General features: G+C 25.6%; 6 protein-coding genes across 7 annotated transcripts; 2 read left to right on the top strand and 4 right to left on the bottom strand.

Moving 5' to 3' along the window:
- Nucleotides 1-5661: 5661 nt before the first annotated feature.
- LOC112592622 lies at nt 5662-9581 on the bottom strand. The gene is made up of 5 exons (XM_025336741.1): nt 9498-9581; nt 8811-8919; nt 8634-8746; nt 7138-7321; nt 5662-6460 (listed from the first exon to the last, which is right to left on the bottom strand). Exons 2-5 carry the CDS (start codon nt 8857-8859, stop codon nt 5988-5990), a joined length of 819 nt encoding a protein of 272 aa, XP_025192526.1. The 5' UTR covers nt 8860-8919; nt 9498-9581; the 3' UTR covers nt 5662-5987.
- Nucleotides 9582-14263: 4682 nt separating this feature from the next.
- On the bottom strand, nt 14264-16288 carry LOC112592632. Its single transcript, XM_025336756.1, has 3 exons — nt 16111-16288; nt 15109-15273; nt 14264-14854 (listed from the first exon to the last, which is right to left on the bottom strand). Exons 2-3 carry the CDS (start codon nt 15197-15199, stop codon nt 14502-14504), a joined length of 444 nt encoding a protein of 147 aa, XP_025192541.1. The 5' UTR covers nt 15200-15273; nt 16111-16288; the 3' UTR covers nt 14264-14501.
- Nucleotides 16289-25208: 8920 nt separating this feature from the next.
- On the bottom strand, nt 25209-36141 carry LOC112592604 (epoxide hydrolase 4-like). 2 transcript variants are annotated; one of them, XR_003114561.1, is made up of 7 exons: nt 35406-36141; nt 34219-34343; nt 28844-29128; nt 27057-27214; nt 26655-26936; nt 26016-26174; nt 25355-25437 (listed from the first exon to the last, which is right to left on the bottom strand). XR_003114561.1 is itself a non-coding variant. In XM_025336715.1 (6 exons), the coding sequence occupies exons 1-6, from the start codon at nt 35703-35705 to the stop codon at nt 25280-25282; spliced, it is 1308 nt and encodes a 435-aa protein (XP_025192500.1). In that variant the 5' UTR covers nt 35706-36140; the 3' UTR covers nt 25209-25279. The 2 variants fall into 2 exon arrangements, 1 of the variants encoding a protein (XP_025192500.1); XM_025336715.1 differs by lacking the exon at nt 26016-26174 and having other exon boundaries at nt 25209-25437; nt 35406-36140.
- A 6880-nt stretch (nt 36142-43021) lies between these two features.
- On the bottom strand, nt 43022-52536 carry LOC112592623 (epoxide hydrolase 4-like). Its single transcript, XM_025336742.1, has 6 exons — nt 51645-52536; nt 47613-47737; nt 46273-46557; nt 45021-45178; nt 44668-44949; nt 43022-43268 (listed from the first exon to the last, which is right to left on the bottom strand). The coding sequence occupies exons 1-6, from the start codon at nt 52005-52007 to the stop codon at nt 43099-43101; spliced, it is 1383 nt and encodes a 460-aa protein (XP_025192527.1). The 5' UTR covers nt 52008-52536; the 3' UTR covers nt 43022-43098.
- Nucleotides 52537-54014: 1478 nt separating this feature from the next.
- LOC112592617 (DNA-binding protein RFX2-like) lies at nt 54015-62795 on the top strand. Its single transcript, XM_025336733.1, has 19 exons — nt 54015-54339; nt 55415-55515; nt 55599-55767; nt 56242-56344; nt 56438-56531; nt 56803-56925; nt 57042-57179; nt 57235-57416; nt 57494-57854; nt 57917-58157; nt 58216-58313; nt 58385-58519; nt 58675-58810; nt 58870-58912; nt 59479-59521; nt 59691-59808; nt 60814-60880; nt 61023-61074; nt 61696-62795. Exons 2-19 carry the CDS (start codon nt 55447-55449, stop codon nt 62200-62202), a joined length of 2679 nt encoding a protein of 892 aa, XP_025192518.1. The 5' UTR covers nt 54015-54339; nt 55415-55446; the 3' UTR covers nt 62203-62795.
- A 1398-nt stretch (nt 62796-64193) lies between these two features.
- LOC112592598 (kelch-like protein 2) lies at nt 64194-68589 on the top strand. The gene is made up of 11 exons (XM_025336708.1): nt 64194-64694; nt 65565-65702; nt 65764-65992; nt 66066-66241; nt 66315-66411; nt 67060-67216; nt 67285-67397; nt 67459-67749; nt 67811-67951; nt 68014-68263; nt 68339-68589. Exons 2-11 carry the CDS (start codon nt 65578-65580, stop codon nt 68548-68550), a joined length of 1791 nt encoding a protein of 596 aa, XP_025192493.1. The 5' UTR covers nt 64194-64694; nt 65565-65577; the 3' UTR covers nt 68551-68589.
- The last annotated feature ends 3500 nt before the right edge of the window (nt 68590-72089 follow it).

Below are 72089 nucleotides of genomic sequence, written 5' to 3'. Positions count from 1 at the left end.
TTCACGATATTCGTTTTAAAAACGAATATAACTCCTACTCTTGTGGTACCTACACAGTATACAATTAGTTTATTTGGCATGAAAACGTTTTGGGTTCGAAGTAATAATAAATTATAAAAATCATGATTGTTATTATGAAAAGTCGATCATGCCTATCATTAAAATACATGAGACATATTTTATCTATTAAGCTTTAAAGCTCAAAGTACAATAAGTTATATTAATATAGAATAAATTTGCTAAATCTATGGCTTATGAATTAAGACTATGAGTAATAGTAAAAAGTGAAATCAAAAATTCTTATTATCTCATAATGGAAATTATTATTCTCGATATAATAGTATGAAAGATTAAAATGTTGATAGTTTAATTTTAGTTATATATTTTTATTTATATTTCTTAATATTAACTTTAATGGTTTTATTTAAATTATGAGAAAATTATTGATTTAACAATAAAAATTATTTTCTAACGACTTTTTTCAAAATATAGTAAAACTAAATGGTTCATACAGAATTTACACAAAAAAGATAACTTATTCAAATACCATTTAGAGAAAATAATTTTTGATCTTTACAATAATTCCACGCGTCAATATTAGTACGGCACTACGGTAATGTTGAAGAATATTTCACATGTTACAAAAACTCCTGATAAAATATATTTATTTTAATATACCTACTTATAATTCTAATTGAATAGGTATTCAAATCGAAACGAGTGCGCAACATACATTTGGTCTCTGTATCTTATTACTTATTAGGTTATTTAGAAACGATTTTTCGGACCATAAAATATACTCATCAAAATATAATATTTCAATAAAATTATTATACAAATATCAAAATTATAAATTGACCGATTACTGTATAGTAGTTTAAACTTTATCTGATAGCCTTGTATATTATTCAAAATCTCAGAACTGTAGGTGTAGACCTCGGATAAACGTCAAAATTGTTATTTAATCCTCTACGTAAAAATCTTGTATCATTATCGTTTATAAATAAAATAACATATTTGTGTATATGTATAATGTATATATTATAATATGATATAATCGTTCATCCATATGTATTCTTACGTTTTAGTACTCTAAAAAAAAAATCGTTTACTAATACTTAAAACATAAAAAAAATCAATCAACGTAGGTATGTATAGATATTTATTAACACAATAACAATACATTAAACACTTATAAATCTGTACAAGTATAATATTGGTAAGATTTGTGTTAAATAAGTAGCTTAAAAAAATGTATAATTCGGTTTATATACCTACACCACTTAAAATATTGAAAAGTCACACATATAACAGAGATCAGGTGTTAGGACATTTTACCATTACATATCGCGTATTCATTCATCTTGGCGCTGAATAGACAATAGTGGTAAACATGATTTTTTTTTTTTTTCATCAATATAATGTATAAAAAAAATTAAATAAGCGAAAAAAGAGAAAAATTCTGAATGAAATTAACGTAAAAATTGTCAAGATTTTTATTAAAAAACAAATGTTTCCGTAAAATGTTTAGTCCTAACAAATACAATTTGTTAGGTAACTAAACTTTTAAATTTAAAAATCATTTTAATTTGTTTTCAATCTATAGTGTTTATGAAGCGTGGAATTTGTCAGCTATTACAGTATGTACAAATTTTGTAACCAAATAAAAATCGAAAAAATCGTTATAAAACCAATCTGTTCTATCAGTAAAATAAAAAAAACCACTAAAATTTAAATTTATTTAGGTATTGTGGTTTATACTTTATATTTTTAACAAACTTATTTTAAACTAGGTATGTGACGAAAACACAAGTTATTGAGTATTTAATCAATAAGTAACAATGATTAATATTATTCAAATTAGTATTTTTTTTTTTTTTTTAATAATATTTATATACAATTTTTGGTTCATTCAATTTTACTCCTTGTTTTTTATTTATGTATTTTAATAAATAAATTAATGTTTCTAATTATTGTTATATTATACATTTGGATTCTCATACAACTCGTGTATTTGACTTACCAAATAATCGAATATTATCAATTATTTCATTTACAGATAATCTACAGAAAGATGATGACTGATGAGTAACCAATAACAAAACATCAAATACCAGCCAAATATTCGTATAAGTACCTACTGTGTTACTACAATATATATACATGTCGATAGCTTCGAAACAGCGATTCGTCATGTAAACGATTCGTGTGAATCTATCCTTAAAATTTCTATTAATTACCTATGCAGTAATAGCTATTATATTATATATGCACGAAATGTGAATATAATTAAAATTGCATTATTGAATTACAATAGGAATAAAATAATAATAAAATTTGCTTACAAAATTATAGCTGATTTACTAATGTATATAAAATCACAACATATTTAGTATGCTTTTTTACCGATTACGTCATATTATATTAATTTATGTAGGTATTAATATAATTGTTATACTTATATGTATTATGACTTAGAAACATTCCTATACACATTAATGTTATCTATTTTTTTTAGATTAATGATCAATGATTACCAAATAATCGGGTAGAAAATCTGTTTCAATATTTACAATTTTTGTGTTTACTGGACTTATTTAGTTAAACAGTTATTATATTATTGTTATTTGATTAATGTGTTATGAAAATTAATTTTTTAACGATATTAAGTATTGAGCGATTGTTTCATTATAACTTAGGCTATGTTTTTCTGTAATATTTTTCAAAATCTACTTACACTAGAGTACCAGATGAGTAATAACTATACGACAGGTCAACAGATTTTTTTTTAATTGAGTCATAGTACCTATGGATATGTTTGAACTTTAAAAAACTATTTTTTATCACATAATATAATTCCTGTATGAAACATAATATTATTAAAATTATGTATAAATTATTATTATTATTATTACGTGCTACCTTGTCATTGCTCGTGGTTTAAGGAGTATTATGTAGGCAAATTTTCATTACCTCATGTTATATGTGTAACTCCCGTCGTAACTCGTTAATGTGTGTTAATGTACAATAGTAAACTATTAATAATATTGCTATTAATATTAGTATTAATATATATATATATATATACATTATTTAAATTATGTGTCCTGTGTAGTCGAAGAAGTAGGCACTTTATAAATAACAATAACGCATAGAAACGATTTAATAATCATTGAACAGACATAGAAACATTTCGTTAGTCGTAAAGACGTTAACACGCCTATAATAATATATTAGTATTCATGCTATCAAAACAATATTGAATATTATTAGGTAGTAACTATTGTATGCGTTTTATTCCGATAAAAGTTTCAAATGTTATGAGTTTATGACATTGGTTTAGCGAGATAAACAACAATCCTCATAAAAATCATATACAAGACTCTAAGATAAAAGTATATAGCCAGACAATAGCACCGTCGTTTTATTTACAACACAAATTCTTAGGAAATAAAATAACTCCGTTTCTTTGAACAATAATAGTTAAAAAAAAATTTTAACTTTAACAATGACATTTTAAATAAGATCGCCATGTTATTTCGTCATGCAAACATTACCAGGTAGATATCTTGAGTAATTGATAAGCCCTATTACATATTTTGTGACGATTTTTGTGGTAAATTGACAAACGAGCATGGGACGTTCTATTAAATTACAATTGGATTCACAATTTATATATTACTCAAGTTTATTGTAAACATTTATTTGTACCGTTATCATCACGGTTATTACCACGTGTCATTTATAACCATCATACTATGTTAGGTTTAGATTTTCGTCCAACACAAAATTGCAGAATAAACATAGCTTTCGAATGTCTATAGAGTAATATGTGAAATAATAAAACATGATGTGTGCAAAAATGAATAAAAAACGACCAAATCATTCAAATAATATTCAAATTTCAAAATGTGTACGATACTACTATTAGCGATTGTGCCAGACATATCTAACATCAAGGTTTTTTCTCTCCCGATTTCGACTATTAAGCGTTTAATTACAATAATGATGTAATTATAATAAATATATTATACCTAACCAGTTCCCGCTTATACCTAAGCCAGTCAACCGATCCATGCCACGCCAAGATGGTTTATAACAAGATATGCGCGCGCGCCATACTAATGTAAAACGTATAATAATATAAATAATATGTTATTATTATTTTTATTGTTATATTTTTAATATCACGTACTCACGAGGTTATCTCTTTTAACCGCTTTCGTTCCGCGTATATATCATTATAATAGCCGGACACACGTCACTGTGTTTGGTGACTTTTATTACGGGTTCGTTGCGGTGGCGGATAATGGCCATCCAGACAAATCCTCTTTAGGAATTGTGTGACGTATTAATTGATATGTTATTATTATATTTTTAAGGTGCGCACTGTGTATCGACAGACACGACGACCGGACCGCGTTATCCGATCCCCGTGTCGCGTACGCGGATTATAAACGCGGCACTCAAGTCATCATCATTATCATCATCATTATTATTATTGAACATCAGATACAACATAACGAATAATTCGGCATTGCTCCGGCAGGCTCCGGATATATGGGGAGGGGGCAGTTAAGTCCGCATCGTTATTATCTTGTTTAACGGAACGTGTTCGTCCCCCGTCATCCGGCTGTCGGAAATCCAAAATTTCTCGAGTGCCGTATGCCCGTATATATAATAATATAATATATCAAAACTGTAAAAATAATTATAATAATCTAGAATATAAAAATAAAAAAAGCTCCTGTGTAAACTGTATTAGTATTTATGTATTTTTGAGCTACCTGCAGCAGGAGTACAATAAAATCTCTTTTAAACGTATAAATATAGTTATTCTGGGTAATATTATATATTCGTATACATTTAAAAGATATCATAGACTTAATTTTAGTGCATTTATGAATTATTGATTGTAATAAAAATACTTATTTTTATCTTAGCAATCGATAAAAAAAAAATCTTCGTTTTACTTTATTCTTGGACGAAATCATTTAATAAATAATGTAGAACAGATAAAACTATTTCACGTACCTATCGATGGCATTGTTGTAACATCTTTTAACATCTTATACTCGTATACTCACATTATAAAAACTTTAAGTTGTAAATATAGGATAATAAGAATAAACAATTAAATTAATACAATTTAAGACTGTAAAAATTAGGTATATAAAAATAAATATAACACATTGCTCATAATTATCTGGTCGTGTTAGAAGAATACTACACAACGATTTGGTAAAATCATTATAACTTATAACTAATTATATAAATATGTAATAATCCACAAATCATTTTTCGGAAGTTCATATTGTATAAGTACAGTATTTTAGTTCTTATGTTAACATAGAAAAAGATAATATATATTAATATACTTTAATGTTGCCTACCAAACTTCGTTTAAAAATGACTGAGTAGGTAATAATAGTAAATTATTAAAATACATAAATATTGTCAATATTATTCAGCATAATTTAAAATAATCGTTTTTGATTTTTAAATTCTATTTTCAGTGTCAAATTCTAATTATTTTTAAGAAAATATGCTCGAAAAATAATTTTAAATGTCAATATGAGTATTATTATATTGATTTTTAAAAATTAAAATATAAAACATTACATTAAATCAATATAATGAAACAATAAATAACTACCCAGGTATAATATATTTAGTATAAGCATAATCAATTAAAACATGTTATATGAAATGTAATTTATCAAAAGCTTTTGGACATGTTCGATTTCAAGCTGTTATGAAAATAGATAACGATTTCACTGGATCAAACAGATTTTCACAAATATAACAATTATATAATGTATATCGAACCAGTAAACTCTGTTTGTTAAGACATCACAGTCTATGAATTTTAACGTAAGTTATAATATTGGTAAATGAATTTTTCCGTTCCAAATAAAAAAAGAAAATCTAAAATGTGAAAGAACGCAGAGAATCTGACTGATCGAAAATAATTGTGTTCACCTATATCAGACTTGACTGCGTAAAATGTCGGTTTCGGATTCGAATGTCGTTTGCAAATCCTGTGCGGTTTCCATTTCATCAACCGGCATAGCTGTGTACAAATGATCATACGCATAATTCGGTAGTAAATTATCATAAACCCGTGGAAGTTTCGAACGATGAATTGCCATAAAATCGTCGTACGATGGAGGTGGCTCGTCGATCGATGACGTTAAAAGCAAGCCTACATTGTATTTACAGTCATAATTTAAATTGGAACTCTGCACTGGTGGTAGTGTTGTGTACCAAGGATTTGAAACGTTTGTTCTAGTATTTTGCACATCGTGGTACGAAGGAGGCGGATCATTAATATTATTTTCATGTTCATAGACGTTCAACGGCATTACACAACTTTGGTCGTCACTATGTGCATCAGAGGACGGTAGACCGTCGTCAGATAGAATTTGATTTAAACTTGAATGTACTCTTCTCGTAGAAACTGCAGTGAAAAAAAATATGTACAATGAATTATTTATAGGTACATTTATTTATCGTAATTGCATTATATTATAATATATTGTACAAATGTAAACATAGAGTGATAAATTAAGCGTGCGCACATTTTTCTTCTTCAACAATGTAGTTATTTAAAATGTGAATTTTGGAATTTTTTAATTGACCTACTTATAGCCCATATTTTCTAATTTTCAATTTCTTGTACGGTATAAAGAGTGCTCAGTGAAGATACAAACATCTATTTTTCAAATGAGATATAGTTCTCATTTGAAAATAGATGTTTGTATCGCCACAGGACACTACTTGAAATTTTAATAACTTAAAATATAGTTTTTAATTAGTTGTATTATTAGTAAATATATTTCTATATTAATAAGTGGGTACTCAAAAATTTTAAAAATCAGAGTTTGAATAAATTCATTCGGTACTAAAGTGAAAAAAAAAACGGGTGTGAGTGGCATACCTCTAGTAAATCACTCAAAATATAAATTACTATTGTCATAGATATTTAAATACTATACCTAAGCTTGTTCATTGATTATAGATATAAGTAGTACATGTATGAAATATTAATAGTACAATTTTTGTTTGTCAAGTATATTTAAAATTATCAAAATTAAAATATAATTTTGTAATGTAAAATAAAACTATTATTCATACTTGAATCGAAGCAGTCTCTAGATGCATGTACTACAAACATATATATTATACACATGCATATAAATATTTTGAATATAAATCCAATTTTATTCAGATAATTTGAAGCTGGAGCTTGATGTTCAGTATTTGCTTGATAAGTTTCATTTTGGCATAAATTAGTACTATTTGAATCTGTACATATTTCCTAGATTTAAATTTAGTGAACACTTATAGAAATTTTATAGCTTATAAATATCTACAAAATATTATCAATTATTTTTAGCAAATGTGCATTTCGATAACCGTTTTTGATTTGATTACCACGATTACTATAACGTTTAAATGCGTATTTGCTGTAAATAGAATATATTTTTATTTTTTTTTTAGTTATGTTTATTAATATTAAAAATTAATAAATAAATAATTATGATATACCTGATGATTTTAAGGCTTGGATTGTTTTACATTGTTTTCTGAAGTTCGTTTAATAACATATACGTTTCGTGTATTTTTGAATCAGAATAAGAAAATTAATTTTTTAATTTTTTGAAGATTTTAGGATTCTAGAACATCCAACTCTAAAATTTTGTTTATTTTTTTAAAATTATTTAAAATTTTATTTAAAAAGTAACTTTATAACGTACTAGGAAGTTTATTATCTAAATATTTAATCGTAATTTGTTTAACGATTCCGTAAAACATTAATAATTAAACGAAATAATTTTTTATTTTTAAATTAAAATTCTACATAGTAGGCTAGAAATTGTACAGTTCTATAAAACTTTTTTTAAATATATTAAAATATGTGTCTTGGTTCAAAGCTTGTAAAATAAAAAGTAAGAATATGAGCATATTTTAGAAATATTATTATGAAATTTTAGAGCATTAAAGTATTTTTTAGGATATTATATTTCCAATTACATTATTAATAGATGTAACTATTTGCATAATAGGATCTATAATATTATAAATTTATAACAAATTTTTACAGATTAATTAATTTATAATTAATAATTAGGTGTTCTATCACGAATTTGTATTAAAAAACTTAAAGAAAGGTCTAAGAACACTATCAGATACATATCATGTATTATTTAGGTATTATAAATGATTTTTTATGATTTATATTGTGACAAATAATATAATTTAATGTGTAACATTGCAATTTGTGATTATTTCCTAATAAATTACGATTATATTTCGAAATATTTCGTGATTATAATTACCACACTTTTTTAGCTATACAATATACATGTTTTACTATATTAAAAATAAAATTATATTAATTATATTTCAATTTTCAACCAATCCTTATCTTTTTAATATTCTTTTTTTTTTTTTGATTAAGTTTTACTATAAATATTAATATTAATAGATTTGAAAATATTATTACACAGTTAGGCTGCAATAAACGTATCATATGTTTATTTTAGAACAAAAACTTACTATTTTTAAAATAAATCTTATCAAATTATTCAAATTCATTCAAACATATTTGCTGTGGTTATTATACATACTTCTTTACAATTGCTTGTCTTGGGCTTACAAAAACAAGGTATACACAATTCGTTATTTATTGTAGACATGTTTTCATTTTTTCCATCTACATATAAGGTGACGACATAAATACCTAAAGAATAAATTGAACTTCAAAATAAAAAATGCAAATTTTATTGGTATGATATTTTTTTTACCTGATATCTGACTCCATATAAGTATCAATGACATAAAAAAAATACTCATATTCGTTTGAATAATCACTGGTGTAAGTATATAAAATATATGTGTATGAGTTCAACTAACCTGCAGTTTTATTCATATATCAATAATATTTTAATTAAGTATAAACATTTCATAATGACATACAAAAACATTTTACTATACTATTCGAATATAATGCGTGACTTGGTATAATAGTATAATTTAGATAACCAAAATCTTTACTAAATAATTCAATATATATTCAAATAGAAATAAAAATAGAATAAGTAAATCAATATTGGGATTTAGACTTTGGTACTTGAAATGTGTTTTTAGTTTTAAACAAATGACAAATAATATTTTATTTGAAAGTTCTTTTGATCTGTACGCTCAATAAAAAGGTCATATTGCTTATTAATTGTTCCCACTTATTCATTATTTAATCGCTTGATCTACTATTTACTTAAAAAATGTCAACTCAAATAATTGAAATACCTATACAATATACTTTTATTTATTTATTGTAATTTTTATTATCATTAATATTTTATGTTCATTTCATTTTTAGTCAAATTTAAAATTCTTAATAACTAATAAGTGAAAAACAAAACTTTATATTATCTGACCAATACGACATGCATCATAACATTAATTATCAAAAGACGCAATAGAATACTTACATAAAAGAAGATCATAATTAGAGATAATAAATAATAGTACCATTACAACGATTATAATATTGTAAAATGTTCATAAAATAAATTTGTACAGAATGTTTGAAATGATTATATTGTTACAATAATAATTGTAATATTCAGAACCTTTCAACGTTAAAATAAACTGAGCGCACACTAGTAAACCGTCTGTGATAATAATACAATGTCGATAATTGTAGTAGGGAAGTGAAATACAGCTGTAATGAGAGAATGTTTTTGCTGTATTGTATGTTTTTTATCAATAATTTTTAGCATAAGCATACTTGAAGCATTACGTGTGCTTAGATAGGTTACAATGATATGCACACAATATATTGAATAACAATATTTTACATTGACAAACCATGACCTTGTTTTTGCATTAATAATTTTTTTTTTTTAACTAGTACCCAACTAAAAATAATTTGTATTTTGTGTATAAATAAAAAGTGAATTATTTTTAATTATTAAATAATAATAATATTTTATTAATGTTTTTATTAATATTGATGAATATTCCTTTTACATATAATCAATAAAAATAAATAGTAGGAAATAAAATATATACCTATATAAAGGTATACTACAGTATAGTGTTATATATATATATATACTATTGTATCAATAACTTATAAATCACAAAAAAAAAAATAATAATAAATAGGCACTCTAATTAATTTTTCGGAAATTTTCAAACTGCACCCAAAATACAGATAAATCCAAAATCAAACGTGTAATTTGCGCAAGTTTTTATCAAGTGTAAAAAGGTAACATGTAAACTACACCCGTGTAAAATTTTAAAAACTAATAGTTTTATTTTTGCAAAAGTAAAATATTACAAATATTATAAATAATAACATATTGCTGATACATATTATTCATAAATTTAATTGGAGTTTGATCACTATCATTTTAATTAATTAAATTTTGTAACTTTTCGCTTTTTTTTGTTTTAGAATGCAATAGCTATTTTATAACGTGTTGGTGTTTTTAGAAGAAAATACAATTTTTGTGATATAATTGAAAAAGTACACAATCATAGAGACTTTAATAAGTCAAAAGTCGGGTGCCTTTTTAGTTTTTACATAAATAACATTTCAGGCGTAGCTTACAAAAAAAAGAAGGTCATTTGGGCGCAATTTACGTATGTCCAAATTTTTATAAATGGTCTATTCAAATTATAATAACTTATATAATTTATATTTATGTATATGATTGTGGAATTAATTTTTCTATGCAGAATTCAAGTTGATATTTTAAAATAAATATTATCCTCGGCTATTGTAATAATTGAAAGTAAAACATTTTTTACTGGATATAAAACAAATGTGTCTGGTTATTAGTGTACTTACATTATTTTTATTATAATAGTTTATGCTCTATATTTTACTTAAATTTATTACTAAGAACACTATTTGTTATAAATATTAATAGTTTGAGTAATTTGTTTGAACAAATAATTAATTTGATTAAAATTGATTTTTTTTTACCAAATTTGAATACAATGAACAGACTGTTTTGTTAATATTTTAAAAATTGAACAGTTGTTTTATCTGTTGTCATTTTTTATATCATAAAGTATTTAGTGTTCAAAAAATTATTTGTGTCTACTATGATATCGAAAGATTCCTTTGATATTAAATAATCGCATCGACATGAAAATTTTTAACGTTTTTGAAAATATCTTTTTGATCAATAATTTAAAGTCATAAACAATGTTTTTGAAATATATTTTTATCGTAATTGTTTTTAAGCATTTTTACTTTCTTGAAAGACTAGAATCATTGGAATCCTTACATGTTTTTATGAAAAAATAATTTACGAGAACAGTCAAAATACTATTAAGATATTTTATTTCTATTAGTGTATATAAAATACAATAGCCCTTGTTGGTTAATTAAATTTGTAACAATTTTTACTTTAATAATAATGCTGTATGAGAGGTTTGGCAATGTGAAAACAGTTCGAACCCCGTGTAGTAATTTAAACGTGAAAAAAAATACACAAATGATAAAAGAGTATGAAATATGTGCTGCCATCTGTAAATTATATCATTCTCTTTATGTTCTGTGACATACGTATGACGTAAATGTACGTCATTGCTTTCAGTAAATTGAAATGCATTATTTAATTTCTTTAAAATAAATCTACTCTGAAGACGAGCTATAATAAAAAAATAATTAAAAATAATAATTATCCATATTAAATTCAAATAATCTTAAAAATTAGACTTAATTTGTTACACTCGACAACTAAAATATGAACAGGTATCAAATTTATAATTTAAATAATTATTAAACAATTAAACTTAAATTACAAAAAAATCTTTTCTAATTAATTAGGTTTTTTTTTTTTTAAAAGTATAGTAAATTTATCAAATTACTTATCATTTAAACTAAATATTAGTCACTTTTTGTTTAAATAATAATTATTTCGTAGCAATGAAATCAATCTTAAAATAAATTATTATTACGACACAAGTTAGGTTAAGTTAATTTTCTTTATCCACTGTTGAACTGTTGAAGTTAAAAGTAATAACACATAATTATAACACATTATTATTATAATATAACAATATATATATATATTAATATTATAATTATAAGTTATAACACATTTTTCTACACATCATTATTTGTAGAAATTCTTTACTGTTACCTAATTTATAAAACATAGTTACTATATAATTGCTCTCGTTATATTCACTTATCATTATTTTTACATTACTTTTAAACATTTACGTACCTTAAAGTATTTTGATTTTTGCGAAATGTAAAAATGTTATCAAAAGAGTTGATCTTTGTTTAGTATGACTGTTACGGATAAGCTGAACACGCGAACTGACTTATCTTTACGTAGTTATATTTTACTTAATAGACACTGTTATATCTACTGTAATAATAGAAAGGTATATCATTTTAATTGAGATTTTAATTTTTATGCTTAGTATTATTTTTATCAATGCTGTATTTTTAGAAATAGAGCACTCCGAGTACACAAAACAGTTTAGTACTTCTTAATCCTTATTCATTAACATATTGTAACTACATAGACACAATCTTAAAAAGTCTAAACTAGAGATGGCTAGGGGGTGCTTAGTCCTTTCAGTTTGCCAAATAGCCCTCCTCAGTTTTTCTGTCATGTTACTTTAAATTATTTTGTGCAAATTTAGTTGATAATTTATCAATTTCGATAAATTATTTGCAATGATAATAAAAAAATTTTTATCTATATTGCATATTGTATTCTATTTCAACTGAAAGCTTATTATTAATCACTTACTTCTTTAGATATTTTTCTCAAAATGGATTTAAAAACAGTGAATATTTTCAATATTTTATAAATAAATATCCGGTAAATTTTGAAAACTTAAAAATATTTATTTAATACATAAAAATTCATATTAATTGAAAATTTTATGGTTTTTAGTCAATTTTAAATGTAAATCAATATGATTTGAAGACATAGATGCACGTTGCTAAAAACTGTGTATTAAATTTAAAAAAACGATTTTGATTTAGACATAATCAAACAAATTGTGAAGAAGGGTACTTACAAGTAGCTCTAACCATACCGATAAGTTTAAAAACGTGCAAGCGATCCTTCTCTTGTATGAGATGTATTAAAAATTGGTAAAGAACATCAATGGTGCAAGATAGGTTTTTAAATTTAACCATTATAAATATTGAGAAAGATATGTGATTTATATATGAAAGATATATAAATAATAATGACATATTGGAAAAATAAAATTAATTAAAAAGTTGACGAATACATAATAAATAGAATAACAATTATTTGTATTTATTTTTTGATTATAAATAAATTTTATAATATAACATTTCAAATGGAAGCAAATAAATTTGTTTGGGGCTATAGCCCTCTACAGAATTTTTACCTTAGTTGTACCTATAGTCTTAGACAATTTACGAAGTCTCTCGAAATACCATAAATATCTTCCTAAACGAGTCCCCAAACGAGACTAATTCTAGATGTGTTGATAAAACTTAAGTCCCTCAAAATTTTGAGTGGCTACTCATTGTGGAATATTTGATGTCTTATAGTAAAAATATCTTCTAAATCACGATCCAAGATTTTTTAGCGTAAGTATCCACCTATATAGGAATAATCGTGGCCTATATATTTTTTTTTTTTAGTACATACTAATTAAAAATATAGAATAAAAAAATAAGTATTACATTTTATGGAAGTTCATTTTTTATCTTATTTTTACATTACAGGCCATTTATAATATTATTACTATAACCATCTATAGGTATCTTAAGAATTTTATTTCATTATTTTTAATGTATACATTTATATTTAATTAATATTACACCACTGATAAATACAAGTTTAATATATTTTTTATAAGTGGGAATTTGATATTTTCAAATAATTTAATAATTATTAATTTGTAGAATTAACATTATTAAAAATCTAAAAATAATATTATGTGTTTTCAAAAAATAAAATAAAATATTAATATGATAATCTGTTATAAGCCAATATTATGATGGTTGGCTGTTATTATTATCAAATGACAATCATAATAATATTATAGATACTCATATGTATGTATGATAAACAGATCATAAAATGGTAAATTTAAATAAAGTTGTTCATATTTATATATATATATATATATATATGTGTGTGTGTGTGTGTGTGTGTGTGTGTATGTATAAAGTCAGTAAAATAATATGCATAAAATAATATAATATACATATAATAAATTATATATAGTTCAATAAATAAATATTATGTATACATTTGACACAGGAACATATATATACATCATACATTCTTCAGTACTAGGTATGTAGTACACTTATTTAGTATTATGATATGATATGTATCAAGGTCCAAATAACGAATTAGAAAATCTCAATGCATACAATGTCGGATTCACATGATATTGTATGAAAAATCTTGATCTCTTCTCATTATATCATCGATATAATTATATAAATGGATATAGCGAGGTGTTTAAAGTGAACTCGCCATGCACTCGTCATATGAAGGCGGTGGATCATCATACGAAGATCTTGAAAATGAAGTTACATTAGACGCATTAAGCTCCACATAATTCAAACTAGAACATAATGGTACAATTCTGGCTTGTGGAGTGAAAATGTTAATTCTAGAAGTTTGTTCGGCATTATATGGCTGCAGATGAGGTTGAGTAAGCAACATATTATAGATATCTTCATACTCCAAATCATTTAAAACACTTAATGGCTGCACTGAACAACGTTGTTGATCACTGTTAATATTGGTTAAATGCCTGCCATTATCCAATTCAATTTGATTTAAATAAGGATTTGATATAAAAGGATCATCTATAGCAAATGCATTATTAATTATTAAACAAAGAACAATATATATTTATAGATTTATTATTGGTAATGGATGTGTGTTCAGGTAATAACTATACTGTGCTATTATGTAGATTTTCTGATAAAATTCAGTCCTGATTTAATATTTAAATGTTTAGAACAATAACTACAATTTTTGAAAATTAAATAACGAAGCATTTATAAATAAGTACCTACTATAAAATGAGAACATAATCATATTATATAATATGATATACCTGTAGTAAAGCATAATTTCCGGAAACAGACAAACATAAATAAAAGAAATGTTAGAGGTGTCACAAAGTACAGATACATTTTTTCATCCATTGTCGAAGTCAGAAGCAGTCACTTATATGCTATTTTTTCTACACATCTTCCGTGATTAATTCTCTATTTGCTATCTAATTTAAAAAAACAAAACACAAATCATATTTATGAACATTTTAACGAAATATCAACATACTTATTAGTATTTATATAATTTTTAAACTCAATAATTAGATGAATCATAATAATTAATTTTAAAGTTCCTTATAATTATAAAATATCAAACTTTTATTTAATTTATAAACGTTGCACCTAGAAACTATAACTAGACCTCTCTTAGACTCAATTTTGGCGCTTATAATTTTTGAGGTAAACTGTTGAAACAAGCATACCTACACTATTATCGACTACGAAAATTACTTAAAAAATAATCGTAGAAAAAGTTGTAACTTTCTGATTATTTTTCCCATTATTTAAATTATTTGGGTAAATCGATTCATAATATTAAGGTATTGCTTGTGAACTCTGAATTAAAATATTAAAAAAATGTAATGTTACTAATGATCGCCGATCTTTTAATGTATTTTTATATAGATTACTAATCAGAAATTTATTATTAAGAAGATATATCTCTAGCTTGCCCCCATTCGTATTCAAAAATTGAATACAGATTACATACTCGGTACTCCTACCGAAATATTAAGTCTCCATCTTTATTCAATGATTGATGATTACAGGTGACATAATTATATTGACAAAATTAATTATATAATAGTTTTAACTTTTAAGTATGCTCAATTATAAAATATTTGATGTTTAATAAAAAAAATTGAATTAAATTAAGTTTAAATGTTTGTGAGTGAGTAGAAAATGATCAGTCAGGCACTGTCTGTTTTTACACAATAATGGTTATAAGTTATATGATTTCTAGTTTTAAATACTTGAAATAATAATTATTATTGGATACTCACTATATTGATGATACAGATATGAACAAACCACGTATATATACACACATATATTTAAACAACTATACATCATAATATATATTATACATATATAAATAATGGATAAAAACAGTAATAAGTGTTAAATTAATACAGACGACATATAATTTGGCTAATAGAACCAATTTAATAGTAAAAATTGTTGTCGAAGTCCGTAATAATAATTAATAGTAACATTTTTCTGTAATACGTTGAATTTCTATGTAATCAAAAAACCTTGCTATTGAGGTAAAATATTTTACGATATAATAGGTGATAATGTCAAAATAACTTATATATTTGGGCGGCCACATTTATATTTCAATGCGCGAACGTAATCAGGTAAGGGGCATGTCGATAACAAGTATGATAATTTTTTTAATTTATCATATAGTATTACAATATTATGAATTATAATTGTGTGTGTATGTGTGTGTGTGTGTGTGTATACGATATTCTAATGCAGTTAATTAAACAATATAACAGTATTTGCATTTATTTGTCATATTGGCGCAAATAACATTCTATCTCCGTTTAGTTATATAATGTTATGTAATAACTAGAACGTGGATTTCTATGCAATTGCATATTTTTTTGGCTTTGTGTCAATTATCTTCACGAATCATAACAATTTGAATTTAATGGTAAATGCTTTTTTTTACATATTTCTGCGTATTTAATGGTTATTGCATATTTTTGCATATTTCTACAAAATTCGAAATATATTACATGTTAAAATGAAAATTTTTTTTTATACTTAGTTTATTTAAGTAATTAATTATTGTAAGTTGTTTAATTTGTAAATTTTATTATAATTTAAAAAAATTTTCTTGCATATTTATTGCATATTTTTATAATTTTTACCGCATATTAAATTATTATATGACATATTTCGATACCTTTTAGTGCATAAAAGTCCGTGCTCTAGTAATAACTATATGATATTATATAATATAATTATTATTAATGTCACCATTCTAGTTCAATAAATATTAAATTTTAATGATTATTTTAATTATATAATAAATATTTAAAATATTAATTTATGAGATATTCACTACACCAAGTACTCAACAGCATAAAAAGATCAGTATAAAATTTACAACTCACTAGGTACTTACATAGTTATTTATTAGGTAAATAATAGACAAAAACATTGAGTATTATACTTAACATACACAACATATACTTCGGATATTAGAACCAACACAATGAAAAATATTGCTGTCGGTGATCAATGACCAAGTACAATATTATTTGTTTATTTATTGAATGTACGAGTTGGTAGCCAAATGGTTATACATTACAAGAAACATTAAGTACATAGTTGAATTATTAATATACAATTAAAACATAAAATAAGAAACAAAAATAGCAAACATTTGAAACAAACATGAAACAACAAATAAAACATAAAATTTATTATAATACGGTACCTATTAGTTATAATAAAATTTTAAAAAAATTGATTTAGTAGTTATTAGAAGTTAAATTTTTAAATTCAATATACACCAATACGAGAAAAACTTATTATTATTATTGCTTACCTATTATTTTTTTATTGTTATTGCATATTTAATAATTTTATATCATACCTATACTGTAATATTAATTCATTTATCACAAATGTAAAAGGGTAAATCCCAAATATCTAAATAAAAATAAAAATGTACCGATGGAATTTTCATTTTTTTTTTTTTTTTTTTTTAGATAAAAAAAACAAACCGGAGGAATTCACATGAAAAAAGGTCTAAAAAGGTCGCAATCGGTAGTATTTACATGCGCCCTTTTAAAAGTCAGTGCAGTATTACACGACTGATGAAGTTGATCATGCAATAGGTTATTGATATTTTTCATATTCCAAACCATTTAAAATAGTATTTATGGCCCTGAATAACTTTTTAGGTCGCTGTTGATGCTAGTTAAGTGTCTGCCATTATCCATTTGAATTTTATTTGATACTACAGATTCTAAAACAAAATTAATTATCAATTATTATTAAATATAGAATAATATATAATTATTAATTATATATTTGTTATTTATTTATTATACTTATGAATAACACTAAATGTATAAATTGTATAATAGCATACTTCAAATTTTCACCAAAATTTCTATCAGTTTTAAGTTTTCAAAATGTATGTATGTTAAATAGAAATAATGATTTTTTTTATGTGTATAAGCATAAATTACATTACTATAAAATTAATTTAAACAAAAATTAAAAATTATCAAGTATTTTGTTTAAACAAACTAAACATTCATGTTATTTAACCTATAAGATTTAAAATATTTTTATAACTATACCTTCCACAAAAATAAAAGAATGTAACTGGTTGCGAAAATATTTTTAAATTAATTTTAAGTCTATACATGTACAATTGTACCAGTTCTGATTATCAGAACTTCTACAAAGTAAAAATAGACTGATGTGCGCATACTGATGAGGTTTGTTTATAACTTTACTACCTATTGGCTATTAACATCATATAAAATTTATAAAAGGTAACACATTCACACACATACTCTTATTGTATATTTATATTAATATTTTAAACATGAAAATTAATTTTCTGGAAAATATTTACTACCAATTTCTGGGTTAATATTCTAAATCATTATTTGATAAGCTCGTGTAGCTTTTAACTGTTTTTCTTGTATATTTTTTATTTTTATTCATATGTATTTATTCTACACTTCTACCCATTGTTTAAAAAAACAAATATAGTTTTACGAGAGAGCTGAACTTTAAAATAATCTAAATTTTTTACCTACTTATGATAATTACAAGGCAGTAATAATCAGTGCGAATAATTAGTATAATTAGTTAATAACAATTTACGTTGAACAATATGTGAAAAATTAAAAATGTAATGGAATTTTGATATTACGTTTTTATTAGATAGTCATACATCATATTATTATAGTCATTACTTATTTTTATACTCAATATTAAATTTAACTTATGTTAAGAGTTATACTTAACTTGTTATACTTGGTTATTTTTTTATCGATAAACGCTCATAATAATATTAAATTTGCTGTCATTTAAAAAATTAAAAACTTAAAAAATTATAACAAATAAAATATTATATACACATGATATTTTTTTCTAAACCTACTATTTTGTTTTGTTTTTATATAAAAATTATGAAAAAAAAATATTTTTAAAAATGCTATAGATTTTGAAATAATCACAGTTGTTTGATAAAATAATCATCCCATGTAACAATAAAAAAATTATGATTACAAAAGTAATTTTTAGGTATCAAAATTATATTATATAATAATTCAATAAATTACATACTTCTGAACTATTTCAATTAAATTTCTTAATCGTATTAAAAATAATAATAAAGAAGGAATGGATCATCCCACTTAATAATTTTACACTAAATTTTAAAAGATTGATTTCTCTACTATGAGTTTTCAAAACGCATTTTTATAATTATGTCATTACTGATGTAGTGATGTATGTAAAATATAAATATCTGTTTATCAAATTAATAATTATAAATTTAACTAAATTTTCATATCTTTAATTTTTCTAAAATAACAGTAATCTCAGATAGTAACTGATTTTCATTTAATTCGGTCAGATAACACTCATCGATATTCGTTGTCAGTTTTTATTTAAAAATTCTTAGTCGTGTTAATCTTAGCAAAATTTAAACTAGGTTATTGTTAGAATAAAAAAGTAAGTTAGTAACGATTTCTGGAGCTTATCAGTCAAACCAAATAATGCCACCGTGGGCAGAAGCCCACCACCTAAGATTATTCTTATTTGAAACAGTATTCATAATATTATAGTATTTTCTTTTTATTTAAATATAGACCATATTACAATAATAAAATAATCATATAACAATATGTTAGAAATATAGAGTATAGTAATTTAGTACAAACAATAAATTACAAGATCTCGGTGCTCGGTGCATAGTGCATAATATAACTTCGGAACGTTATACAAAAACATTGTTCACTTCTTATCATATCATCGATATAAATGGATATACATTTACATTTTCCTAATTTTCTGATAAATTAGGGATCTAAAAATGTTGGCCATACACTCAGCATATGAAGGCGGTAGGTCATCTTGAGGATAATAAAATTGGAACTATTGTGACTTGTGGAGAGGTTATATTAGTTCTGAAAAATTGTGTTGCAGAAATTCGAATATACGTATTTCCATTATTCGTTTAAATTGCATTTGAAGGATTTGATATTAGAGGTTCTAAACAAAATTAAACCATATAATATTAGACAAATAACTATAAATAATTAATTATAGGTATATTTGTTATTTGTATATATAATATAACAATTAGTTATATAAATTAGAATATTACATAATTGTTGATTCAATCTTTAAATGTTTAAGAAGTTAACTATATTTTTTAAGTAAAAAATAATTAATTAATCATATATATTAAATATTTGTAGAATAAAAAAGGATGTATTTTAATTTTTTTTTTTCTTAAGCTAACTCGTATCCTATACATAATATAATAATTTTAGAATGGTATAAAAAAATTATAATTTAGGTGTTTTGAGATCTAAATGAGAATTTTTTGTGTAAAAATTGTAGTGCATAATTATGAAATAAATCTGTGTACCTGGTATCTCGTAATATTATAAGTAAGTATTAGTCATTAGACACTATGAAATGAAAATAAAACTAATTATTCATGCTCGTTTTATAACACTGCTAAATACACGAAACTATAAGATACATTATTAGAAAATACATCAACGTAATAATTATGTATTCTTCAATAATTGTTAAGGTTAAAAAACAGTTAATTATAATTTATTTTGTTTATGTATTCTCTGTGATAATTTTCTGCTTGATACCTAATTTAAAAAACAAAACATACCTAAATTATATGTTTAAATGTTTGAACATTAAAATGTAATATTAACACACTTTTTAATATATACAAATCTAATGTTTAGATGACTTTCTATAATTAAATATAAATTAATGTCTTTAAAACATATTTTAATATCTCTAATTAAAACAGAAATTATAATTAGACTGCTCTTAAGTCTTTACGTTTATAATTTAATAGGCGCAAACCACAGAAAATAGAAATACTAGATTATCATAATCTACTAAAAAAAAAAATATATATATATATATATATATATAAGGGAAGTAAGGACATTATTATTTCAACATAATTTTTATTGGTGTTTGATATTTAGACTAAACATATAACGAGATATTTATTATTTATTTATTGAGCGAAAACAATTTATCAGCTTATATCACCAACTATCAAGTGATAATGTTGTTTTGATACAGCTATTAAAATCATAAATTTTATTTTTAGTATATTAAAAGATTGATAAAATTTTTTCTAAAAATATTGTATTTATTATATTTTCAATATTTAATTATTATAATTATATATATTTACACCATATAATATCAACTTGTATAACTCATAATGTAATAACATATTTTTATAAATACTGTAAAACAATAAAAATAGATTCATAAAACCTAAAAATAGATAATATTTTAAAATAAATCAAAAATGTTAATGCATATAGTAAAATTCATAATAATATAAAATACATTAAATCTTAAGTTCCCACGAATAATTAAATAATTTGTTTTTAAATTATAACAAAATAATGGAACGTATCGTTATTCGTCGTTTAAATAAGTAGTTTTGTCCAAATTTGAACTTAAAATATCTATAAAAAAAAATTGTCTTTGTTGAAAAAATAAAATTACAAAACTTCAGAACATAAAATATTGAGTTCAGCAAATTTTAAACAAAAATATTGTTCAATTTTAATCAAATTATCGGTTTATAAATGGAAAATGAATAAAATTTAATATTTTTCTAATTCGCTAACCATTTAGATTTTGAACATGATATGCTATTCTTCGTATGAAGGTGGTGGATCAGCAAGTGGAGATCTAGAAAATTACGTTAATGAGACCTGTTGAACAACAAGTAATTCTTACAACAAACTAAAAATATTTCCATACCCTAAATCATTCAAAACCATATTTAATGGTACAGTGAGATCTCTATAGATTAGTAAACAGCCATGGGGAATTAAATAATGACCGCTATAGAAAGTTGTCCACTATTGAGAAAACCTCTAAATAGTGGAAATTTGGGAGAAATTACTAAATGTTCACTATAAGGATACACTATATTGAATTGGTTACACATATACATATATATACATTAAAATTTGTATATATTGAAATATTAATTTATTATTTATTATATATATATATATATATATAATATGTATGTAATAAAAAGTGTGTATAAAAATTTTTATAACATTTTTAACGTAGATTAGGTACGTATTAACACAATTTGTAGCACACAACTGATGACCGAACACATAACTGAATCATTTGTCATTTTTAAAATAGAAAAACCTTTAAGATAAGATAAAATATGAACGAAATGTATGAAAGATAAATGAAGTATTTTTGTTATTTAAACATTTTCAATATGTCTTGTGTCAGTTTATGAGAATTAATTTTTAATTTTTATATCAGTTTTTAGTGTCCACGTCCACTATTAGGGGTATTTACTATTTAGAAGTTATAACTCCTATTATCTGCACATACTTTTGCCGGGGAAATTAAAAGGATCCACTATTAGGAAGTTTTCACTATTGAGAAGTATTCATTAATAGAGGTTTTATAGTATTATTCAACTGTTTTGGTTACTATTGTCACTAGTTAAGTGTTTACCACTACCTATTTTAATTAAATTAAAACCAAAATTTGATACTACACAATCTAAAATGAAATAGTTAATAAATATATAAAAATACTAAAAATTAAGAATAAGTAATTATTGAGTTCGGGTATTTTCAAATTCAATGTGATCATTAATTTTAAAAATATTTTTTTAATAATTATTGCTTGATATCCAAGTACCGTTTGAAAATTTAAAATAGAAAAATGTTATAAAATATTTTGCTTACATCACTAAAAATACTAATAACTAATAAGTATACCTACATTACCATACAGCCGTGTATTTACTTATCATAATAAATTTAGTGAGTATAGATACCAAAAAAAAAAAAAAAAAAAAAAAAAAAACTATAGAGAAGTGAAATTATCACCGTTTACTCTCCACCGCCACCAATACACCACTAGTTATATAATTGTTAGTATAACAAAAATATGTATAAGATAATAAACACAAATAAAACAAGTATTATCTACACTTTGTTCTAAAAGAAAACTATTGTTTTACCTCTTACGCAATTTGAATCATGTAATTAGAACAACAATATCACTTTATCCCTGAGTAAGTAGGTGGTGATGAGCAGCATCCACGAAAATCAGTCGATTAACTAATTATTCAATTTTGAAATAGAGTATAAATTTAAAATTATGAGTATTAATCCAGTATAGTAATTTTATAATGTAATGGCTAAGTATGAACATAAGTAGATAAATCTAGAGAATAAAATATTTATCATGATAGAAATAATAGTTAATCTACTTATCAGTAGAAAATATTTCAATGATTTAACTTCTTCAAGAAAAGTCCTTACTAATTATTTTGTGAGTTATGCGGTTGTCAAAAATTACTAGTTTTTATTCATATTGTTCCTCCACAAACTTTTTTTTTAATACATTAATTATGATTCCCATAACAATATTGTCCTCGTTTACGTTTGTTAAAATTAAACCAGTATTTTTTAAATAAATAGAAAAAAATTCAAAATCTGTTATAATTGAAGTTATGATCTAGAACCTATAGGTATATTTGTTGAGTAATAAAAAAAGTCCTTTAAATGCACAAAACTATCAGTAATAAATAAGGTATATGCTCCAACATTGTAAAATTTATAACTATACATTATACAATTTCATAATAACAAGGTAAAATTAACCTGTTAACGGCAAGAGTTAATTAATTTTACTTATAAGTTATAAATAACAGTATATAAGTATTAAAAAAATACGAGTTATTTAAATAAGTCTTTAATCGGTTTCATTACTTAAATTAGCTAATTTTGCAACATTGTAACCTGTAGATACTCAATTACGAAAAGATTGCACCTATACATTTTCAAAACTGAATCACACATTTGTATAGATCAGTTCTTAATAAATACAAAAAAAGAAACAAAGATCGAAATTTGGAAAGAAATTATTATGTAAAATTTGTATTCGTCTTTATGTGGTCACACCAAAAATACCTACAGAATTAAGAATGTAAATAGTAATGATTACGAATAATAAAAATAATCATTGTAATTGTTTTCATAAGTATTTGAAGATTTGTTTTTTTTTTTTTTATATATATTTATAAGCATATACATACCATATTTTTACTAATTAAAATATTTATATAATCTGTAACCAGTGATAACCATTTGAATAAATAATAGAAATATATTTAATTTTCATACAATAAAACTAAATTCGTGCAACTCTATACAAACTTAGACAGGTTGAAATAATAAACCCCCTCTAGGTCTTGATAAATCAATTTATATGACTGACTTTTGTTGAAAACTATCAAATTATTCTCAAGTTATGGGATCCCAACAGATGCACAGAAGGATTGTATATTTAAAGATAAGAAACATTTAATAACTATAATAATATCTGCAGTTTTAAATTGATTAAATTAATAAATAATAATTATAAAATGTTGTGAAATCTAAAAAGAGTGGTTAGTTACTCATACTTACTAATAATATCTACATTTTATGGTAGATGGTTTGATTTGGTGGCTACTTTCCTCAAATATAACATGTACTATTATAATTGGTTGTTAACAATTGTATTAATATTAATATGTTTAAATACCTTAAATATTTATTCCTGCAACACATTTAGATACTCATTGTTAATAAAATTTTTACCTTATTAAGAATTCACAATAACAACATAGATAAAACTATATAATTAACTTCCTTAGTTCAAGTGATGTGAACGATTATAAACATTAATTCATAATATACGTGTTCAATATATATTTCATTTAACAAAGTAATTAAAATTATCTTATAATTAAGCAATAATAGTATTATTACAAACTATTATATATGATAAAATTTCTCATATTGTTATTATTATTATTGATATACCTATTAACAATAACATAAATAAAAACATTATTTTATAAACAAAAAACTACGATATGTTGTCCGTGATTGGTAAAATGTTTCTTTGCATTGAATTTTTCAGTGTATTTCCATACTGAACTGTAGACGTAACGATATCTTTCATTCGTCCAACTATTCCACCAGAGTTCTGTGATCGAAGCTCTTTTTGATTTTTTTTTACACGAACTGTAACAGTAATAAACTAATTTAAGACAATATAATTAACATACTATAATAATATACACAATATAAAAACATGACAAATCGTAAGTACAGATTACTTCCAAATTCCAAGTTTCAAGTGACAAATTTGAGGGCAAAAGAATTAGTGATTTTTTTATACGTAATCACCAACAAATTTTCTGCACAAAATTCGGAAAACATTGTATAAGATGTCAGGTCTACACATTAGATATTATATAATAACTAAAACGTAAATAATATAATATGCTTAATAAGTTTTATAAATTATAAGCTTCATTTTTTTTGATAATAAACAAATATTTCTATATTTACTAGCACTAGGATAGATAAAAATGCATATCATGTCAAGTAAATAATAATCTTGTTGATGGTATTTTCTTTATTTAAAATAGTTTATTATGTCTTCCTTATTTGTCATAATTTATAAGATTATATCTGTATATTGTAGATTTAAATTAGTAGGAATTAAAATTAAAGCCCAACAAAACTTCAATATGCAATTTTTTATTTATTGACTAAACATTTTTAATTAAGCGTAGGTAGTTCAAGTTTATACATACGAATCTTGGTAAATTTTCTAATGAGTAAAATATAACTTAATTGCATAGCTATAATATCGATTCACTACATTGTACAATGTAAATAAGCCCAGAAGAAATTCTTAAATAATTATCCAACAAAAAACAGAGAGTGGATTTTGTTTTCATTATTGCAAAAACCTATAAGTAATAGTACATATTATTAAAATGAATTAAAATATATGAATATAAAATAATAATATATAATTAAAATAATATAAATATATGAATTAAAATGTATTATTATTATTAATTAATTTCAAATAAAAATAGATACCAACATCAAAATTACTTAAAAGTTACATAAATAAGTTAAATAAATGAAATATATATGAAACAAAAACCACTTACAAATAAAAGGTTAGGTATTATTGTCAATTATACAAGGAGAAAAGTTATTTCATTAGTAGTTAAAGTAGGCACTTAGCAATGTAAAATATGTTATTCACTGATACGTGTATGGTCTATGGATGATATAATATAATTATTCTTAAATATTACTTTTACGGATAAATAAAAAAGTTTAAAAGTTATTGCTGAACTATAATAAATATAAACCTAATGTATCAATAGATGTTCAATTTTATAAAATTAAAACAAAGGAAACAATATAAAACTTACCTAAATACGATATCAATAGATCATTGACTACTTTAGGTTGCTCTTGATGAGGGAAATGCGATGAGTTATCAATTATTCTCACATTAGATGTTTTAAGAAACTCTGTAGACTTAATAAAACTCTCTATTCGCACACTTACATCTTTACTGCCAGTAATGATCAAACACGGAACTTGTAGCATGTCTTCTTCTTTATTTAAAAAATCATTCTTACAGGTATTCCGAGGCTCAATTCTATAGAACGGTAAGTTTCTAAAATAATTTATTGCACCTGTCCAATCCTCTAAATAAATACATACATTTTAATAAGCAAGAGTATCATTAATTTTATTGACAGCAAGATAATTTAAGTGAAATCTAAAATTATCTAAAAATATTGTTATTTTTATTAAATTATCATCACCTGTTCTTGAAAATGTATATTTATATGCATCAATGTAAGATAATTCATCGCTTTGATTAGTTTTAGATAGATGTTGATAACACTTATTTATTATTTTGAGATCACTTTGCAAAGCATCCATTTCTGGTAAATAAGGAAGTTGACTGAAGCAAATCCAACTATAAGAATAAAAACATTGATGTTTAACTACTATTTACATGAAAATCTTTGTCTGTAATAATTTTAGTTTTATAAATACATATACTATCAATCTATTTAATTTTATACATTAGACTTGATGAAATTTTATATCTGCATATTATTATTAATGTTTTTCGAGTTATGATTATCGTATACTTACATCGAACATATCATACCTTTTTTATTATGATACATATATTATCAAAGGTGGGCATTAACTAGTTAAAAATGAAAAGCTAAGTTAAAAGGTTAATTTTTTTTTTTAACTTTTTAACTTAACTAATTAGTTTAATATTTTTATGAACTTATGAACTTAAAGAGTTTAATTGACAATTGAAATAACTTAGCTTTTTGCAGTTGATATTAGAAATTTTTTCAGTAAAATAATGAATTATAAATTATATTGTTTTAATGTCTTATGACCTTCAATAAAATTTCTATATTATATAAAAAATAATATTTGATAAATTATTAATTTGAGATGTGTATAGTTTAAATCAATGACTAAAATATCATGTAACGTAAAAGGGTATTTACACTGTACAATGTGCATTATGATTTATGATAAAAATTAAATAAAATTGTTTTTTATAATATAGTAAATTAGAAAGACATAGGTAGTCATTCTCTATGTTATTTACATACTAATTTAAAAAAAAATAGATTAACTTTTTTTAAACTGAGTTAAATTAATATTTTTTCTACAGTAAATATTAACTTATCGAGTTAAATTTATAATTTGCTAAAGATTAACTTCTAACTTATCGATATTGTGCTCTTTTAACTTAATTAAACTTGAGTTAAATATTTTCATTAATTTTCCCACCTTTGCATATTATATATTAATATTATGGCATATTGAAACAAGCACATACAATGTAATCGTACTATTTATCAATTATTAAGGTATTAATTTAAAGACCTCATTTTCAACAACAATGTTTATTGTTTCATATCAATAAATTTAAAGATTCATCGGACTAATATATATATATATCAATATTTGAATTTATATAACTATATAAATATACAACTTAAATGTACATAGATATATTTTAAACAACAGGATAATTATTTTATCAGTAGACAATTACTGATTTTAGTTATAACTTCCATTTTTTAATTTAATTTTCCTAAAAAAAATATTTATCCAAAAATTAAAATTTATATGTATTTATTAAAATTATCAACAAAATATTTAGCTTTGAAAGTAAGAATCTAAAATGTATAGTGTTTTTGTTCAAAAAATTAAAATATTATGAAATAATAACGATAAAGAGTCGTAAAAATATAATCTGTTTTCAAAAATGTTCATACTTTTTTTGATAGTTAATGGTTATCGTTTTATTTATTATTTATTAAATGTTATGTAAAATGTATAATTTATTATAATATATTAATAGGTAAATACAGTCATAAGTCAGATTGGCAAAATTGAGGGAAAAAAAATCAATTATTCTGTTTGAATATACAATCAATTGGCGATAAAAACAAATATCAAACTAAATAATCGATAATTGAAATTATTTTTCGTATTTTATTGTATACAATGCCTATACGATTCGCGATTGATATGACATTTCTTGTATGTTATCGAATCAACTTACTTTTTGTTAAAGAAACTTGATGGTGGCAAATATTCCCAGTAGACATTGGGATGTGGACATGAAATGGCTACAAATTTCGAAACACAATTTGGCCATAAATGCACCAAATACCAACCCAGTAGAGCGCCCAAGTCGTGGCCGATTACGTGACATTTATTACGGCCGTCTACTCCAAGCATCGATAAAAACATGACTAGCTCGTCAACCAAATTTTCTATTCGATAACTTTTACGTGCTGACGGTTTATCAGAGTCGCCAAAACCTTTAAGGTCCACAGCAATCACACTGAAATACAATAAGTCTGAATTAAAAAATATATATAATTATAGGATTTTATTTTTCATTTTGAACTTATGTAATACATACTTTTTTTTTGGGGGGGGGGCTCTCATATTTTTCTACCTTACTTACACAGTACACATTAAAAAAAATAACTTCTAATTTATGATTTATAATAAATATTACAATTTTTTTTTTTTTAAATAATTAACAAACTTCCATGAACACCACGCCAAACCTTGTTAGAGGCTAAGAATAACATTATTATTTATAAAATAATCGATTTGGACAATAAAATTAACAATAGTTTAATTTTCTCGAGGATACATGAAAGATCGGACGTAATTGCTAAAGAAAAAGTAACAATCAAGATCAATGCTACTCAGAAAAATAAATTTAAGTAAAGACTTTAAAAATATTATCTACAAAAAATTAAAAAATGAGTGCAAAAATGAACAATAAATCAAATGAAATAAAATGAATAACAGAACAATGCACTAATCTTATGTTACTCGACTGAAGAGACAAAATTGTGTTAAAAAGTTTCAAGTTAAGCTAAACACACTACACACAACCCATCTTATAAAAAATCCACCAAGAACATTTCAAATAAACAACTACCTATCTACTCAATACCAATTGAACACATATTTACAGAATGAAGAAACTCATAAGAGTCCTAAGAAAAATACTGCTCACTAAAACAATTTCTTAACGCAAATGATCCCGGCGAAGACACTATTAAAAAAAGTATTGTTATTTATATACCATATTAATTTATATAATTTGGTTTAAGATTAATAAAAGTATGTAGTTTAAGTCATAGGTAAGTGAATACCGCTCTGCTGTACCTACATTAAGTGTTGAGTGGGTCACAATCATAGGTCTATTAAATTTTAAATCAATGATATATCATTGTAATATTTTATACTAAAAACGACTATGAGCGGAAACAATCTATCAATCTACATCACCAAGTGATAATGTTTTTTTGAATAGCTATCAAAGTCATTTATTTTATTTTTAGTACTATAATAGGTTGATATAATTTTTTCCGAAAATATCGTACTTATTATATTTTTAGTATTTAATTATCATAATAATAAATATTCACACCATATAATATCAACTTTTATAACTCATAATGTAATAACATTTTTCAATAAATACTGTAAAACAGTAAAAATAGATACATAAAATCTATAAATAGATAATATTTTAAAATATATGAAAAATGTTAATGCGTACAGTAAAATTTATAATAATATAAAATACATAAAATCTTAAGTTCCTAAGAATAATATTTAAAAATTATGACAAAATAATTAACAAATGAACTATAATATGCTCATAATATTCATTGTTTAAATAATTAGTTTCATCCAAATTTGAACTTCAAATGTTTTTAAAAAATAATTGTCTTTATATATTTTTTTAGATTTTATAGTTTCAGTATAAACTACTTATGAATAATCTCGTATTTAATTTTAAAAACTTAAATACAGAAAAAAAATTGTTATGAATTTTTAACTACAAAATAGTTGGTAATTTCTTGCGATTTTGACAAATATTGTCAAGATTCTAACTTTAAAGGCAAATAAAAAAATTTGTGCCTATATATTTTTAATATTTTTATATAGATATAAGAATATCTTTTATAGGATCATAAAAACTGTTAAAAATTTTTATCTAGCACATAATTTTTAATCGTCACTTATAAAAAAAAAAATTTTAATAATGTAAAATTTCTCATGCCTATCAATAAGTTAAAAGCAGACAAAATATTTTGAAAATTTTATTGTAAATAAAAACAACAATGTAGTCTGCCTTTGAACTTTATTATGCAGAAAACCCTAAAAAAAACCGTTATTATTGTGCTTTCTTAATAATATAAGCTAATTATTTACTAAAACAATTTAATTTAGTAATTACTAATTTATTATAATAATACATTGTAAGCAACTTTTAAAAGAATATAATGTATTGCTAAATAATTATAACTATGTTTAAATTTATTTAAATCAACTGTCATATCGATTTATTATAATTTATAATATAATAATGAACTTTTATATTTGATTGGCCGTTATTGTCCGGCAAAAGTCAAATTTCGATTAGAATTAATCATAAACTTAATTTATATAATTCATTTCATATTCATGTACATTTAAAAAAAAACTTTTAATACTTTATACATAAATATTAATTACAGTAAATTGAAGAAATTACACATATATACATACTACATAGAACATACATAGTATTTGTTTATTAATAAATACATTATTTTTAATAAACAAGTGCTTATCAAGAATACTTTTATATATTAATTATAACTAAATATGTATTACGAATATTTTCTTATCCTATTAATTGGGTATAATTAATCGGAAACGTGTAAGATATCATGGTTAATAAATGACCTTGGTATGAATAGTTTGTACACTATTAAATATAAAACAAACATCTGTATAAGGCATTTATAAATTAATTAAATAATGTATTTATTATAGTTTCCAACTAATAAAACGCACATTTAATAACATAGATTATTCATATTCTATAAGAAACTTAAAAATAATAATAGGTATTAGGTATATATCGTTGTCGATATAGACAATTTTCATGTGTATAAGTCTTGATTAAAAAATGCCACCAGATAATAACATCAATAATAATTAGGTATGTAATACGCTAATATCTAATCGTACAACGTCGTATAAATTTTAAAGTTGGTTAAATTATTCTATCCCTATTATTTAGGTACCAACATCAGATTTTTAAATTATAATTAACGAATAATAGGTTTGTATTGCACATATTATTTATTATGTATTGTATTTTTAGAATACGCCATTGATTTTAACCGTGATTTTTTTATTCAAAAAGATACAAAAATATACACATATTTATGCTATTAGTTTTATTTTATTATTATTAAACTTAAACATACATCATGCGCAGTTCAACTTCTTTCGACCCATAAAACTATCTATGTTCACCATCAATTACTAAAATATTAAATATTCTTAATATTATCACTCAATAATTTTTATCTTAGAAAGTTGGACCACTGAAATTAACGAAAAAATAAAAAATTCAATAGTGTAAAAATAGGCGGTTTTTCTTTAAAAATAAAAAGAATCTGCACATACACGTGCATTAAACTCAAATAATGAAAAACAAATAACACAAACAAACTTCCATGATATCCATTGATAAAAAAAATCATTGCTAAAATCGGGAAACTCATGTCTCATCCACTATAATATGTAATATTGAATGCTTCTAATTATTGTGGACACATTAACTGTATTACAGTATTATGGTATTTACTATTTAGTGTAGCCGTATTAAGTATTATTGCATTATAAGTAAGTGCATAATTTATCAATATTTATAAAAATAAATAAACGTAGTATCTACCAGAAACTTATTAAATACCTAGGTACCTAGGTACCTTATACCTATCACCATTTTTAATATACCTACCTATAATTTCTGAAATTATTTTTTTGTTCTTAACTAGAACGATAATTTAACATTATATTTTTTTGTTATGATATTAAATTAACAATCTGATACATAAATTAGGCTAAAGAGCTGGATGTTCCATGCACAAATCTAGGATAAAAAAGTTAGGCAAAACCAATTAATGAAAACAAACAATTTAAAAAGTCAATGTAATAATATAATTAAAATAATCGTATTATGTAAGAAATAACTGGCAAAAATGTATCAATTATTAATTGCATTAAACCATCAATAAATATTTTAATTAATTTTTCTTGCATGTTTTCCTAAGTTTTTTTTATTTTTTTATTTTGTCTATTGAAAATTGGACTAATTTTGTTTCGTCAGAAGACAACGCTAATCTCATTTTTTAGTTTGTGTCCAAACAGAAGTGTGAATGTCACTTACTAATTTTGAAAAAAACGATAGTTTTGCCTTTCCGTTTAGTTATTGGTTTGATGTCCATTATCAAAGATGATTTGATGGACACTCCACGTTGATGGTGGATAGAGAGGTGATAAAAAAAAAAAAATTAAAATTGGATACATGCAACAAGATATTCTGTATAGCTTATTTAGTGACTTTTTATTCTATGACATTTTTATCTTAATACTATGATGTAATAATATTTCAATAAGAAGTTCATGAACCATGTATGAACTGTAATATATAATATTATGTATATGAGGTCATAAATATTTATTACAAATAGATTGTATCAACTACCAAGAAACGTGCAGAAAGTGATTTTAAAATAAAAATAAACATTTATCTAAGTATAATGATATGGTCAACAATGTTATTGTTTTATTATTAGATTCAAAACAAATAAAGTAAAATTTATAAGCACATGCCTTATTCTAATTTTGTGTAAATAAAAATAGAATACATAATAATAATAATATTATCTATGTACATTGTACATATTGTACATGTTTCCTCATTATGAATATCATGTCCAAAAATCAAATTAAACTAAAAAATAATCTATCAATTTAATATAGGTAATTTCGAAAATCTGCATTACATGTTACCTATTAGGTAATTATATACTGATATATATATATATATATATTACATTTGTCATTTAGTTTGATTTTACTAAACTTATTATTATAATAAGGTTGAGACATACCTAATAGGTATTTAAAAAATATTCTTTTTGTATATTGAAGATTCTGAATATAATATTATTCCCTATAAGTTAATAGGAATAATTAAATTATTCAATAAATTTAATAAAATTTCTAATAAAAAAAAAAAAACTAAAATAAGAATCTACTATATTTAATTGTTATCTTCGAACACATGAACAATAGATTAAATAAATAATACAATATTATAAAAAAATAACAACAAAAATATAATCTAGACGATGATTTATCAAAATAAACTAATTTATCATATTTTTTGAGAGTTATAACATACACTTTTTTGCATATTTGGTTGAATTGTAAAACATGTAGGTAGGTATTTAAGTTATTTATTCATATTTTTTTTTTAAACTCACAGCCTTAGTAAAATAATAGTAATGATTATTATATAACCATAAACAGTAATTTTAAAAAATGAAGTAAACTTACCGAAAATGTTTTGACAAAGTAGGTATTTGATGATGCCAACTAATCCAACAAGATGGGAATCCGTGTAGTAAAAGGACGACTATACCTTTAGGGTCTCCACATTCAACATAATGTAATTTGACACCCTTAATAAAAAATAAAAGTCGTTAATCGTTTATTATTTAAAATTTGAATTATAAGTATACTTTATAAAAATACTTCATAATTTATATATTTGACTTATTTGAGTGTTTGAAATTAATTAAAATAATATTTTTAGAAAAGGCAAAATGTAATTTAAAATTATTAAATTTAATTATTGAATTTACATAAAATATGTCAAAACGTTAATTAACAAAAAGACTAGGTATTATTTTTTAAATTTTAATAGTGTATATGTATAAAATATTATATCTTTTTAAGAAAAATAAGTATTGATTATAAGATGGCTATTTTAATTTTCACCCAAACGTGGATAAATTAAATAAACTGGCTATGTACTTATCTCTTAAAGAAATAAAACTCAATATGATATGTTCCTCCGAAGTTTTTCTTACAGCAATTATAAAAAAATGTACAAAAAACACGTGTATTATTTATTTATTTATTTTTGTTTATAGCGTTTTGTGTTTAGATTGTCAGTATCTTACTATGTTACCTATTATAAATCGTTTTTAAAATACCTTCTATGTGATTAAAAATGTATAAAATGACGCCAGCTATTGATTAAAAAACATTCTATATAAGCTTAAACAAAACATAAACTATAAAAAATAATAGAACCTCCAACAATGTGAAAAAAACATTAACAATTTAATATCTATACAATATTTCCATAACTATTGAATTTGACTGGAATCGTTTTCAATATCAAATGATTTGATAACGTTAAGAATTTAAAATCTGTTTTCACAGTAGGTACATTGACAACTCTTTTTTTTCTAATGTTTATTACGTGCCCTGAAAAATTGGTTTTAGTGCGTAAGAGGTTTTTCGTGTCACTACGCTGCTGTGTATCTATGATAGATAATAGGTACGTTTTGGACATCATTATTCGTATAGACGAAAAAAATATCACAATTAATTTTTATTGAAAACTAAACTACCTCCCCCCCCACCTCCGATTTTTATCAACCAATATATAGGTTACGAATCTACATATATATACGTATATGGGAATTATAGAATTGCATATTACTATATGTAACCTTGACTTTGACGTACGAGTGGATACCGTAAACCGCGTTGAACAGACACGGTGGCGGACGATCTCTGAGCGCCCGGCGGATGACTTTGCCACCGACCGCAGTGGTGACAGCGCCGTCATCGACGGCCGCGTGTCTATGGATTCCGTGGCCGCCGTCCAACCACAGCGGCCGGACGGCTAGAGCGATTGCGTTCTTGACGACGATCCACGAACCCCAGACCACGGAGAGAGAGAACATTTTCAGGGACTCTACCACCGATATAGACACCACGTGGTCGCGGCCACCGACCAACACGGCCATCGCGGTGGACTCGAGTGGCCGCCCCGAGTATATTGTTGCTGTCCCAACGACGGTTTTGTATGGGTATGGGCATAATATCACCGGAAATGCATATCTGTCGGTGCACAAATCGCGCGGCGAAGACGTAAAACTATGAGACCATTTATTAGGACCAAACCGATAATGACGGACATCTCTAATGTGACATTGGTATGGACGAAGGCGTACGGTTGAACACGGCACAATACGAGTACAACGGATATCGAACGAAATAAATAATGTTATAATTGTTTACGTTAATATTATTATTGAATGTTATTGCTGACGCGGCAATACAACGACACGCCGACACGACCGAATTACGTGTGGTTATAAGAAGAAAGAAAAACAACGATCGCACAATGTAGCCGCGTGTCGTCGACTGACTGAACGGTGTACCGACTACCGGTGGTTACCGTACCCGCAGACGATACCGACGGCGAGTAGACCCAATGCTGGTTCAGCACTTTGGTCTCGGGCGCGCCGCGTGTGTGCGTGAACGAGTGCTCGAGATAACGGTGAACTAGGTGAAACCTGAGGGACCTATGCGCAGCGATTACGCTGTAAATTTTTTTTTTTTTTACAAAACGGGCTAATTATAGAATTTATAATGATTAAAAAAATTGGCAGTATAGTATAATTGAAAAAAAAAACAGGGCTTGTAAACGTTATATTTGACAAAAACCGATTGAAATTTATAAACGTACCTAATTATAACGAAAAACGATAAACGTAAATAATTAAATAACACGAAACGAAATTTAACGCTGAACGTTATATAATAGTATATCATTAAAAAAAAAATAATTAATTTCATTCAATAGTTATTAATTAGGTATAAAATATATTAAAAAATTTAATTCTGAATAACAATAGATGCAAAAGTTGAATAACGTTTTAATTTTAAATGACGTATAACAAATTTTTTCTTCAAATGTAAGCCCTGAAAAAAAAAACAATAATATAAAATAATAAAATAATATAATAAGTATATAATATTGATTCAACGAATAAAATATATAAAAGGGGTTGACAATTAAATGGTTATAAAAAGTAGACACCATCAATCGTATGAGTTGATTTTTCTTTGAATAAAATTAGAGTTAAAAATTAGAGTTTTATCTTCACAGAAAAACGGAAATGAACACAGTACAATTTAGAAGCATTATCACAGTAGAGCTCTTAGTTATTTTTTTCTAGAAAGGATAGATTAGCCTAAGTTTTTTTATCTAATAATAAAATAAGATTTAAGTAGTGGAATACAGACGAATAATCATAGAACGTACAATGAAAATTAAATTTTATTTATTGCCTGGTATAGTATAGTGTTGTTAATAAAAAAAATACAAAAATATTATTAGTTTAAATATAATGGCGAAACAAAAGCAGTATTTATTATACTGAAATACAAAACAAAAATATTTTTAAGATATTTAATACACATTTTTTAAAAATTACTTAAATACAAGTATTTGAATACTTAACAATGTTAGTTAAATTTGTTATTTATGATAATAAATCACTATAAATGAAAAGATGAATTAATATATTTCACTTAAAAAATAAAACCAATAGTACCTATAAAAAATTATGCCTTTGTATTTTACGAGTAAATATATTTTATAAATTGCTGTATATGTAAGATATTTCTCATAAAATTTTATTTTCAAGCTTCAACCCAACAAAGCTGTTACTAACATATTATAACGAAAAAATTTTAAAAATTATTGAATGTTATTAAATGTTAAGACTTAAGAACGCCTGCACAATTACATGTGTTGTCTCCGTTTTACAAACTTGCCTATAGAAATATTTGAATCTTGAGTAATAAATTTACAATATAATATTATAGTAACTTTATTGTATGTTTGTATATTATATCATAACACAGAAATCCAAAAATCCAAAAATTCACTAATAACAGAACCTAAATGTTATTTTTTAATAATTTAATACATTTATGAGTTTTATCACTTAAATAAATTATAATTAAAGATGATCAAAAGAATTATAAAAAAATAGGGTACCTTTAATCAAATTTCATTTAATTAATTAAGACACGTAATTGTATAATAAAAATTAAAAAGTGTAAAAATTGTTGACATAGAGGAAATTGCATATAAAATAGATATGTATATAACCTCCTTAGAAAAAAATAGACCGGCTACTAAACTTTATTGTAGTTTGTACGTTGTCGAGGAGATATTCACTACAATTTTTATACGTTCGTATGGTTGCAAATAAAACACGACATTTTTATTATCAGTATTAGTTTAGATTTCCTATCATCCATTCTCTTGTTTAAAACAAATTTTTTATACCAATTAACAACGATAAATAATAGTTCAATAATTACATCATCCATTTTTTACAAAAAAGCGATTTTAAAACAGTCAAGTGTATTTTAATTTTAAAATTAACAATTAACAGCACTCTATTAAACGTGGAATAACGACAACAAATGCCATAAATATACTTTTAGAAGACTTTGATCAGCGGTAACATTTATAACACTATTAAAAAATAATAAACCAAATTCAGAGTAGAGTAATACATTTATAAAAGTATATACATTATTTTTATTGGTGTTACAAATTACAATAATGTGAGTTCTTTAATATACTTTTTTAATTTTTGTATCAAGAAAACTCAAAAACAAATAATTATAAATACTCGAATATTTTGCCAAATATTTATATTACCATTTTCAAAACAAAATAAAATCATCAAAATATTTTTGATTTTTAGAAGCTATTTATAAACAATTTAAGTGTTTTAACTTTTTTTAGTTTTTTTCTTCGATTATACATAGTTAGTAAGTAATATAAGTAATAATATTTTATAATAAAAAAGCTTAAAAATTCAACACAAGATTCTTATAAGTTGAAAGTTAGGTTCTTACAACAGTAAAAATTATTGAAAATATATAAAGTCATATTTTTTTAAGCGTTGTTATAAGTTTAAATTTTTAACGAAATTGTATACTTTTTTAACGAAAATTAATTATTATCTATAGTTATTTAATGTTAAAAAAATTAAATACATAAAATATTATTCGTTGTGACTTGAAGCTTTTCGTTACTATGCATATTATTAATTGTTTATTAACATTTATTTCTGTGTATGAATACAATAACGTCTTTCACTTTTTTTTCAATAAATTTAGATTAGTTTTTAATTAATAGCTATTATTCCACAAATCTAATTAAATCGTTTTACGTATACATCGGTATTGACTTAATTTTATAACAACTTTACTATATTTACCTATATTATATTAAATGATACTTTAATTGTTATAAATAATAAAGGTTATTTGTTTTTTACAATAAATACTTCAACCTACCGCGTATTACTATTAGAAAAATAAATTACAGCATACGATTTTCCCGGTTTTATTTTTTGCATTTTCATTTTATGTATCTATAATCGGTTCTCCCCCGGTGGGATCCACCTTGTCGTGGTGGGGGAGCTTGCAAATTCAAATATTAGATATTTGAGTCTCACCAAGAGGTCCTGAGCCAGCCCTTACTTTCACTAGTTGGAGCTGGTAAGGTTGGAGGGACCCTTTTAACTATTAGTAAATCCCTCCAAACACAAACAATTATTACACGATGAAAAAAACAAAACATAACAAAATATAATTACAGAGAATTCGGATATCTCGGCCCCGGCAATTGGGAGCATGTGGTGCGCCCTAGGGTCGGTACGACCACAATGTAGCACCACCGGTAATGCGCGAATGAACATGGAAAATAGCTCATACAATGGAGATAAAACGACAACAGAATTTACAACGAACGGACCATTGGTAGTGGAAAGTAGTGGATTTAATCAGCTATTTGAAGAAATACGCTTGGCTGTGATACAATCAAACTACTTAACGCCGATTCACGATAGATCGTCTATGACACGTGATTCGGACGATTATTCTTCAGGCGACGACAACGACGATAAAGACGACCGGTCGCCGGGTGTGCGTCAATCGATAAAGCCGCACTTAGCAGAAGTTCGATTTAATACTGCAGCAAAAATAGTCGCTGTACGAACTCAATATATTCGTAAGCAAAGCCTAGACATGTCGAGTTCGAAATCGCAGTTGGTGCTAATGAGAACATTAGGTTCAGAGCGGCCGTTGCAATCAGATTCAGATTTGAATGCATCGTTAGACTCGAATTTGAAATCGACATCTCACTCGGGGCCAAAGTGGTGGTCAACGAACGATGAGCAATTGAAACCGTCAGTTTTAAAGCAGACATGGTCTTCGAGTTCTGACTCAATGTCAAGCTCAGGCCTACCATCAGGTTTAGTGCGGACATGGCTATCAAATTCAAACCTAAGATCGACATCACACTCCCAGTCACTATGGTCAAGCGACGATGAACAATCGAAAAAGTCAAATTTATTGCAGTCTTGGGTCTCGGATTCAAAACAAATCGACATCAAGCTCCGCGATTCATTATGGCCAAGCGATTATGATGAATTGGTACCATCAGATTTTATTCGGACATGGTGGACAGAGTTAGATCTAAGCTCATTACCGAATTCGATACCAACGTGGTCGACGGACGATAAGCGATTGGGCTCGTCGGCCTTAAAGGATATGTGGCAATCGGACTCGGACCTGAGGTCGACAATGGATAAAGAGCGATTCAAACTATCAGACTCTGAGCTAATAAGATCTTCTTTGCGCTCGTTAATGATAACCACATCGGATGAAAATCAAGTGATGTCGATTTGGGAAGAAATAAACGGAGTAAGTATCAACGGAGAAGAAGTGATGGAAATCGAGAACGAAGCCGTAGAAACTGAGGACAATACGGTGGAAATATCAGTACAACCACCAATACCTAAACGTAAATCTTTTCTCTCGGCACTTGGGAGGAGAATACTGAATGTCGGCAGAAAGCTATGTTGTTGCGGTGGTGGTGGCCACAAGCGTAAATTATGTGCAGATGGCTCCATCTAAATAGAAATATATAGTGTCAAAGTGCCGCGTGAAAAGCACTACGCATGGTATGTGACATTCTACTCTAAAAATTAATTCATAAATATACAGTAAATATAGTAGGTAAATATCTGTTTGAAAAAAAATAAATAATTAATAATAATTTAACCATTAATACATATATATATAATAAAGTAGTTATTCCCCATTTATTTAAAGTTAAAATAAAAATATTAACTGTTTATACGTATTATACAATTAATGTGATGAATTTTGATATTATTGAATTGATTTATGATTTAGAAACATGTCACTCGCTTTCATAAAGCTTTTATATACATACCAACGCATATAGTTAACACATACATAATAATGTTATGTTTATTAATTTATGTACAAAATATTATATAGTACCTACAATCTAATTGTCTAAATAAATAAAAAATCCACCAATAATAAAATTTTATAAAAATTATATTTTTTTATATGGAAGTGTTAATAAATTGTAGATCGTATGTAGAAAATATTTGAGAATCGCAGATTTTGTTTACCTAACCAAAAATAACATTACGTACTAAATAATAGTAAATATAAAATATAACTCAAATTTCTACAGATAATATTCGTATTGCAATTATATAATTATATACATTTTTTTCACCTAAAACTTAAAACTTAATACCACAAATCTTGAAAATTATGTTGTACAATGTTTAAAATAAATAATATTTATGAATTATTTGTTTAATCATATAAATGTCCAAACAGGTACACCCTGGAAAAACGTCGTAAAAGTCACCAATGAAATTCGCTGCTCAATATAAATACATGTGAATATGTGATATCATCATATTATTTAAAAACTATATAAATTATATATTATATTGCATACTGAAGAATCCTTCATACATGATTTTATTTTTATTTATGTTTTTTATTTTGATCTACAATTCAAGTTCATTGGTATTTCCATAAATTGTTCTTTTTTTTCTAATGAACTGATTTTTTTAACTGAATTATTTTACAATTTTTATAATTGGCTCTTTTTTTTTTTTTTGATTTTATACTATTCATATATTGTTAATAATTATGTTTATTTTTTCACTTCATTACCAATTTTATTAGTTTTTTTTTTTAATATTATAAATGTGATTTATTGTTTAACATGTTTTTTGAAATGTAAATAATTTTTATGACCAAAATTTTTTTTAACTATTTCATATTATTATATTTGTTTGTATTTTCAAATGCAGTAATAACTATAAATTTTTTTGCAATTTTTCATATGATTATATTATTACAATTGATCCTTATAAACATGTGTACCTATAATCTTTATGATCAGTATTATTTTATTTTCTAATTTTTTCATGTTATAATATATATTTTTATATTTTTGCACATTGTGGTGTAGTTATATATAGCTATAAACTTTTTGGAAATTCATATTTTTATCATTATTTTTTTTTTTCATGCATTTTTTGTATCTTTTATACATTGTTGTATTATTTTAATATCTTTTTTGTCATGTTATTATTTATTTTTGTAATATTTTGTGTGTGTTTTTTTTTTTATATATATTTCACAGATACTACTTTGTTATAATATTATAAATTATTAATTCAATAAAAACGTCATTTTCGACAGAAATTTAGTTAATTTTTTTAAATCAATTATAACGTATACTCGTATAGTATTATTTAAGTACCTACACATCTTTAGGTACGATCATACACTTATAAAATTATGTATATTTATATACATTTATTGTTTGCCTTAAATATCGACGGAGTTCTGAGTGTTTTGGGAATACAAAATAGAACATAATTAACTAAAACAGGTAGGAACCAGGTACTTAGTGCAATTTATGTTTATTTTTGTTTTTTTTAAACGCTGTTATAAATAATAATCATATACTGCAATATACAATACAATTTCTAAGAATGTATATTATTATAAAATTAATTAATTTACAGATTTTATGACAAAATTAATTTAAAAAAAAAACATTTGTCCACTCTGTATTTACAATTTATTACAAACCTTTGAAGTTTGAAGCTTATTCGCAGGTTGCACACGGTTATATTATAATTTATATCAATTTAAATTTAGCTCATTAATAATTTACAATATTAGCACTGTAGATAAAAATAATTAAGTTCCTTGGTATACACATGATATGATTGATATGAACGATTTTATCTCCCGCATCTTATTAAAATATAGATAAATGCATAATATGCGTGTACACTGTAACACTGTAACACTCTAACACTGTACCTACCATTTGAAATGATTTTATTTGTAAACAATAAGTAAATATAATAAATGTAATACATAATAGCATTGCTCTTGTTGTTATTATTATTTTAATACAATAAATACATTTACATCAATATGGACATTGTTGTTTTGAATGCAAGACGATTAGTTCTGCAATGATGTCATTACTGTGGTTGGTAATATGTTTCTCTTTTGCACTGAATCTTTCAATGTATTACCATACTGAACAGTAGACGAAACAATATCTCTCATTCGTCCAACTATACCACCAAAGTTCTGTGATGAAAGCTCTTTTTGAATTACTTTTACACGAACTACGACAAAAATACATTAATTTTAAACAATTGCGCAAATATAATACATAAAATATGCACATAGGTATATACTTTACTAAGTTATAATTTATTAAACAATAACTAAATCATAAAGTTATAATTGGTAATTTTAATAAATACCATTCCCCAGAATTATTTTCGATAATTTGTGAATCGGTCGTAGGGTAGATGGTAACAAGTAATCTGTGGTACATGTTCATAATTTAACAATAAAAGGAAATTTAAAAAATGTATAGGTAGCAATAAATGACGAGTTTTCCTTACGACATGTCTTACGCCTGCATTTTTTCACTAGAATATATTTATTGACCGATGCCAGAAGATAAGTCATAGATATTATTCTACTAAGATAAAAATGATATAGGTAGGTACAACAAGTCTAAGAAGTTGCGGTTATTTGTATTTTTTTATGATTATTATTATCTTTTCTTTCTTTGCCATTTTAGCAATGAAAAAAAATTAATAATTTGTAATATAAAGATTGGATATTAGTTTTATTTCTATATAATATAATTTAAATAGTATAGGCCTATACTACCTATATATATCCATTATCTCGAAAGTATTGAAAAAAAATATTAATAAATTTAAATAAAAACAATATTAGCACTTAAATTCAATTATGATGATAACATATAAATATTAAGTAAGCTATCAATATAATATATATTATATATATATATATTTAGAATATGTAACTATAAAAATATTCAATGATTTACCTAACCTTATTGACACCAACAAGATTATAGAAATTTATGACCTTATATAATTTAATTTCGTAGGTATTATAATAATATATAGTACCAACGAATCAAATAATTATTTTTAGATCTATGGTATTATACCTATATACTGTACTACTGTAAGTATCTAAAAAAAAAATATTAGTAATTTACAATTAAACAGATATTATTTGTAGAACCCTGATAACTGCAGTCTATTATAATATAATGTACTAGGTAGGTATTAGAAAAGGCATATTAGTGTATAAATGGAAAAAAATTATTTTTCATAAATATTCATAAGTGAAATTTAGTGTTTGCATTGCCAGTAATAGCATACATATAATATACCTATATTACATTATTATTTATAATTTTTTTGATAAAACAAACTAAAATCACTTGGTGTAATATTATGATATAAATTATAGTACCTAATTTTAAAGACCATACTTGCATAATACTCGTAGATTTTCATGTTCCCAACCAATATCTAAATGTTAGGTATAACTATATATGTATATTTATTATAAATTTATAAATTCATGATCATAATAATTTGAATAATGTGTTAATAAACAAAATATTTAAACAGAGATACTACACTATATTATATCTGTATAACTGTAAGATATAATTATTTAACAACTTACTTAAGTATGATATTAATAGATCATTGACTACTTTAGGTTGCTCTTGATGGGGAAAGTGCGATGCGTTATCAATTATTCTCACAGTAGATGTTTTAAGAAACTCAGTAGATTTGATAAAACTCTCCATTCGCACACTTACATCTTTACTGCCAGTGATAAGCAAACACGGAACTTGTAGCATGTCTTCTTCTTTATTTAAAGAATCATTCCTACAGGTATTCCGAGGCTCAATTCTGTAGAACGGTAAGTTTCTAAAATAATTTATTGCACCTGTCCAATCCTCTAAACAAACATAATATACATTTTAATAAACAAGAGTAATATTAATTTTATTAAATTACTCATATGATCACCTGTTCTTGAAAATGTATATTTATATGCATCGATGTAAGATAAGTCATCGCTTTGATTAGTTTTAGATAGGTGTTGATAACACTGATTTATTATTTTGAGATCATTTTGCAAAGCATCCATTTCTGGTAAATAAGGAAGCTGACTGAAGCAAATCCAACTATAAGAATAAAAATTAATTTCTGGATTAAAAGATCTCTATTCTAAACGTTGAGGTTTTATATAGTTATATCTAATTATTAATTACTATTACACAAAAACCAAGCTCTATAGTGAGAACATTTTTATTTTATCTTTATTAGATTTTAGTGATCCTAAATTTCTAACTAAAAACTTATTTAATTTTATACTTTACATTCTACTTGACGAAAAATACCTACTTAGTTTCTATATGTTGTACTCGTATCAATCAAGCACGTTATATTATAATGCATTTAATATTTGATTAAACTGTTAAATTGAAACAAGCTCAAAATTGTGTACGTTTAATTGAATTGTTATTATCAATTTAAACCATTATTTTCACAGGACTATACTTTCAATATTGTTCTATTATAACTACTTGAAATTCGAAATTCTCAAGACTAAAGGATATATTATATTTAAATATTTAAATATTAAATCAATAAAGCATAATTTTCAACTGTTACCTATATATATATAATTGAATATACCTACTACCATTCAAGTATATTGAAAACAGTAAGATGATTCTTTTAACAGCCAACAATTATTAACAATTTTGAAACAAATTGTATATTTTAATATTTCTTATCATTATTATTTTGTAATTTTTTGAATAATTATATGTATTCATTTTTAAATTAAATTTCCGAGGTAATACGTTTTCCTAAGAATTTTTATGTATAAAAATCGAATTTCAAACAATGAGTAATTATTTATTTGAGACAACCAATGATTAATTTTAAGAATTGTGAATTATAATTTATTATAAAAGGTTAAAAAAATAATGTGAAATATAATGAAATGAAATAAACATAAAATCATTTTTTTATTAAGAGATAGAATGTATCCAATAAAAATCGTAATAATAAAAAAAAAAAACAAACAAATAATGAACTTCATAGTCGTTAATCAAGCATATAAATCAAACTCTGTATACGCTACCTAGTATAATCTTTTTTAAATTGTTCTCTTACATTAGATTTTTTTACATTTTATTGTACATAATAATTGGTTACCTATACTACTCACGAATGATGTAATAATTCTGGTCTTATCAGATCAACTTACTTTTTGTTAAAAAAACTTGACGAAGGTAAGTACTCCCAGTGAACATTTGGATGTGGACATGAAATCGCTACAAATTTTGAAACACAGTTTGGCCATAGATGTACCAGATACCAACCCAATAGAGCGCCCAAGTCGTGACCAATCACGTGGCATTTATTACAGTCGTCCACTCCCAGCATTGACAAAAACACAGCTAGCTCGTTGACCAGATTTTCTACTCGATAACTCTTGCGTGCTGACGGTTTATCAGAGTCACCAAAACCTTTTAAATCTACGGCTATCACACTGAAACACAATAACTCTGAATTACAAAATGTATATAATTATTAGTATTTACTGAATTTAGCACCATCTTTCATTTTAAATTTTAATCACTATATCCTAATTTTCAATAATAGACACAAATGTTTAACTTATTACACAATATAATATATAAAAATAAATATCGTAATAGTTATATCTATAGTTTTTAGCTGAATTAATTTTACCAATCTATCTATTCTTTTGATTAATCCTTCAAATCCTTCAAGACTAGGTACAAATAATTTCATAAATTAATTTTAGTAACATATAAAATAACATAAGTAATTTCTTAAAAGAATATATCATGTTATTAATATTAGAAAATAATGAACTAAGTATGCTTAAATTTATTGAAATCAACTGTCATATTGATTTATTAGGTATTTCTACAACATATACCATTAACCGGTAGTTGTGCAAAGGCACTTTTGAATCTTTTGATTACCTAGTATTAAATTATAAACCTAAATCATATTATTGATACACCTACATCTCAAAAAGGACTTTCAAGATTTTATATTTTAACACATATCAGTTATATACTAAATTGAACACATTCAATAAAATAAACAGATTAAACTCTCTTTAATAAACATATTTTCATCAAGAATTAGTACCTCACAATAGATACCTAAATCATTAGACAACTGACAAGATATATAATTATATTTTAATGAAATATTGTCATTCACCTATTTATAGTTAACGAGAAAACGTGTTAGATGTTATAGTTTATAAATGACTTTTAAATATGCAATTGTTTGTACGCAATCAAAATATTTTTTTTAAACATCTAAAGTGTTTTTATGATTTTACAAATTAAATTTTAATTAAAGCTATTAAATAATCTATATATAGTTACCTACTAAATAATAAGATATATATAGCGCGTCGCCTTTTATAAGAGTGTACAGATTACAACTTCAATAGATAAAACAGCAACAAGCAATATGATTAACTACTGTCGAACGTCGATGTGTACTAAAAGTCATGTTTAAAAAATACCTTTAGACAATAATTATTTACTAGTTACTTACCGAAAATGTTTCGACAAGGTGGGAATTTGATGATGCCAACTTATCCAACATGATGGAAATCCATGCAGTAAAAGAACAATCATACCTTTGGGGTCGCCACATTCAACGTAATGAAATTTTACGCCCTAATTTAAAAAAAAAAAAACAATAGTCATTAACCGTGGACTGAATTATACGTATACCTTGTAGTTTAATTTAAAGACATTGTGAAGTAAAAAATATCTGAAATAATTTCAAAAATAATATTTTTGAACAAAATTATCGAGAATGATTTTTTAATATTTTTAATTTTAAATTTCGGAATAATGATAAATAAATCAATAAGTACCTACTTGAATAACGTGTGTGTGTGTGTATGTGTGTGTGTGTGTGTAGTGATAAAAAAAAATATATAAATATATACAGTAGATTCTTAATATGTCGAACGTCGCTATCTCGAATTTTTCGTTATCTCGAACTACTTTGAATTCCCCTTGAAACTACTATTACACTTAATAGTGTTTTGCTCTCGATAACTCGATATAAAATTAATCGTTTTTCGTTATCTCGAGTTCACAAATAATATTTTTGTTACGGTTAACATAGGAATTGTGCAGTACATTGCATACATTGTGCAAGCAGTGCAGTATAGCGATTGTGATTTAGCGCGTTGGTAGTCACTGGTAGCTTTTTCTGCATTAAATAATTTGGAAGACGTCGTGGCAGAAAGAAGTAATATGAAGCAAACCTTAATGACAGATTTTTTTAAAGAAAAAATAATTTATTCAGTCATTTCAGTATTTTAATTATTCAAATTTTAGTCTATTTTAGTCATTCGTATTATTTATTATTCATATACATTATACAACATACATTTATACATACATATTAGTTTTTTTATTTTTTAATAAAACTCGATATCTCGAAGTTTTCGATATCTCGAACTTTTTTCTGTTCCCTTTGAGATTCGACATAACGAGAATCTACTGTATATTCATTTTATATAATAATATATTATAATATATTTAATTTTGAAGATTGATCAATAGTATGATAAGCTTATAAGGTATAGTAGCAGATGTATTAACTACAATTGTACGTGTACCAACGTTATCAGTCAAATTTTATATATTATACCCGTTTACTTAAAAAAAATAATGTATTTTCGGAACTGTATATACATTTAAATGAAATATCAATAATGGAACGTGCTTACTACTTTCTTAGGATTATTATTGTATAAATACACTGTAAAAACATTTTAATAAAACAGGGATTTTTATAATTTTAATTAATTACCATTAGGTTATTGTTTATTATATGTAATAGTATTGATTATAGAATAATATAATATAATATAATATTATAGAATACTATAATCAATGGTAATAGCCAATAAGAAATTAATTTTAAATAATACCGATAATACATTTGCACCATTTTAAATTCACTGAATGCTCTCAATAGTCTCAACATATAAATATTATATTTTATTACAATAATAATATAAATTAATATGTAAATATTTGAATGATATAAGCATATGAAAAACTATACGACATCGATGGTTGATTAGATATTGTGATAACAAGACATCAATATAAAATGTATAAAATATACAATATTCTATTATTGAAATCGGCCTCATTCAAAGTCTTACCTATTTTGTCGAATGTTTGAACAACAAAATAAGGTTTCCAGCGCTATAGTTACAAATTCTGAAGTAATACAACTTTTATTTTGAAATTTTTAGGGCATCTTTTAAACTGAATAAATTTTTTTTTCTATTTAAGAATAGAATATGTATATTGTATAATAAGAAGGAATAAAATTAAGTAAATATTTATCGTGAACTATACCATAAAAAAAAAAATAATATAGATGTTGTTTATTTTGCTTCGTTATAGGTATTAGTTTTATTACGTATACATACTTATACCTATGTAATAAACTAAAGTTAATGTACCGGACAAAAACAACAGCGATTGCACAACGATATGACAACAAACAAGCGAAATTTCCATCACGTGAAGGCAAATACGTGTGTAATGTCTACTAAATAGATATATCTACTAATATATAGATCATATTATTTACGACTTCAATATTTCACCATAATAATGCCTAATGATACACATTTAAATTTTAAAAAATACGAATATTTGTCAAATCATTTTTATTTAACACTAAAACTGTAATACCCGACTTCGTCCAGACCAATTTATCAATCATCTATCATTTTTCATTTTGATTCAGATAACACACTATATATATTACAAACACTATTACAGCGGTTAATTTAATGATTTTCTAATTAGTTTTTATGTAAATACAAACAAACGGAGACAAATTCAACGAATGCTTAAAAATCGACCTAAATATTCATTGTCGTTAAGTATGGTATTCATACATGAATAATGAATACATATAACCAAAATTAAGAAAGCGAATCATAAAACTTTTTGGGGCCCACATGATAAACTCGTGTTAATGGACCACACGTGTACTGTATGTTATATTATTATGTAATATTTTGTAAACAAATAATAATAATAATTGGAGTAATCATTGATTTTTATGATCCTGAACTAAATGCATGCGCTACTCTCGGCGACTCGTGTGAACACTGAACAACGGTTAACGATCTATCCTAAGCGGTGGAGTGGCTGAATTTAAACAACGAGCTACGTACACTGTACAGTATACACTCTCAGAGTCTCGAGGAATCTATTGCTATGGCTTGTATTGAAAATGCTCCAATAGTTTTTGAGTCTGTAGAAGACAAGTATAAACAAAGATACATTCGTTTTTACGCGTATACGATATAGGTAGTGCGGTACGTGTTATAGAGCAGGTATGTCAAGCTCAAAGTATCAGGTGGGCCAAATATATTGAAAAGTTTACTATTTGGGCCGCACATAAAAATTTACCGAAAAAATAAATATTTCGTACAAATTATCAATCTTTGTTCTATAATCTATATAGATATAAATACAGAAAAGAAAACAATCAAACACACGTTTACATCTCCTACGTCCATTATTGTCTCCTTCAATGAGTTTAAAAAACAAAATATTAATATATAAGACGATTATTACCCCCCTCTGGTCATATGGTATCCAAATCTGGGGCCAAGCCAAACCATCCAATATAAGACCCATTCAAGCTTTCCAATCTATATGTCTCAGACAAATAACTGGAGCCCCATGGTATATGACCAACGACGCATTATATAAAGATCTCCAAATCCCAACAGTCAACGATATAGCAACTCATCATTACAAAAAATTTCACTCCAAACTGCACTCGAACCAAAACCCCCTAATTTCCCGCATGTCCTCTATAACTATCCCTAACAATCCTCCGAGGAGGTTAAAAAGAAAATGGCCAAGAGACGCTCTTGCCTAACGGTCTCATTATGATATGAACCCATCAAATTAAATAGGAGGTAATACTGTTGATGGACGGTTTTCCCCCCTCAAGATATCCAAGACATTCAATCATTACTATTCACTGTTATCAAATTTACTTATTGTACAAAATGTATAGATTGTAAATATGCTTAAATAAATAAATAAAAAAAAAGAAAAAAGATATAAATATACGTATATAAAACCATCAATAATCCTTATACGGTTATGGTTTATCAGAAGATAAGACAGTATAATAATGTATACCAAATAAACCACTCTCTAAGAATCTAAAATAGTCGTTACACGACATTAATATTTATTTTTTTTGTCCATTAATATTGGTAGCCGCGGGCCACAAAAAAAATGAGCCACGGGCCGCGTGTTTGACATACCTGTTATTGAGTATAGTATACCACAAAAGGTACCTACGTAAATAGAAAACGTTGAAAAAAACGATTGTTACGTTTTTAAAAATTCTCCAACGCTATTAATGGTAGCGCGTCAAGTCGCATTCCTATGATATTGGCTATTGCTTATTAGGAAATTAAAAGCCGCGCACACCTGCAGTCATGACCTGACCCGTGGGCCCTTACAGTTAGGTATAATATTATAATATTATGGTATTGCAATAACACGGAACCTTGACTTTGACGTACGAGTGGGTACCGTAAACCGTGGTGGACAGACACGGCGGCGGACGGTCCCTGGGGGGCGCCCGGCGGGCGGCTTTACCGCCGGTAGTGGCCACGGCCGTATCGGTGGCGACGGCGTCGTCGTCCACAGCACCGGCGCCTGCTTCTCTACCGTCGCCGTCCACGTCGTACTTGTGGCCGCCGTCACCGCCGCCGCCGCCGCCGTTCGACCACAGCGGGCTGACGGCCCGAGCCGCCGCGTTCTTGACGACGATCCACGAGCCCCACACCACGGAGAAGGCGAACATCTTCAGCGACTCGGCCGCCGATATGGACACCACGTTGTCGCGGCCTCCGACCGGTCTGGCCATCGCGATGACGCGGATGGAGGCGGACTCGAACTGGGCGCGTGTGACCGGTCGAATGGATTTTTAAACGACAACGCGCGGGTGGTGCGTTCCGTGTTCAGCGGGTGAACGACGACGACAATGCGACTCACTGGAATCAACGGACTAAAATCAAACCGATTGCGGTGCACGACGTTACGTCGGTTTAAACGAAAAACGCGATCGTGCCGCCCGAGTTACACGCGAAACGATTTAATAAGACGTAAAACCAACTGTCGTGTGTGATGTCCGTGACGATGATATCAGATTATTTTGTGTAATAATTGTGTATCGCGGTAAGGCACCGGCAACAAGCGCGCGGCGTACAGTCGACGGGTCACCTTGTTTTTGTTACGAATCACAATAAAATCACACGCGGTTTACGATAGGTACCCCGCGAGTGGCGTGACGGCGACTGAGCAGCGACGTGGACGCCGGACTGCGACAACCGGACAGCCGCGGATTAGGCTCAGAACTTTGGTCTCTAGCACGCCGTGTGGTGGATGTGTATGTGTATGTGTGTGTGTGTGTGTGTGTGTGTGTGTGTGTGTGCCTGTGCGAGCGCTCGATAACGACTGCAGAAATATTACGAGTCGAGTGGACTTTGACGTCCGTTAGAGACGGGCGTACGATTACAACGTTATATAAATAATATATAATATGTGTGTATGTGTGTGTGTGTGTATTATAAATATATATACCGACAAAATATAATATCATTAATTTGTTTGTTATTGCTGTTATTATTGTATACCGTTAATCAACAACTGTGAAAACTCATTTGAATAGCATATTTATACTGTGTTACAACGTAACTTATTTCGAACCGTGTGTATGCGGGCCACGGTTTTTTAACTGTTATTAGACCCGAGCTTAGATTTCGTATAACGCATGCTAATTATTATACAAATAAAATGAAAATGACCTGTTTATAGGTACCCGTTCTAAACAATACCAGTTAGTTGATATCAAATTATAAGTCATTATTCATTACTCACTACTTATTAGTTATTCTTATTACCTATAACAGCTATTAATAATTAATAACTAGTATTACCTAAAATATGCAATCATATTTCAGACGAGCATCACACTGTGATCACGTGAAACGGCGGTTGTCAAGTGCGGACTGCGAAGATCCGAAAATCGAGTTGTATTGCGTAGGTATGGCCAAAATTAGTTCATGACGTTCATGGCATGTCCTGTGGCAATACCTACAACTTAATATTTAAAATTCCCAACCTTTTTTTAATTGTAAATTATTAAACTGATTTTGTTGATACATATATAAATCTAAACAATTGAACATTTGAAATTATGGTTCCAGGTTCATTCGATAGTTCCAACAATTAATATACGCTATTATAGAAACAAATTGGAGGTACCTATGCAAAACCCCCATGTATGGGTGGATCATACTGATTACTGGATAAATATTGATGTAAACTTATTTTTATACAATTATACCAAACGGCAAACTTAGTAGAAATGTGTAGCCACTAGCCGGTGTTGGGGAATTGTCTGCACAAATTCATTATAAGAGAATAAAACGGCTACAACCTTCCATCTAAAAATTTGGTTCCAGTTGTGTGTAATGTAATGACTAATCGACTGTAATGGACATTGGACACAGTCTCCCATCTCTGTTACGATTTAGTATTTACAACGTACACTTTACAGTAGCTGTACAACACACCGGCGGCGCCCGAAGCGCGCGCACACGCGTACACTCAACAGATCTATGCACACTCGACGATGTCGCTGTGGCGGCAATTCGTGGCATTTCCATTGGTAGGTGGTAATCTAGTTATTGAATATTGATCGTAAATTATTAATTGTCCACGCGAATGAATAGATTTATTTTTGGCGGCAAATATTAACGGCCGTCGGCCAATGGAATGGGGCGAACCTTTATACAACAGTCAACGAGTAATGTAAAATCCGAGGGGCGACGGTATTCGTTCAGTTAGTACTGTTAATACTTACTACTTAGTAGGTCATTACGTCGCCTTTAGATTTTTCAAAATTATGTTGTATTTATTACAGTGGTTGTGCGTTTGTTGTGACTGACTACGCTCTTAGCAACGTGAGAGAAACGCCGTAGCTATAGACACCGTTAACTGTTAAGGCACAAACGCCTTTTTCCGTCAATAATATTCTGGTGAACGATTAACTCCGACAATTGCAGTTGTGTTCGATTGGTTCGTTGTACAATCTACACACACAATTTTTACTACAAAACAAAAAATGACGGAATTAAGTTTTTATTGCTTACAACTTAAAATAGACAAATTATAATATACTATATAAACAATAGGTAATTATAATTTAGTTAATATCCATAATATGTATATTATACTCATCATAAAATTAAATTTTTTATACCTAAATAATAATTACTTAGTAGGTAGGTACTTATTTGAAATTTTAAGATTTAGTTTTTAAATTATTTAAAACTTACCTTATTAAAATGGATATTTTAAATTTTTCATTTTATTTTTTGTGCATTTTTGTTAATTAAGAAATTTAAAATAAAATTATCAACTTTTTAATATTTGAGTTAATGTTTTAAATAAGTTGGTATAATGTGTAGGTACATATATTCCTGTATATAATTAATTTTTATTGCAATACATTTAAAATTATTTTTATTTCTCGATTATGAATGAAAACAATTTTTTTTTAAGTCATACTTTTAATAAAAATTAAATCCAATTAAATTTTTTGATTTTCATTATTCATATCTTTTAACTGGGGTAATCTTATTATTTTTTTAATATGCCTACATACTATTATGATGAAAATATGCATTAATATTATTAATGTGTAAGTAATGTAAAATCATAATTCAAATTTTGTTGCACTTAATATTTGTTACTATGGTAACATTATTGGTTTCTGTGATGAACATGTCATAAATTATATATAATTATAATTAATTCATTGCAATTTAAAAATTAAGTCATATTCATAATCTAAAATCTTTCATACCAAAGAAAATTCTTTATAAATTATAATTTGTTATTATCTTCTAATTTTTTTTTGATATTTTATTAGTTTAATTTAATTACAATTTTATATTATTTGCTTGTTAAATTATATAACTATAATTTAACTAGGTATAAATAATGTGTACTTGCCTATTTTGTAAAAAATATTAGTAGTAAACTATTAAAATATTAAATAATTATAAAAAATTGATTTTATCAACTCATATTTAGGTTTAAAATTTATTTATGATTTTTAATTACATTATATTAGTCATAAAAAAATGTTTTAGTGTTAATGAATATTAATTTAAATGTGTGATTATTTTGTTCATAGTTTTTAACTGCAAGCTTAATTTATTTTATTTATTAACAAAACAATTATGAAATTAAATATGAATTTAGGTAATTCCATGTAAATTTCAATAAAGAGTAGAATGAAATTAGAAGGGTCAGCTAATGCTAGTTCTCAAATTAATGCTATAACTGATGTAAAAACTGGTGAGGTTGGTCAAAATCTTGCTGTACAACCAGTAAAATAAACTTCTGTGGTGCTTTCTTACATTAACCAAGTAATTCATGATTTCAGAATATCAATAGTAATAAACTACATACAAATTCTATACCACATAAAACTAGTCCAGTTATCAAAAATATTATATCAATGGATGATGATGAAAATCACCTAAATCATAAAGATAAAAATTCTTCTACAGTTACTGACAATAATGGCGGGCATTGTGTAGTAGTAAAATCAGGTAAGTTCAACTAAATAAATATAATTCAAGAAATAATGAAGAATTTGTATAATAAATGCAGTTCTTATTCAAATAAAATTAAAATTTTAATTTTTTTCTATTCATTGTTAGTTCTCTATTTTTCATATAAAATGTATTTAATCAAATATCATAAATAAAAAATTACATGTTTATAATCTAGAAGAGACTTCAGGAAGATATTATAGGTAGGTACTTCCCTTTTACCAGTTCCAACATTGAGTAAGATTCAAAGAAATATTTGTTTTGATTTTCATTTCAATTTTTATTAGTTTATATTTTTTAGTTGATATTTTTATAATTCTATTCTATTTCATGTACCTAAATTATCTGGTATAGTACTTTTTATTTTGATTAAAAGGCTCATCATACTGGTGTAGACATTTTCACTAAAGTTGAGCCTTGAATTTATTTTTTATATAATATTATAGTTTAAATATTTAATTGTTTGTTTAGTTCCCAAAGTAGAACCTAATGATTCTGATGATATTGGCCAATCTACTTATGTACAGTATGTTGAAGGAACTAGTAAACAAGCAATATTCAAAAATGAACAAATGTAAATTTTTTGTTATACATTTTAATTAATACTAATATTATATAAATCATGTATTTATTTTATTAATATTAAATATATTTATTTAATTTTTAGAGCATATCCGATTTATACTGTGGGTAAGAGTGGAGCAATATATCAAACTGGTCAAACCCATTATTACACTCCAAGCACAAATTCTTATTCACAAGTAACTAATATTCATACAAATCCTGATCAATTTTTTTTATGATATTTTCATGATTTTGAATAACAGAATTATTCAAAAATTCTTTACCAATTGTATTTTTATATATGTACATAGGTATACATAAAGAAGAAAAATATTTTCTTATGTTTTACATCTTAGTAAACATTTGTGCAGTTAACGGTTTGGAGTTTCTGGATCATTCTGTTTAATTAATTATAATTTTATTACTATAACAATTTATTGAAATTATATTTTGTTCAAAATTGTATAGGTTACAAATACTTTAGGTCAACCAACATGTCATGGAACCAATATTATACAACAGAGCGTTGATAATTATCATACTATTATCTCTGCTGCTCAAAGAAACAAATCAAATTCTACTATATCTCCGGTATTATAATGTCTATAGTAATGTACCTTAATGTATTATGTTTTATTCATAGCTTAAATTTTTATAAATTGCTGTATTTTACTTAATACAATTTTATGTTTTGCTTCTATTTTTAGGATATGTCATATCATACTGTGAAAACTATTAAGTCTGACATAACAAACACAAATACAGATCAAATTAATGGTATAAAGTTAAACACAGAAATGCATAACCCCAGTCTTACTCACACAAATAAAATATCTCCTGCAATTGTAAGCATTGATAGATTTTATTTTAAATAATAAATAATGATATATTATTATAAAGGTCAACTGGCTGAAGGAAAATTATGAAATGGCGGAAGGAGTATCGTTACTTCGATCAACAATTTATGATTATTATTTAACACATTGCTTAAAAACTAAAATTGATCCTGTAAATGGACCATCTTTTGGTAAAATTATCCGATCTGTGTTTACAGGATTACGTACAAGACGTCTTGGAAGTCGGTATGGTGATAATTTTTACCGTATGATTACTTTCTGTGATTTATTTATTTAACTAACATCATTTTTTTTTTTTTCAGAGGAAATTCCAAGTATCATTATTATGGTATTAGAATTAAAGCTAATTCTTTATTAAACAACTTTAAAGAAGAAAAAGAAGGCCTACCAAGTCAAACAAATCAAAATAGTAGTTCAAAACATATTATGTTTATTAAAACAGAGGAACAAAATCACAAGCAATACACCACCAATAGTTCAGATTCTGCTGATTGTTCTCAAAACAATATTCCATCTTATCAAGCACAAGACCAAGAATATTTAGGTGATGGTGCTAATGCTGTACCAGAATTTCCTGATGTATTGAATGAAATAGAATTGAATCATAATTTTACTTTAGAAGATGTAGATACATTCAAAAATTTATATCGTGAACATTATAAAGTACTAAGTTGTTTTTAATTTGAAACTTATTTATTTTTATTTAAATAATATTGCCTTTATAGGCGTTTTTAAGTGCCATATTAAATTTAGAATTTGGCACTGTTGAGTCACTTTGGCGTCAATTTTGGCGTAATCAAGATAGTAATAACGATGAATGTGAAGAAAAAAAATATTTATCTAAAGAAAAATTATATTCTTTATCAAAATGCAAAACATTGCAATTATTTGTAAAAACTGCTGACTTTCTATTTTATCAAAACTTGGTAAAAGTTTTAATTCCAGATGTTCTTCGGCCTGTTCCTAGTATGCTTATTTCATATATTTGTATTAATAGATATAACTATTAACAAATTATGTACAGGAACATTAACACAAGCCATTAGAAACTTTTCCAAAAGTTTAGAGTCATGGCTTATTTCTGCAATGCAGGGATACCCAGAAGAAATGATTTCAATTAAAGTTATTATTTCGACAACATTTCTATTCAATTATCGACCATTCGTTGTTATTACTATAATTTATAATTTTAGGTGACTGCTGTTAGAACTTTTGCACAAACATTACGTAGATACACTACTGCAAGAGCTGTACTTCAAAATTATACTCAAATAAATCAAATGCTTACTGATTTGAATCATGTAGACGTCCGTAATTTACAAGAACAAGTAAGAATTATTAATATTTTTGTATTCTTAAAAAATATATACATATATAATTAGTTGTTTGATTATAAAAATAACTTCTTAAGTAAGCAAATATGATTTTCATTTTGTTTCATTAATATACTATAATGGTCTTGGACATCTTTTTTTCACACTAGGTTCAACTAATAAATAATTTGGGAAATGAAAATGATTCAGTTTATACAAAGAAAAGAGTACATGCAAAAATAAATGAGAGTTCTGAAATGCTTTCAGATTTTAATAAACTCTCTAAAAAAACAAAAACTCACAATTGTTAGTATTTTATAAATTTGTATGGATAAAGTGAATTGATTACATATTATGATTTTTAGATTTGGCCACTGCTTCCACAGATGCAGAATGTTTTGATGTTATGTAAGTATCTGTGTTAATAAAAGGCAATATTTGTGTGTGTAAACAATCTATAACCAAATCTATTGCATTCAATGTGGATTCTAAAATACACGAGGAAGTGTATCTTAAAGTCAATCTTTTTAATTTTTAATTTTATTATTTATTATTTAAATGTACATCAAAAGACAATGTCCATATGTTTATAAGCTTATAAATTAAAAAATACTCAAAAACAATTTTAACAAAAATTTCAAAGATTGTTCTTCTAGCGATCAGGAAAGTTTAGAGAGTAGTTTAATCATGTCCAAAAATATACAAAATGCTGTATTCAAAATAATTATATCTGTCTCAATCAAATTGGTTTACAGACCGAAGTATATCTATGCCCATGAGCGTACACTAAAACTAATATAAACCTATAAAGTGCTATATTTTAGTTTATTTATTTTGTGAAAAAATGTTGGTTATACAGCTAGCTATAAAATAAATTGTTATTTCTTCAGATATAATCATTTTTTTTTACACATTTAATTTATAATAAATATATATTATTTTATTGTTGAATAATATAAATCTTTTTGCTTTAGATTAAAAAATCCATCAAAAGAAACTAAAAACAATAAATCTAAGGTACTATTTGTTTAATTTATTTTACATTTTTTGTAGTTTATTTAAATTATAAGAAATATTTGTAAATGTTTATTGCTAATAGAGGTAGACTTTAAAAATTATCTCCAACCCTGTAGAAATAATAAACCTTCTTACAATTAGTTTTATAGTATTGAACAATTTTTTTTAGATCGAAATAAAAGAAGAAACTCAGTTGTTAAAAGATGCATCTAAACAAAAACATCCTATAAAAATAGAATACTTGAAAGAAGATATATTTGAAGATCATACACAAGAGATATATAATGGTAAATTGAAAGTATCATTTCTGAAATAAATGTTTTAAAATTTATTCTTCTTTAAATTAACTTAATAATTATCCTTGTAAGATAATCACCTTTTTTACACGTTTTCTAATTTTTTTATTTTTATATAATATCTATGATTAAAAATTATAATCTCACAAAAAATGGTTTTGAATGCATAGTTTTGTTTAAAATTTGAAAAATAAATAATTTATATTGTATAACCTGTTAGTCTGACTTAGCCAGAGGTTGTTGGATTATTTTTTTTAAATATATATCTGTGGTAGCAACAGTAAATGGAAATTTCAGAAATTGTACATGGAATCGCTTAAAACTAAAATAGTAGATAAATTGTTTTTTATTTCTTGATCGATATTGGTAATTTTGATGAATTTAAGTAGCTTGATTGCTGTGGAACACAACAACATATAATTATTTTTTTTATCTCATATATTGTAGATTTCCATATTATATCTTATATACTTTATTAATTAAATCTTATTTACAAATGATACTTTTCGTTTATGAGAAAGAGGAAGGTAAAGAAAGTGTTTGATTACTTAGGTTGTTGAACTAGCTTGTTCTTACTATACCTTTTTTCTGATACATATTAGTAAATTAATTTAATTTTCTGACTAATATTTTTAGTGTTAAAGATTAAAATGTATGTGTTTATGTTATCACCTAGATCACATATCTAACAAAAAACATGTTATATTTCTTCATAATTAAATGGTTAAATGTAACTATGTAAGTAAGCCATTGTTATTATCAACAGTTTTAAATCTTAGTTGTATTTATATTTTAAATTACTAACAGTGCATCATTAATTTTATAAACCACATTTAAGAAAAAATTAAAAATATTTAATTTTTAATAATGAAGTAGGTAGGTATCTAAAGATTTTAATTTTAAAATATTTCATTTCTATAATCCTATTACAAATAATTATATTATATTGTGTTTAAATATTGTATTTTATTAAACCTTTTTTTCTAAATTAAATAGATACTGCTATGATCAACACTCCTTGTAATCCAAGTATTTCAAAAATCCATAATGAGTACCCTAAATTGTGAGTATGAGAATTAAGTATAATTAACTAATAATTTATATCCAAAATAATGAACATTAATATATAAAAAAAAAATATGTACATTTTGTGTGTATCTCAAATACAACTGTATTATTGTATTAATAATTCTATTATTTTATAGATCTAATAAACTATCAAAAAAAAAAAATAATAAACAGAAAATAATAATTAAGGTTTGTATACATTCTTTTAGTATTTTGATATTACTTATTATTATTTTAATTATTAAATTGTATATGTTAAGGCTAATTCATTATGTTCATTGCTTTTTAAACTTTAAATCACTTTCTAAAATATATTTTTTTTTTTTTTAATAACACGAAGGCTATATCAAACAGACTCAAAAGATTCAAGTTTAAATTTTATCAAAATTAGATATTTAGACAATAAATATACGAGTATATTATTCATAGCAACATGGATATATTTTTTTTTTTTACAATATAGTTATAGTTTACCAAACTACTAAAGAATATTAATTTGTGCAATAAACCTATTCACTTCAATCTACAGTATATCTATATAGGCTAATGGTAGCATCACTAGCATCTCAGAACTGATTTTTATAGGTTGCCATTGATTTATACGTAACTTTGTTTTTGAATGTTTGTCAAAATAAATTATTTTTACTTTTTAGCATGATAAATTTGAATTATAGTTTAAGACATTAAATTGGTAAAGTTTAATTTATTCTTACTAATCCTTATAATAGATTTTAATTTTAATTATTCCATGTATGTAATTAGAGTATTGAGTATATCTAATTTGTTTTTTTTTAAATTAATATTTCATAGTCGGAAATAATGTCACCAAAAAACGATTCGCCTCAATTAGTAGACACGGCGGATGTAGAGGCATATAATAGTAATAATTGTTTTGGCAATGACAGTGGAGAACATTTTGAATTTTTCACTGCTCAGAACGATTACAAGTCAGAGTATCCCAATAAAGTTGACACTGGTGTATTTTCCTGTCAATTTTGTGATAAAAAATTTACCAACGCCAATAGTTTATCCAGACACGAAAATGTTCACACTGGAAAAACTCCTATCGAGTGTGACGTCTGCTTTAAAACGTTTATCAGCAAATCTATATTATGTATACATAAAAGATCGCATACCGGAGAGAAACCATATGCATGCAACGTTTGTGGACGATCATTTACGCAAAAATCACATTTGGTTTTACATTATAGAACACACACAGGCGAAAAACCATACAAATGCTGCCTGTGTGAAAAAAAATTCTCATCAACCAGTGGTCGAGCAGAACATACACGTAGACGTCACCCATACGTTTGATTGCATGGTTGCAGTACTCGTTAATGATGGCTTAAGGTCTTAATTTCTCCAGATGAAAATGTACCTGATAAGAATTTGTATGGAATCTTTTATGAGACAATTTAAAATGCATAACCTTTCTTATAGTTAATTATGTTATTGTTAAGTATTAAGACTTTGAATGTAAACCTTAAAAATTAAAAATCGTTTTCTTGAAAGTACTAATTGTTTATTAAACAAAATAAAAAGAGAATATGTTCATAACTCAAAGACGTAAAGCGATAAACCACTTCACTTGGTCGCTTAAAATCAGGAACACAATAAACTGAGTAAACGATATCACTACATCGTCGTAAACGCGACATCCGTAAATGCACTTACGAATTTTTCTGCAGATCACGTCGAACAACAAACAAAAACTCTCAATGTGACGTTGTGGTATTTTCTTTCTCCTTGAAATTCTTTTCGAAACTACTATAGTTAGGTTATACGTTATACTACTACAAAACCACATGGACCTGAAAACCTTTTTTGTGTGACTTTATCACATCGTCCGTGCAAATGACCAATTCGAGAAAAAAATTTACCGATATACATTTCAGAACGTTTTCACACTTAACCAATCGTACATGATATAATATGTTGTACATTTATGTATATACATATATTTTTTCAAGTTTTAATTGTAGAATAAGTTTTTGATTTTTTAATATTAACCACCGTGTTATAAATAAAGATATGATTCAGTTTTCTAGAAACAAGTTTTTATTTTGTTTTTTAGCTTATTAGAGAGAAATATGGTACAATATAAATCAGACGTTATAGAAGTAAATAAAATCATGATCATGAATATTATAATATTATGTCCACTGTCCATTGTCCTGATTCTTGACATGTTTCATATGATAAAAATAGTGTAGATCGTGTTCTTATGTGATCCACACGGTTTTTGTTGTAGAATGTTTGTAAGACACTAAGACCCCGTAAACAAAATAATTATAGTCGTGGTAGTACTTGATTAGGGTGTTTCCTACACATAATCATGTACAGTAAAACTTTCTAAATACTGAAAAGTCGTGGTCGTTAAAATCTGGTTCGCTATTTAGAGAACCGAGGACTGAGGAGGTAAAATTACTTTGCATTAATTTATCAGTATCTGATATTTCCATTGAAGGAGTTGAGGTTAAATTCAAACATAATTCAGATATAGAAGGATTTCCTGGTACATTATAGTTCCTAAATATAACAATTTTGTTTAAAATAATTACTATGAGTATTTTGAAGAAAACAAAATAACTTTTGATGCAAGTATCATAACTGTATAGGCAATTGAAATACACAATAATTTTGCCTACTTTTTCATATTATGTAGTGTAGGAATTGCTCCACGTTTAATACATTTTTTATGTTGTCAAGTAAAACAATGATGATCATAATGAAATGAACACAGCTTTCGGTTAGGAAAAATGTCAGATTCATTATATTTACAAACTTCCAACCATTTTAACCTGATTACTGGATCTTTAGGAAATCTAAATATTTTTGAAAAGATTTATTTCTTTAGAAATATTCATTATAATGTTTATGCCACTATAAATGAATATTAATTATCTTACATATGTAGAGTTAATCCGGGATTTAATTTAACTGATTTTAAGCAAAAAACACACGCATTATAGTTACTCGTGATTAAAAAAGGAAGTTATTTATTCAATAAATAAATAAAAAACAATAAGGGTACAGAATAATTTGTTAAGTAAGTACTCAAGTGAAATTTAAGACAGAATTTTTTTGCTACCGGTGTCTATGAGATTATATTAACGCTCGTTTTTATATCTCTGGAGTGCAAACCCCATGAATAGCGAGAGCACCGAGAGTCGAAAGCCACTGTCAAAGCGACGACTGACGACTGACGAGTATGGACTATGGACAGTATGGTATCGAGTATCGACTATGGACCAAAATACCCGAATGTCCCGAATATGACAATTTATTTTGCCTTTGTTGTCCTTTCCCACCAGTGACACCAACCTGACCGCTACCCGTAATGAAAGAATTTGACCATTAAAATTAGACAGCGCCGTTGGTTTCATTGTATGCGACTTGCGTTCTTACTGTTCTCAGTGTTCTCAGTGTTCTCACTCTCAGTGTTCTTTATTCTCTTCTCACTTCTCTCTGTGTACCTACATTCGGCACGTTCAGTCTAGTCTACACTTTACATTATTCTTCCGATTTTCTGTGTAATAATTAATACTGTACTATGCTGACTGCGTGAAGAGTGTAGTGTGTAATAATATTAATTAATATCATATACTAAAATAAATAATAACTTTGATCATCAATTAAATATACACCTTTATAATCAATGCTTTAGTCTTCCGACTAGGTTTTCCAATTACAACCTAAACCACAAAATAACGTGTGAATCGTGAATGGTGTCCAAGTACCACCAATTCGTCAGCCCTCATATTTCATCACTCATCAAATCGTTGCACGGCCAATCCATTACATAGGTAACTTTTATTTAAATATTGTATTTTTCTAAAGTATAAAAGTATGACGTTGAATAGGTAAATAAGTTCTTAATTTTAAATGTATCTAAATCAATTGTTGAATGAAACTAGAATCACAAATCGGGTCGATTTGAATACCATCATGGTCACATAATTGATGTACCTAAACTATAGTAATAGGTAATAAAATACATGTACACCTACCAATTACCATGGGATTTCCTGTGTGCTGTTGTTAGATGGTGTCTTCACTCAAGCCCATATGCCTGTCAATTCAAATAATCTATCTTTTTTGTGTATTGTACCTACTTAAAATTTATATAGTTTATATAAGTTTTGTGGCTGATAGACAGCTATTATTGATATTATATAGATCATATCTAATATATGCTACTGTGTATACAATAATGTTTATTACATTTAATCAATATAGGTACATCATGCACCTAATAAAGACTTATTTACAATTTGAAAATTTTTTCACAAGGAATTTTTTACAAATTTGTTTAAAAAGAATTAGAAAAATAAAATTACAATACAATTAAAGAAAATTCCACTTAAAATTTTTATATTTTAATTTGTATTCACTTGACACACACTTAAATCTTACTTAGCAATAAATCAGAACAATAAAAGAAAAATTGCAAATTAAACAAAATTCATGGCTTAGTTATTAGCAATATGATAGATTTAAATTTTTACTAAAAATAAATCACATATCATTAAGACCATATTAATAATTTAATGCTAATTAGTAATTTTAACCATTATTTTTTTTATAATAACTTAATTATTATTTTATAAATTATCATTCCTTATGAACTTATATTTGATATTCACTCAATAAATTACCAGCTATATTTCACATAGTTTAATAGGTAAAATGTCCGTAAAAGAAATGGATTCTTTACAAAAAGAATTTCAGATGTCAAATAGATGTGAACCTACAAAATATAAAAATAGTTTTCACACATATGAAATGTTTGAAGTCCTTCAATCTTTACGCAAGTATGTTATAAGTGTTTTTAGTTGCTTACAAAATAATTATTTGTTGAATTCACCATTTTAGAAATGAAGAGTTTTGTGATGTTAAATTACAAACAGACGATGGTACTATAATATTTGGTCATAAAAATATATTGGTATCAGCTACCTATTATTTCAAAGCTATGTTTTCTAATTTTGTTGAAAGTAATAACTATCTTGTTAATATAAAAGAGTTAAATTCCACAATTTTACAACTGTTGATAGATTATATTTATACTAGTGAAATTATGATCACTGAAGAAAATGTACAGGTATAATTAAATCGTTGATTTGTTATGTGTTTTTGACAAAAAATTTTAATTGTATTATTGTTGATTTCTCAAGGTTTTATTACCAGCTGCAAATCTTTTACAGTTAAACTATGTAACAGACGCATGTGTAGATTTTTTAAAACATCAACTGGATTCTTCAAATGCTCTTGGTATTAGTAGATTTGCTGACTTACATAATTGTAGCGAATTGTTGTCAAAGTCTCAAGCATATATTAAAAAACAATTTATGTATGATAATTAGCTTAATTTTGTGGTTATGTTAGTAAATTATTTACAAGTTCATTTTTATTATTATTTCCAGAGAAATAACTAAATGTGATGAATTTCTATCTTTATCTTCTGAAGAATTGATTAATTTGATTTCCTGTAATGATCTTTTCGTTCCATCAGAAGAAAAAGTAAGTAAAGTAAAATTGATTATTGTTGTATTTTAATATTGTTAATGCTCAATTTGCCTACATATATGTATATAATAATCTAATCTAATATAATTGCAGTTTGAAAGAAGTATATTTTAATCTCATGTTTTATAAAATAAATTAATATTTGATAAGTTTGAGGATTGTTGTGAGGGTAAGGTGATTTATGCATCAATTTCTAAGGGATGCTAAAACATATGAAATATATTAGTGATATAGGTTGACAGATATCCACTCAGAATTATTTTTTCGTTTACCATAATTTATCATCGAATTCAGATTTAATACATCAATTAAACCAACCTACTTAAAATGTAATGTACATCAGAATATTAACCACTCTCCTACTTTCAAATTCCGAGAAGCAATACAATTTTTTTTGGTAGGCAATAATATAAATAAATTTTTAAATAAACAAAAAAAGAACATGATATACAATGCTATATTATTATATTTTATTATTGATTTAATAAAATATGAATTGGGTTGTAAAAAACAAATTTTTCCTTAATTTGGATGGTTGGTATAACATGATAATATACTAACTTGCTTTTTGCCTATAATAGGTGTTATTCTTATATAATTATATATTGTTATATAATAATTAAATTTTATTTATTTATTTAGGTGTTTAAATCTGTTCTTAATTGGGTAAAACATGAATTGGATTGTAGAAAAGATTTTTTGCCCAATCTGATGAAACATGTACGCTTGCCATTAGTTTCAAAACAGTATTTATTAGAAAAAGTAGTTAATGAACCTCTTCTTAAAAATAGTCTTGAATGTATGGTTTTTTCAAATATATCTATTGCTTATTATGAATTAATATTTGTTATTTTATAATGTTTTTAGGTAATGGATATGTATTTGAAGCATTAGAGTTTTTTGTCCTGAAGTCAGTACATCCTTTCACCATTCCACAGATGATTAGAAGTACACCTAGACAATCTGGTAGTTTACAGAAAGTATGATACCTGTTAAAATTTGCTCATCATAACTATTATTTTAATAATTTGTTTCTATTAGGTAGTTCTAGTGTTGAGTTGGTCACCAACAGCAAAAAAGAGTTATGCTAACTGGTATGACCCATTTACCAAACTATGGCAGATTGCACCAAGAACGATTAAAAGCCGCGAAACAGCTGGTCTAGTAGTTATAAAAAATAAATTTGTGGTAATTATGGGAGGTAACTCAGATTCTCAAACTGTTGAAATGCTTGATTTATCTTCACAATCACCCTGTTGGGTACAGATGGTAGACATGATAGTTAAAAGAAAAGATTTAGGAGTTGGTATATTAGACAATTGTATTTATGTTGTAAGTTGCACCAATATATAATTTATTTTATATTTTAAATGTATATCATATTAAATACCAGGTTGGCGGATATGATGGCACTAAGTATTTAAATAATGCAGAAGTTTTTGATGTCAATAATCAAAAATGGCAAATTGTATCTAATATGTTAAGCAAGAGAAATAGTTTTGGTGTTGGAGTACTCAATAACCTCTTATATTCAGTAAATTTATGTATTTTATTTTTTTGAATTTTTCATCCAATTCATTTAATTAAATCATGTAGGTAGGAGGTTATGATGGTTCATCATATTTGAAAACTGTGGAATGCTATGATCCCAGTCTTAACACGTGGGCAATAGTTGCAGAAATGTCTATACGTCGCGCGGGTGTTGGTATTGGAGTCTTGAATGGTGCAATGTATGCTATTGGTGGTATTAATGAATCAAGTGTTCTTAACAGTTGTGAGATCTATCAACCAATTACTGGACTTTGGACTCCAATTACAAATATGCATTTGGCTCGATATAATCCTGGTGACTATATAATTATTTTTTAGAAAATCTTTTTTTTTAAATATATTGATTTTTAATTATTTTTTTTAAATTTAGGAGTATTTATATTGAATGGCTTGTTATATGTAATGGGTGGAAACAACCGCTCCGTTATTTTAGATTCTATAGAAATTTATAATCCAATTACTAATACTTGGTCAATGGAAACCTTCTCAACAAATGGTAATCAAATTTATGGTGCAATTGTTGTCGATAGTCCACCACATTTCGGAACTTTATGTACAGAACATAAACAATGTATTTTTTAGTTGTTAAGATAATACATACTATATTCAATATTGTTATACTATCAGTTTTAGATTATTTTTTTTGTAAGTAATCAAAAAGTTTTTTATAATTTTAATTTGTTAAATCAAATAAACCAGCTATAGTTTATATTAGATTGTATTATAATTATACCAGCTAAATATTATATTTAATTATATATCTCTTGCAACTAATACATAGTCAGAATTACTATAGTTTGATAATGCTTATTATCATTTACTTTTCTACCTACTTAATATTTTAGATTTTGAACAGAGCAAAAGAAATATTGATTTTACAATGATCTATATATATTTTTATTTTTTTTTGTGAATGTATGTATGATAAGTATTTGATAAAATATTTCGATTCTCATATTTTAGGGTGGTTTTGAAAAGAAAATTTAGATTCTATTTTAGAAAGGTCAAAATTAAAAATTTGCAGTATTTTTCTAGTAAAATAAATCAAAAATTAAGAAAAAATAGATAGTTTTATGAAAAGCCAGTTTTTGACAAAGTCAATTTTTTTTTTTTTATGTTACCTATTTCAAAATCAATAACCTAAGATACTTGAAATTTTCACAGAATATTTATGTTAAGTGTTTCCTATACATGATACAACTTTTTTAAATAATTTGAGTCAGCTATTTATATACATGGTCTTTTTTTATATTTTTTCTCTATAAAATATTTTGGGGAAAAAAAATTGTGCATAATTTCTCAAATATATTATATGATGTTCTAAAATTTAACTTTAAAGAATTTGAAGATATTTGAATTTTTTCACTAGGTCAATAAGTTTATCAATTTAAAGTTCCTCATAACTATTTATTATTATCACTTAGAAAGAAAAACATATTTTTTTTAAAAGCATTTCAAATTTCAATTATCATAATTTTGCAAATTAATTTGTAGTTAAAAATGTTTAACGTGTTCAATTTTTGTAACAAAGGTTTGAAAATTGTATTCTATATTCCTGTTAAGTAATCCGTACTGTACTCAACTACTGTAAACAATTCTAACAAGTATTGCTATACAATTGTTTAGTTGCATGTAAATCGATATTCAATGGGAGTGTCTACTAGATAGGTACCTACTCGGATATCGTCTTTAATTGTTTTAAATATAAAATAGCATCAGGATAAAGTATCCAACCCTGCAATTCATCTATAGCGAATTGTCCAATTGGATATCAATTTATCCCGGGTACCTTATAAATACTAATAGCTAATAGATAACAAATGTTTTTTTTTAATAAATCAACATACAAGAAGAAATAGATACTAGGTACATGAAAAATTGATCAATTTAATGATTCGTTAAAATTTAAAACTTAATGAATCAATCACGGCCACCAAATAATGTTTAAGAAACGATTAGTTTTACTATTGGTTTATTGCATAAGTGTTAAGTGATTATTTTCAATTACTTTGATATGCTATTATTTAATTTAAATATAATTTATTTGGATTTTTATTCAGATGAATCAATAAATAGTCCAGTGTGAAGTTTCGTGATCTTTTATAGATATCACTATTACAAAAAATGATGTTTATTTTAGAAACAATAAAATTTATATCGTCGATGAATGATCAGAAAGTTTCAGGGCAACTGAATGTTAAACTGCTAAACGCCTTGGAGATTGATGGATAGACGCCCACACAAGTGTCACATTTTTGTTTTCCGGTGTTGTTGTCGTCAAAGGTTGGCCAGACGGTTTTATTCTTTAGTGTAGAACCCGTTACTCTAAAACAGGACACCCAAACGAGCATTGTTTTTCTATCCGGAACAAAATCATGTCGTTCAAGTTGGAACAGGATGCGAAATGCTCGCTGACTAGAAATCGCAGAACCGCCATTAGAAATATACTTCTCTACGACAAATGCGCCGATCTTTAATGATCCACATCATTACGCCTACTATAAATGGCATGTACGAGTACACAGCTATCGATCGATACCCTCTCCATAGTTGTACCACCGCCATAACTCACACAACGCAGTGTCTAAATACGGGAGGTTTTTTTGCCGGACCCTGTATTTTATGTATTCTTAAAAAAGTCTGAGAGTGATATGGGTTTTCGGATTTTATTTTAAATCTATTCTAATTGTACCTATTTAATTATACTATTACAGTATTACATAATAATCTCTCATCTCCTTAATTTTTTGTGTTAATAATTACTACAATTTATGTTGATAATTTGTTTTATGATGTTATTTGAATCTAACGATGTATTAATTATTAAAAATTAATTTAGTATTGCTAATACGGGTATGCTGACACTTGGGCGCAGAAAATTGGATGCGGGACTTGGGGGAAATTGGAAGCAAATATCAATACTTTTTTAAAATGAATGTAAAACATACACCTACTTAAATTTTTAATTATAATTTTATGATTTTTCTTATTTTTATTTATTTATAAGACAAAACTGTGCGGCGCCCAATTTTCATTGCGTCCACTTGTCTTGCACTTTATTTTCCACGCCCAAGTGTCTTACAACCTCTAATAAGATATCTGAAAAAATTGTTAACGATTTATTAATTATTAACTTTAATAGTAATGAATAGGTATTTGATTTTCTATTATAATATTTGTAATATTACCTACTCATATTAATGAATTTTTAGTATTCTTAAATATTAGGTACCTACTTCTAATAAGTTTAATGTAATAGTGTTACAACTACTTACAAGTAATGAAGCATCTGTGGCAGAAGAATCTTTCCAATATTATGCTATACCTACACTTTAAAGCATCTATCGTTCTACCACAAACTCAAAAAGCTCAATAAAATCGTGAACTACCTTATACCTTTGTACCCAGCACGCAAGCACGGCACTAGAATTTTTTTTCAGGGGGGGGGGGGGCAAAACGGGCAAATATTTTTTTTACATGGGTTAAGATTTTTTTCTTTTTTACAAATTTCAAAACATATTTTATTAAAATTGTAGTAGATTTTTCCCTTATTAGATAATACTAGTAGGTTAATCCACCGTAAAAAGACTGAAGATGTTATTTGTTCAAACTTCATTAATTAAATTATTATAATCTATATTAAATTCAATTTATTTAGTAGTGACGACAAATATATTAAATAAAGGAACTAAGTATTGATATTTTACACAATATCTGTTTATGCATCAAACAGTAAATGATTGAAAATCTCAAAACGTTAAAATAGTTAACAAAAATATATAAAGTTGCATCAATACCAGTAGGAATAATATTTTTTTAAATAAAAATTTGTGATTACCAACCTAATAATATTATTAAACTAGTAAATTTCAAGTATTTAGTTCAATACATTTTTAAATTGGTACCTATTTGCATAGTATATTATGTATTAAAGAATATACTTTTATTTTTAGTTGAATGTTTGAGGTTAAAATATTTCATGGATATATATTAAAATATAGATATTTAAAGAAATCCTTTCTTTTTATTAATTATTAAGTAACTTCTTACACAATATTAGTGTATTAATTAAACATATTAAAAATTAGCTATTAGTATTTATTAGGTACCCGGGATAAATT

The sequence above is a fragment of the Melanaphis sacchari genome, unplaced genomic scaffold, assembly GCF_002803265.2.
Source record: "Melanaphis sacchari strain LSU unplaced genomic scaffold, SCAv2.0 Contig182_pilon_pilon, whole genome shotgun sequence".
Lineage (NCBI taxonomy): Eukaryota > Metazoa > Arthropoda > Insecta > Hemiptera > Aphididae > Melanaphis > Melanaphis sacchari.
Note: the sequence above shows the minus strand (reverse complement) of the source record. Positions and strands in the feature narration are given on the sequence as shown.

Bases quoted from the DNA above. Each gene is read 5' to 3' on its own strand.
- LOC112592622 (XM_025336741.1), bottom strand. From the start codon at position 8,859: ATGAGTATTTTTTTTATGTCATTGATACTTATATGGAGTCAGATATCA. The intron at 8,747-8,810 runs GTAAAAAAAATA...TTTATTCTTTAG, and splicing joins TATATGGAGTCAGATATCAG to GTATTTATGTCGTCACCTTA. The intron at 7,322-8,633 runs GTATGTATAATA...ATTTAAATCTAG, and splicing joins AGACAAGCAATTGTAAAGAA to GAAATATGTACAGATTCAAA.
- LOC112592632 (XM_025336756.1), bottom strand. From the start codon at position 15,199: ATGGATGAAAAAATGTATCTGTACTTTGTGACACCTCTAACATTTCTT. The intron at 14,855-15,108 runs GTATATCATATT...CATTTGCTATAG, and splicing joins GAAATTATGCTTTACTACAG to ATGATCCTTTTATATCAAAT.
- LOC112592604 (XM_025336715.1), bottom strand. From the start codon at position 35,705: ATGGCCGTGTTGGTCGGTGGCCGCGACCACGTGGTGTCTATATCGGTG. The intron at 29,129-34,218 runs GTAAGTTTACTT...ATTGTATTTCAG, and splicing joins ACTTTGTCAAAACATTTTCG to TGTGATTGCTGTGGACCTTA. The intron at 25,438-26,654 runs GTAAGTTTTATA...TTACTGTTACAG, and splicing joins TCTATTGATATCGTATTTAG to TTCGTGTAAAAAAAAATCAA.
- LOC112592623 (XM_025336742.1), bottom strand. From the start codon at position 52,007: ATGGCCAGACCGGTCGGAGGCCGCGACAACGTGGTGTCCATATCGGCG. The intron at 46,558-47,612 runs GTAAGTAACTAG...ATTGTGTTTCAG, and splicing joins ACCTTGTCGAAACATTTTCG to TGTGATAGCCGTAGATTTAA. The intron at 43,269-44,667 runs GTAAGTTGTTAA...TTTTTGTCGTAG, and splicing joins TCTATTAATATCATACTTAA to TTCGTGTAAAAGTAATTCAA.
- LOC112592617 (XM_025336733.1), top strand. From the start codon at position 55,447: ATGAAATTAGAAGGGTCAGCTAATGCTAGTTCTCAAATTAATGCTATA. The intron at 55,768-56,241 runs GTAAGTTCAACT...TTGTTTGTTTAG, and splicing joins TTGTGTAGTAGTAAAATCAG to TTCCCAAAGTAGAACCTAAT. The intron at 59,522-59,690 runs GTACTATTTGTT...AATTTTTTTTAG, and splicing joins CTAAAAACAATAAATCTAAG to ATCGAAATAAAAGAAGAAAC.
- LOC112592598 (XM_025336708.1), top strand. From the start codon at position 65,578: ATGTCCGTAAAAGAAATGGATTCTTTACAAAAAGAATTTCAGATGTCA. The intron at 67,217-67,284 runs GTATGGTTTTTT...TAATGTTTTTAG, and splicing joins TCTTAAAAATAGTCTTGAAT to GTAATGGATATGTATTTGAA. The intron at 68,264-68,338 runs GTGACTATATAA...TTTTAAATTTAG, and splicing joins TTTGGCTCGATATAATCCTG to GAGTATTTATATTGAATGGC.